Genomic DNA, 72,089 nt, shown 5'->3' on the forward strand with positions numbered 1-72,089 from the left:
GAATCCAGGGAGAACATCAACGCCCCGCTTCTCCTTGAGAAATTTCTTTCTGGCCAAAAAAAGAGGGGGCCTAAAGGGGGGGGTACTGTAGCATCGGCGTCTCTGCCCCGTTCTAGGCAGAGACGCCGTCCCTCTCACCTCCCCGCTCCTGGCGCGGCGTCCTCCAGCGCTTCTCTCCCCGCTGCTTCCGACACGCGCTCCTTCCCCGGCAGTGTGCTTAGGGCGCGCACGCGCTCCCCCTCTCTTAAAGGGACCGCGCGTGCCGTCCTAAGGAGTCCCCGGCCAATTGCCGGAGGACCTCCCATATAAAAGGCACCTCCTCCAAAATGGAGGTGCCCGAGCAATGTTGTAGCACTGTTCACTACTCTGCTTCAGCCCTCAGGTCCCGTTGCCAGTTACCTGCCAGATACCTGCCAGATTCCTGCCAGTCTGCTGTCTAATTCCTGCCTGATATCCTGCTACCTGCCTGCTAGCCTGAGGTCCGACGGTCTGCCCTCCAACTTCTGTCAGTCTGTCTAAGGACCAGCTTGCCCGCTCACCTGGGAGCGCACATCTTCTACCCGCCTGCTTGCCTGAGGTCCGACGGTCTGCCTTCCAACTCCTGTCAGTCTGTCTAAGGACCAGCTTGCCCGCTCACCTGGGAGCGCTCATCTGCTGCCTGTCTGCTAGCCTACCAGGAGGCTCTGCCGTCACGTGCTGTGACCACCCGCCTGTCCAGAGACTCCTGCCCGCTCACCTGGGAGCGCTCATCTGCTACCTGTCTGTTGGTCTTCCTGGAGGCTCCGCCGTCACATGCTGTGACCACCCGTTTATCCAGAGACCCTCGCCTGCTCACCTGGGAGCTCACGTCTATCATCTGCCGCCACAGGTCATACCAATCCTTTACCCAGAGACTGCCCCGGTCACTTGCTGTGACCTCCTGCCCGTTCATCCAGAGACTGCCCCGATCACTTGCCGTGACCTCCTGCCCGTTCATCCAGAGACTGCCCCGGTCACTTGCCGTGACCTCCTGCCCGTTCATCCAGAGACTGCCCCGGTCACTTGCCGTGACCTCCTGTCCGTTCATTCAGAGACTGTCCCAGTCACCTGCTGTGACTGCCTGCCCGTCTACCCTGGTCGCCACCCGCTCCCTTACAAGGACCGCCCCCTTGTATAGTAGCTCAGAGGTTCCGCCTCCCAGACCCGTTACACCCAGGACCCGCAATCCTCTATGTCTGGAGGACGTGTTGCATCCCGGTGTCCAACTGTGTCCCGGCTTCCACAATATTAACCCAGTGTGAAGGCGTCAGTCATATGGACCATCCCTGGCCACATTCACTTGTCCACGTGTTTGTGGTTAGGCTGTCCTTCAAATAGGGGCAGCTGGGGACCGTTTATGGACACCCGGCCACCCCCAGGCGGCTGGGGACCGTGTGTGGGCACCCGGCCGCGGGGCGGCTGGGGACTGAGTATGGACACCAGGCCGCCGACGCAGCCATGACATTGTGGCCGGCGTCTGCCTCCACATGCCTAAAAGGCCCAATTTCAAGTGCAAGCAAGCTAGCAGTATGGTATTGCAGCCTGGGGTTGAGTGCGTGGCAGGTTGCACACTTATGCTTGCATTCCAAGAAAACAAAGCAGATGCTAACTTCTATCATTAGCATGCTCCTCACCTTGGCACTCTCAACTCCCCTGATGGAGAAGCCAGGGCCCACCGGCGGAGTCTAGTTCTCTGGTGGGCTCGTCCAATGCTGTCCTAAAGCAGGCCAGGCTAAGAAAAGTGTGGGGGAAGTTCACAGGAGAAATAGGGGCGGCTGGGGACCGTTTATGGACACCCGGCCGCCACCAGGCTGGGGACCGTGTGTGGGCACCCGGCCGCAGGGTGGCTGGGGACCGAGTATGGACACCCGGCCGCGCCCTGGCAGCTGGGGACCGAGCGTGGACACCCTGTCGCCGGGCGGCTGGGTACTGAGTATGGATACCAGGCCGCCGATGCAGCCATGACATGGTGGCCGGCGTATGGCTCCACATGCCTAAAAGGCCCAATTTCAAGTGCAAGCAAGCTAGCAGTATGGTATTGCAGCCTGGGGATGGGTGGGTGGCAGGCTGCATACTTGTGCTTGCATTGCAAGGAATGGGGGAGGTACGATTGAACACTGCCCTGGGACAAGGACTTGCACGGGGATAGTTGCAAGTCTGCATCTTCTGATGTGGCAAGGATCACTTCTGATGGGCACACTTTTAGGCAGTGACCTGGGTGTCAGAGATGCTTCCAGGGGTCTTCCCCATGCTGTTCCCATGTCTTTTCAGCACTGTATGCATGTGTCACACAGGACATGGCCAGATAAGATTGTAAAATGTTAAAATGACATTTCCCGGTGAATGCATTTGTCACGGTTGAAAGCAATACAAAAGTGCAAAAACACATAAAAAATGCTACTTGTGAACATAGCCCAAGGTATGGAGGAGTATTTTTGTTTTTGGTTATTTATTTTACCTTATACACGAGTCTTTACCCTGGAAAGGAAGTTCCTTAACATATTTCACAGGAAAACCGTTTCAGTTTCGTTTTTGATCGTTTTATTGTGAACTCGTAAAAGTGGTTTAATACCTCTGACCACGTTGTTGACAGCAGTGACCTGGGGGTCAGAAATGCTTCCTGGGGAGATCCCCATGCTGTCCCCATGTCATTTGAACACTGTCACTATCGTTTTGGGCACTTTTTAGGCTTTCTACAGACTGCCAGGGGTGCCGCTGCAAAAATGCTCGGGTCTCCCATTGACTAACATTGGGCTCAACACTAGCTACGGGTCTCGGAAAATGGCGCCATTTTTTTTTTTTTTAGCAAACTTTGTTTTTTTTTTCACCACTTAAATAAAAAAGAACCTATACATGTTTGGTATCTACGAACTCGTAATGACCTGGAGAATAAGAATGGGAGGTCAGTTTTAACATTCAGTGAACGTGGTAAAAAAAAAACAAACATCTGTGGTATTGCATTTTTTTTGCAATTTCACCGCAATTGGAATTTTTTCCCATTTCCAGTACACGATATGGTAAAACTAGTAATGTCGTTTAATAGTACAACTCGTCCCGCAAAAAATAAGCCCTCAAGTGGCCATATTGCCCAAAAAATAAAAACGCTATGGCTCTGGGAACAAAGGGAGCAAAAAACGAAAATTCAAAAACGGAAAATGCTCCGGTCATGAAGGGGTTAAAATTGTGGTTCTCTGTCAGACATAACACCTATAAGAGTGTTCCAAAATCAGCCATTTCTTCCATTTTCATTTCGTTGCAGTGTGTCTGCCAAGCTATTCACAGTAGGTCTCTGTGTAGAATAGTATTAGTAAATTACAGGCCTGCTATTTAAAACCATGGTTCTCTCTCAGACATAACACCTATAAGAGTATTCCAAAATCAGCCATTTCTTCCATTTTCATTTCGTTGCAGTGTGTCGGTCAAGCTATTCACACTAGGTGTCTGTGAAGAATTGTATTAGTAAATTACAGGCCTGCTATTTAAAATCGTGGTTCTCTGTCAGACATATCACCTATAAGACTGTTCCAAAATCAGACATTTCTTCCATTTCCACTCTGGTGCAGTGTGTCGGTCAAGCTATTCACAGAGGACGGCATTTTATGTGCATGGCTCATATAGGTACTATACACATGATCAGTTTTTAAATACATCAGTTAGGGACTGCTCTGATGTGGGTTACCTTGATGTTGGTAAAGCGGCTTAGTATACATTTTTTGCAAGAAATGTGTAAACTAAATACCCTGTTTTTTATCACCTTTTTACTAGCACTTGCTGTTTACTGTTACTTTTTTACAACAGAGCATGTTTATACGTTTGTTTTACTGTGTCCTTGTGTGTTTCTTTTGGTGGTGTGAACACTGTCCTACAGACTTGTTCACCGTGTGCATGGCCCATGTGTTTGTATCCTATAACAGAATAGCAGACCCTCTCCTTTCTAATGGGAACATGTCATTACTGTAGCCCAGCTCTATGCGTCTTTAAATTGTTAGTAGGGTGTTTCCTAAATTTTGACAGCCATTGGACTCATTGCATACCCTGTAACTGAATAGCAGGCCCTTTCCTTTCTAATGGGAACAAGTCATTACTGTGGCCCAGCTCTATATGTCTTTAAATTGTTAGTAGGTTTTTTCCTAAATTTTGGCAGCCGTTGCACTCACTGCATACGCTATAACTGAATAGTAGACCCTCTCCTTTCTATTGGGAACATTTCGTACTCATTACTGTGGCCCAGCTGTATGTGTCTTTAAATTGTTAGTGGGGTTTTTCCCAAATTTTGACAGCCCTTGCAGTCACAGGATGGGCAGAACCACTATAGGAGACCCTCTCCTTTATAATGGGAACATTTTTTTACTGAGACCCTCCTCTATGTCTCTTCAAAGGGGTATTGGGTTGCATCCAAATTTTTGGCAGCCTTTGCCGTCACTGCATACACAACAACAGTATAGGAGACCCACTCGTTAATAATAGGAACAACAAAGCATAGCCGGCTGATGGCTCTCTAACAATAGCGAGGGCCAACTTCTGGCCCTTAAAGAATAGTAAGGGCCGCCTGATGGCCCTATAAAAATAGGCTTTGTGACTTTCAGAGTCGCTCCGCCATAAATGAAACAGGATGTGTCTGATGATGTGTCACACACCACATGGCCAGATAAGGTTGTAAAATGTTAGAATGCCATTTCCTGGTGAAGCCATTTGTCTTGGTTGAAAGCAATGCAAAAGTGCAAAAACGCATCAAAAATGCTACATGTGAGCATAGTCTAAGGTGTGGAGGAGCATTTTTGTTTTTGTATATTTATTTTGCCTTATGTACAAGTCATTACCCTGGAAAGGATGTTCTTTAACATATTTCTCAGGAAAATCCATTTTGGTTTCATTTTTGTATGTTTTATTGTGAGTCCGTAAAAGTGGCGCAATACCTCTGACAACATTGTTGACAGCATTGACCTGGGAGTCATAAATTGTTCCACGGGTCTTCCCCATGCTGTTCCCATGTCATTTGAGCACTGTTCCCTTCGATTTGGGCAATTTTTAGGCCCTCTACAGACCGCCGGGGGGAGCCACCGGAAAAATGCTCGAGTTTCCAATAGACTTACATTGGGCTCGTTATGCGGACTGAGCACTCGAGCATTCCCATTTGCTTGACTCGAACATCGAGTACCCAAACATTTCAGTGCTCGCTCATTACTAATCTTAACTCAATGCAGTAAAAATTAAACTTAGTTAATGCAAGATTTAGGAGCTTTACTCGCCCCTAAAGTATGTTTTAAATGAAGGGGCTCGCTCTGGAGAACTTCCACTCTCATTAGAGCTATTATGAGCTTCATCCAGGAGTCTGCATAGGAATTATTTACATCGACAACTACTGTTGACCACAAATATACATGTACATGTATAGACTGAAGGGTCACCAATACAGTAAGCCAATAATTGAATAGCAATAGAGGGGAAGGAGTGTTAACAGACGCCCGTGGATTTCAGTCCAATCATGAACTGCAGTGCTGAGACTGGCTGCGGGGCTCCCGACCGGAGCGTGTCAGCTTCATGTATTTCTATGAGGCTCTAATGCTTGGGTAGAGAGACATGCGGCCAGTTCGTGATCGGACTGAGATCCATAGACATTTGCTTGAGCCCTAATATTTGATTTGATTTGAGAAAAGCTTTGCAGTTAGGTTAAGCTGGCCTTAGATATATGGAGAAATATATGTATGGGCACATTAAGAATCAGACTATGGTCTCAATTCAATATTGCAGTTATGCCTTTTTTTTCTAGTTTTTAGTGGTTTTTGCCTGCTTTTGCATGCTTTTCATTTGCGTTTTAAGTCTATTACCATGTGTTCACCCGTTTGTTTTTTTTATGTTTTTCATTGAGTTTCGGATTTCCAGATGTTTTCGGATGGAAAATTCCAGTCCCCCTTCTCTCCCACCAGAAGGATTTTACTGTCGTCAACAATTTCTGGGTTTTTTTGCTTCATTTTGTGACATTTTAGCTAAACATGTGTCAAAGAATACTACTAGAAGAAAAAAGAAAAGTAGCTTAAAAAAACAAACAAAATACAAATAAGGATTCGTGTCCTTTATGCACCAAATTGATTAAGGTGGCTCATGCAGGATGATGATCTTAATAGATATTTAGGCACTTTTGTGTTTTTGTCTAAGTTTATACCACATCTTGGCTGTAGCGCTGCCAAGGGGTGCTAGATGTAGGACAGTGATGTTGGGTCAGAATTAGCAAATGATTGCAACACGATTGTAAAAATGGAATATCTGTTTGCTATTATAAAGATGTGGTGAAAATGTTGTGTAAGAGACTAATAAAGGACTGGTGTTGGTTTAAATGGGAAAATCGATGTAACAAGTTCTCTTGAAGTTCACCGTCTTCACCAATATTTTCTTTTTTTCTCCATGTCTATGACATATCACATCTCTACCTGATCTTGTAAGCTGCAGCATAAAATAACACAGCTATGTTCTGACTGACATTGCTACTTGAGCTTCTACTGCCTCAGGCTTCAATTTTACAAAGTGGTTGCACTTGGAAGTGGAAATCCCTGTGGGGATTCAGCTACTGTAACACAGAAGCAATTCATCACCTGCCATCAAAAAGCCATATTGAAATTCACCATAATATTATTTTTGTTGGTTTTAAAGGAGAATAGGTCAAATGGTACTGTAGTAGTGTAGTACTCAGTAGTGTAGTAGTGTAGTATTCAGTAGTGTAGTAATCAGCAGTGTAGTAGTAGCTGTTACAAGTTTCCATATATATCAAGATATGGCCAGTGCATGATGTATTGTATATTATTGCCTAGTTGCTTTGTACTAACACACAATGGACCATCATATTGAAAATCCTTTTCTATTGTAAATATTGCTGCAAAACACTGAAAAAATTGACATGCTGCAGATTTAAAAAAACGCAGCAGTTTTCCAATTTGGTCATGAAAAGAAAAACTAGCGTGAGTATGAGATTTCTGAAATATCATAATTTTTGTTGGTACTATGAAAAACAGCTTAAAAAAATGCATCAAGAAAACGTTGCAAAAACGCAACGTGTGAACATAGCCTCTGGCTTACAAAAAGAAGATTTTGCTGCATTTTTGGGTGCATTTTGGTTTGCTATTGCTGTGCTTTTTGATGCGATTTTTTTTGGTGCAGATTATACGTGTGATTTGTCTACGTATATGCTTAAAAAAGTTAGCTTTATTCACCAAATACGCAGCAAAAATGCTGAAAAAATGCAACAGAATGGTTGCATTTTTTGCAGCATTTTTTGCAGTTTCTCATTATTTTCTGTGGGTAAAAAAATGCTGCAGAAACACTGAACACATTGACATACTGTAGATTTTAAAAACGCTGCAGTTTTCCAATTCAGTCAGAAAAAAAAACAAACGTGTGCATGAGATTTCGGAAATGCCATAGCTTTTACTTTGTTCTGTAAAATGCAGCTTTTAATTTGTATAAAATAAACGCAACGTGTGAACAGAGCCTTAATGGGTTTTATACCACATTCTAGGACATCCACTGATCTTTTGGTTTGAACTTTACCCACTTGGCCATTCTCTTCTGCTTCTGTCTTCTGCGTTGGCCCTAGTGTTTCAAGCCACAGCTCTCCTGTTCTGACTTCACTGTGGCCCAGTCTTGGTATGGCAGCCAGCTCACAAAGATGACATTAGGCCTATGAAGTATGTAAAGGATAGCCATCCTGCAAGGCATAGCCTGCTGATTGGGCCTATGCCCTTTCTGGAATAGACCTTAGTCAACAGGCAATGCCTTGCAGGATCTTAACTTTGGCCTTAATCTTGAGTTTGTCACTAAATTTTGTCTTAACTTTGCTCCTTGCATTGTTCATTTATTACCTGCTATTCCGGCTGTAACTTTTGCTTCTTTTTCTATCTATATCCCCTTCTCATCCTCTAACCTGAGCCTCGCGAACATTTCTCTGGTGTTGACCCTTGTCTGTGTTCTTGACTATACTTCTGTTACTTTAATATCATTGCTATAAATCAGTGACTATTCTTGGGACCATAAACTGGTGGAAAATAATACCTTCTTGGTAGGTTTATGGGTGATGATCATGGGATATTTTAGATTTTGCACCTCAGTGTAGCCAGTATCAAACAAAATAAAGGGGCTATTTACAGTAATTTATTTTTATTTACTATGGGCCTAAGAATTAACAGTTACTAACTACCTACCTATTATACGCAGTTTAAATTATTTTCCCACTCACATATATGTTGTATTAAATCATTTTCTTTAATGAAAAAAAATGACAGTCTAATATTTTACACTCATTTGTTTGATTTGGTTCTCTTCACTTTTAGGACTTGTGTGAAAATCTAATGTAATTATACCTCAAATTTATCCAGAAATATAAAAAATTCGGAAGGGCTCACAAACTTTCAAGCAACTCTGTACTTATATATACATAACTATGCATAAGCATCTCATTCCCCAAGAACAGCTCAGGCACTAGATTGTATCGGACACTATTTTAAAAATTATTAATTTGTCCTGTACATTGTTTTTAACTACATTATATTCATGCACAGAATGCTGGCATATAGAAGTATTACATTGACAAAGAGTGACTATGAATCTATGATACTATTCTTGTATGAAAATCCTACCAATGGGGTGAATAATAATAATAATTATTGATACATAGGAATAAAAACATTTAAAAAATGGAGGAAAAGGGAAGGGGGGCCATTCCATGCACAATGAAAACAATGAAAATTCAAAGAAAAACATATAAAGAATGGGTATAATATAATTATAAATGACAAAATTATTTTCCTGGAGTTACATTTAAGAATCTGTGTATAAATATAGTAACAGGATCATTAGAAAATACAGATACATGGCAAATTGGCAATTTAGTATAAAAGACTCTCAATAGGCATAAAAAAATCAAAAATGGGCAAATATGCTATAGAAATAAAACAGAAAAAGAAAAATCTCAGGACTCCAAAGGTATGAAAGATGGGTATGATATAGATAACAATGTTATGTTTCCTGAATATGATTTATCGGTCTATATATACATATGAACACTGGATCATAAGGAATACAAATGGACAAAATGGTAAGTATAAAAGATCCTCAGTATATATCAAAGCAGACATACCATATAATAGGGGAGAACACAAGAAAAGTGACCCCGGGACTCTTACGTACGTTTCGCCAAGTGGCGTTCTCAAGGTATTTTTATTCCTATGTATCAATAAAGTTATATCCTTTTTAAAAAAACTAAAATTATTTTTTATTTATTTGTGATCATTCACCATATAGGATTTTCAGTGTTCATATAGTGAATATACACATATGTTATGTTGTACTATTTATATTCATAGTGTATTTACTATACTTGCACCATCTATCGGGATAAAATCCAGGTTTTGCATTTCATAGTGTGATCCATATTATCTGCGTGGGTCAGAACACGTCTGTTTGTCAGGCATTTTTCATTTCATGCCTGGAAAAGCACAAGAAATCCAAATCATTATAAAGGGAACGCTGTGGACATTGGGGTTGCTCATCATCCATGTGTGACCAACACATTAACTCTATAATGGCTTCATTAGTTTACCGTCTGTGTTCATCAAATCAAGCAGTCAGCACAGAAAAGGCGGAAGATAAAGGGCTTTATTGTGGATCCTTTTATGGTCTCAACCTGTCCCTATAACCGGGCAGCTTACCACCAACAGACTGAAGACACATGTATCCAAAATAAATGCCCCTACACTACCTCTTCTGTATTAATATTCCTCTCCTTCCAGGCTATTACTGCAGGCATGTGATGCAGGTCCCTCCAGAGATATCGGAGGTTTGATATTTACTATGGGAAGGTCAGCATCTGTATAAATATGTATGTGCGCACTAAGATTCCCTTTCTGTTGCTGAAAGGCATCTACTGTGTGTGCCCAGATAATGTGACCATATGCATACATTACAATTGCGTTATTTTGCGGGTGGTAATGGATTGTCCCTTGGTCAGACTTTAGGAGTTACGTAGATCAAAGCAGAGGATTTTTTTTCGTAATGGAAGATGTAATGTAAATACTTTGAAATATTCACATTGAATATTTATTCTCATTTAGTGACCTTTTTGGTTGTGATGGTTCTTGCAAGACAATTCCCACCTTAGCAACTTAACACATATCACCTATCCACGTATAGGTGATAACATTCAAATCGGCAGGGAAGGATGGGTAATAGCTTGCTAATCACTAGGGGTGCTCACAATCATGAGAATGTAGCCCTATGTGTCATGTATGTAGCGCACTGCCAGAACTGCAAGAGATAGTCAAGAGCTGTACTCACCTCCACCAGATCCATTGACAATGAATAGAGTCAGGAGTGGATACAGACAGAAAAGGGCCCCTGTGCAAGAACAATATATGGGCCCTTTGCAGTCCAATAGCTTATCATAATGCACAAGTTCACCTGCTTTGGAGGTGGAAATGAGCCCCTTTAACTCTTGGTCCCCGGTCGCACAGGGTGCCCAAATGGTGTGTCCACCCCTGAATAGAGTAGTGGATCACCATAGCAGCCATTGATCCATTCAAGGCAGCATTAAGAGCTATGCTCTCAAGATTATGAGGTACAAGAGGTGGGAACCCCAATGATCAACAACTTACCACCCTTCTTGCCCCAGCAATCACCAAGTTGTGCACCAGTCTAGCATCCATAGACAGTTCAAAATTGGCTGCATCCAACATTTTTTGATCTGGCTCTAGGAAAAATTCGGCACCACTAATGCACTGTCTAAGAACGATCCCGTAGAGATCTGTGGGATCAGCTCTGACAGTTTCTCGCCACCATTTCTATGGGGAAAAAGGCATACTCCATGCCCTAATATATAGTGTTGACTATTTCATGTGCTTGGATTGCTGTATACCTTGCACACAATAGTAAATCATCTTCCTGCTTAAATAATTTCCTTAGTGCATCCAGGTGCCCTATCTTCTCCACGTAAGCAATGTACATCCACCTGGCATCATCATAATGTATAAGAAAACAAAGATTGGCATGGACACCATCCCCAGTTTGCAACTATATGGCTACACACAATAAGTAGTGATACACTGTGTGTTCTGACACATTTTTATCATAGCGAGCATTAACTTTTCCCCATTAATAGCAATTCAAACAGGCTAGCCTTTACTCCATATATGCATCAAAGCAAACTAGCCGAGACATTGTGATCCTCTGGGCAATGTTCTACTAGGAAACCTTGGGTCTTGGCATTCATGTGGATGTTTCTTCGACAAGTATGACCTAAAGAATGTTGCAGACCAACTATACAGACCTTGGTGGTCATGGAAGTGCCCAATGGTGGTGATCTGTTTTAGAAGAATAATGTGCCCTGCTGTATATTTCGTAGAGGTAGGGATGGGCAGAATGTAAAAAATTCCTCCAGATGTATCTCACATCTACAGTTGGGAAAATAAGTATTTGATACACTGTCGATTTTGCAAGTTTTCCCACCTACAAAGAATGGAGAGGTCTGTAATTTTTATCGTAGGTACACTTCAACTGTGAGAGACAGAATTTAAAAATAATAACCAGAAAGTCATATTGTATAATTTTTAAATAATTAAATAGCATATTATTGCATGAAATAAGTATTTGATCACCTACCAACCAGCAAGGATTCTGGCTTTCACAGACCTGTTAGCTTTTCTTTAAGAAGCCCTCCTACTCTGCACTCATTGCCTGTGTTAACTGTACCTGTTTGAACTTGTTACCTGTATAAAAGACACCTGTCCACACACTCAATCACACTCCAACCTCTCCACCATGGACAAGACCAAAGAGCCGTCTAAGGACATCAGGGACAAAATTGTAGACATGCACAAGGCTGGGATGGGCTATGGGACAATAGGCATGCAGCTTGGTGAGAAGGCAACAACTGTTGGCACAATTCTTAGGATATATAAGAAACGCAAGATGACCAGTCAATCTTCCTAGGTCTTGGGCTTCATGCCAGATCTTGCCTCATGGTGTGAGGGTGATTCTGAGAAAGGCCAGGAATCAGTCCAGAACTACATGGGAGGATCTGGTCAATGACATGAAGAGAGCTGGGACCACAGTCTCAAACTGTACCGTTAGTAACACAACACGTCATCATGGATTAAAATCCTGCAGGGCATGCAAGGTCATCTTGCTCACTCTAGCACTAGTCCAGGCCCTTTTGAAGTCTGCCAATGACCATCTGGATAATCCAGAGGAGGCATGGGAGAAGGTCATGTGGTCAGATGAGAAAAAAATAGAACTTTTTGGTATCTACTCCCCTTGCCATGTTTTGAGGAAGAAAAAGGATAAGTACAACCCCAAGAACACTGTCCCAACCATGAAGCAGGGTGGGGGAAACCTCATACTTTGGGGGTGCTTTTCTGCAAAGGGGACAGGACAATTGCATCATATTGAAGGGAGGATGGATGGGGTCATGTATCACGAGATTTTGGCCAACAACCTCCTTCCTTCAGTAAGAGCATTGAAGATGGCCAGAAACACACAGCCATGGCAACTAAGGAGTGGCTCCGTAAGAAGCATTTCAAGGCCCTGGAGTGGCCTATTTTCTAGCAGTGGGGAAACATACAAACCCTACCCCAGACTCTAAAGCTCTGGTCACCAATGTGGCAATAAGTGCTTTAAAGGGAATCTGTCACAAGGTTTATGTTTCTTATCCTCAGGACAGCATATTATAGGAGCAGAGACTAATTCTTAATGTAGGAAAAGAAAATAATTTTTAATATAGGAGCATAGAATAATTCATAATATAGGAGCAGGGACTAATTCATAATATAGGGGCAGAGACTGATTCTGGTGGCATGCTACTTACTGGGCTCCTTGCTGTAATTTTAATACTATCACTATTTTAGATGCTGGGCTTTTCAATGATGAGCTTCTTAAAACTGCGCCCAGATCACTGACTGACAGCTTTCTGTGGGCACAATGCATATATAGAAAGTTGTCAATCGAAGGTGTAGGAGTGGAAGATTATATGGGACTGCATAGAAAAAGCTGATCTTTGAGAGGACTAGCAGAGCTGCAGCAGATGAAATTGTGTTTTATCAAAACTACGGCAAGAAGCCCAGTGAGTGTCCCATCATTAGAATCGAGGTTTCTGCCTCTACTTTATGTTACAGTCAGATGGGGCTACATAAACGTGATGACGTATTCTTTTCAATAGCGAACAATTTTTAAGTTAAATATGTGTGAGTGGTAAATATCAGGAAAATGGACAGACCATAGTTGCTTCTATTACATTGCCTGAAGTATGTTCAGATCAGCACCATGGGCAGCGCCTGCTATTTCCTGCGTTCAGGCAACACTCTACTGTGCTCTCGCCAGCCATTAACCCTGTCACTCACAGTCTGGTCTCATTCCAGCAATTCAGCTAATTGCCTTTTAATAGTGTATTGTGCAACTCTTTATTACCCTGTCATATCTCTCCCCTGAGAATGCAGAAAGGAAACGGAGGGTGCATAAAGGACAAGAAGAACAGGGGGAAGGGAATATTTTGCAGAGTATCAGCAATAGTAATGTATGTTCTCCCCGTGTTTGCGTGGGTTTCCTTCCACCATCCAAAGACATACTGATAGGGAATGTAGATTGTGAGCCCCAATAGGGACAGTGATGATAATGTCTGTAAAGTGCTGTGGAATTAATGGTGCTATATAACTGAGTACAATAAATAAATAAGTATATACTCTTATGGAGCAAGAGCTGGATAGGAATTTAAAGAAGCTGTACAGAAGTATAGCAAAAAAGAACAACAAAGAACAATATAAAGACACTTGGCTTCCATATATCTGGACCATCTGTGTCAGTTTTTTGGGGCCTGAACAGTTGGCCACTGATGTAAAAACGACATCAGTTGTCTCCCGGCTTTTCACTAGTTTCTTTTTCTAGATAAAAAAATGCTCTCTTGCTCTTTGAAGGGCATCCCACAACAACTAATGCACTGGATGACTATAAATGAACTCATAGAAAACTATTTGATCCATTCTTCTAGTATATTATTTATTTTACGTATATTATTTCTTTTACTCCCTTATATAGTGCCATTAGGTTCACAGAAATCATCACTGTCCCCATTGGGGATCACAATCTAAATTCCTTATCAGAATGTATTTGGAGTGTGGGAGGGAAAAGGACTACCTGGACGAAACCCACACAAATATGGAGAGAACAGACAAACTCCTTGCATCAGTTTACCTTTTGGCATTTATTTGCCATGTAAAGGGAGAAAAAGCTTAAAGAGAACCTGTCAAATGTAAAATAACACTATTATCCTGCAGATATGGTGTTAATCTGCAGGTTAATAGCGTTCGGACACCGTGCGGCACTGGCACTCAGAGCCCCTCTGCCGGAAAGAAATTAACTTAAATTTCCCCTGCAGTGTTCAGCTTCCAGTCATGAGGGTGGCTCAGGCACAGTTTCAGTCACTGCTCAGTGTACAGAGAGCAGGGCTGAAACCGCGACCCCAGCACTGACTGACAGCTGGCCCTAATGCTGAGCGAGATGTCAGTCAGTGCAGGGGGCACGGCTATAGCCACTGCTCTCCATACACAGAGCGGTGACTGAAGCCATGCCGCCATTACCTCCATGACTGGAAGCCAAGAGCTGCCGGGGGAAACAAAATTAATTTGCTCCCGGCAGTGGGGCTCTCAATGCAAGTATCGCACTGTGTCTGAACATTATTAACCTGCAGATTAACCCCATATCTGCAGGTTAAGAACTTTTTTTACAGGACAGGTTCCCTTTAATAGATTGATAAATGGAAATCCCTGCTGCAGAGAAAAGTTTGCCTCCTTTAAAAATATTGATGTATTGATTATATTGAAAATATAAATAATTAGCCATGTTCCTACTATAAAATTTGAGAACTCACAAACTTTATTTCCAAGGGTGCCCCAATCTCCTAAACATAACCACATCTGGATTGTACTCACCACAGGAGAGCTTTACCTTACTTATGTTGGCACATCATCAGTGATGTATGTCTAGGCATTGCTGTGACATAAAATGGGACATGTTTACCTATTAAAATGAGCTAATTAGCCAAACTCCTTCACACACAGCACTGATTACTTGCCAACATAGGAAACACTGTCCTATGTCATTCACAAGCAGAAAGTAAAGCTGGTGGGCTTGTGGCTCTTACTGGGAGATAGGGGCACTCTTGGGAATAATAGTATAATGTTGTATACATTTATAGTAGGGACACGGATAAACATATACTGTACATACTGTTATTTAAGTGGATAACCACTTTATAAGAACAAACAACCAGTAGGTCCTCACTGAGTTACTATTACAGTCTCAATACTTTTTATTATTATGCTTAGTTATATAGCATTATTAATTCCACAACGCTTTACAGACATCATCATCATCATCTCTGTCCTCATTATGGCTCACAATCTAGATTCCCTATCAGTATGTCTTTGGAGTTTGGAAGGAAACCCAAGTACCCAGGGGAAACCCACGCAAACACAGGGAAACACAGGGAAACACAGGGAAACATAAAAACTCCTTGCAGAGGTTGTCCTTGGTGGGATTTCAACCCAGGATCCCAGCACTGCAAAGCAACAATGCTAACCACTGAGCCACTGTGCTGCCCATGGTTTTCCCTCCACTCCATCTCCATGACTCTTGCTCCTCTACAGCAGCTGCATGGTTTACTTTTGTGGTATGATCCCTTTGTGTCCACAATCATATTGTAAATGATGAATATTCGTCTCTGACTTATACCGGACAATACTTATTATTATAGTTGTCACTAGATGCAAATATGCCTTGAGTCATACAGGCTGGTTCTAGCTGGAAGGACACAAAGCCTAGCTCCTAGCTAGCTATTCATGTACCTTGCAGCTGACTGTGCTCATATTACCAGCTAGACAATTACCTGCCTCATACCACACAGAGGTGCCATATAGAGATCATCTCCACCTTCTGTATAGACACATAAACATACATAACTGTGTGTTCTGCAATATTGTATAGTTATTACTATGGCTATAATATAACAATCCAAGTAAAGATAACAGGACTATTCTTACAGATTATAATCTGCCATATGCTAGTAGAAATGATTTCCAGCCACAATGATAATAGTTATGTCCAGAAGATTAATTGTCATTGATGAGAACAATAAATGATATTGTTCTATAATGCTGAAGAATCCAATATCGTGAGAGACTGGAGATAAGAGTGATTGATCATATTGTTTGGTGATATGAAGTAAGTGCAGTTTAGCAGGGGTGAGGGAGGAGGTGGATGGTAAGAGGCGGTGCTGCTTCTCATCTGGAGCTGCACCTGCCCTGTGTGTGGATGTGGGGGTATATAAGGGGCAGAGAGACACTGGGCTGTGTATGGGGAGATGATGGAGGCTCAGCAGCAGTGCTCCCTGCAGGCTGGAAGTGCTGCTCTGGAGCTTGTTACTGCTGCACAGATGGACATGTCACCAACTAGGTAAAAGAAGTCTACCGATTCTTCACTCTCTCTGATAGGAACTGCAAGGCTTCCAACCACCCAACAACTGCTCCATGGTCTCCTCTTCCCTCTATCGTCTGTTTTCCATCTATATGTGTCTTTTATATTCCTCCTTTCTGACTGTATCCTCGTGATTCCTGTTTTTGTATCGATCTGTATCTGTTGTGTGAGCTGTCTCTTCTCTGCTGCTTCGTTTCTCCAATCACTCTTTTTCCCCTTCTTTCATTACACGCTATCCAGACTATGTTCTAACCAGTCTCTCTTCCCATCCTCCTTGTTCTCTCCTCTGTCTTTATTTTAACATATCTGCCCCTCGTTTCCTTACTTGTTTCTTTCTCTTCACCTCTGTCTCTTGTATTCTTTCTCCCTCTCTACATTTCTTCTCTACTTTTCAGCCTTTCTTCTCCCTTCTTCCTCTTCTCTCCTGCTCCTTTCAGTCGCTTTTGCTAACCTTCATACTGTCATTTCTTTATCTTTTCATTATTATGTGCTATATTTTTTCCTCCTCTTTTCCATTTCTTCCTTCACTCATTCCAATTAGTTTCTTGCTTTGATTTGTCCTTCTCTGTAACTTATTTTTTTTATCTCTATATAATTTTGTCCTTTCCTTTCACCTCTTTTCTTTTTCTTTCTTTCTTTCCTTTTCTTTCATTCCTTCATTCTTTCTTTCCTCTTTACATCCTTTCTCCCTTATCTCTATGTCCTCACTCCTCTGCTACTTTCTACTTCATGGTCTCTTCTCTGCTAATCCTCTTACCTTTTCTATTCTATTTTTCACTCTAGTCATCTTACTTTTTTATTCTTCCATCTTTACTTCTCTCTTATATTTCTCTACTTTCTTCATATTTTATCTGTATCTCTTTGTCATTCTCTCTCTTTTTCTTTCTCTTCTTGTTTCATAATTTAATCTTTTCCCCTCTTTTCTACTTCTTTCCATGGTTTCTCTTATTTCTTCTTTCACACTGCGTCTTTAATTCTCTCTTTCATCTCCCCCACACTCTCTTTCCTTATGTCACTTCTCTCTATTTCTCTCATTATCTCCCTCTTTCCCAGCAATGATATTTCTTCATTTGATGTAAGCTTTAGTCCTCACTTTTTTCAGTAGACATTCGCCATACTTTCTTGGTGCAGCTATGGGCAACGTATCTTACTCAAGCCAACCTGCCCTGTGCGGAGTCACATACCTGCAGTCACCGAGTGCTTGGGGGCGAGGGGTCTGAACACTGCTCCTTACTACCAAAAACCTCATGCATCTCCCTCTCCTGGATGTATTTCTGCAAAACTGAATAAAATCCTTCCTAACATATCCAGAAAAAATTCACTTCATAACAGTTAAAGAATCAGAAACGTACATTCTAACTATACAATAGATAAATATATAGATAGATGCTTCGAAAAATAGATTAATCAGATTAATATTGACTTAGTCTTCTGAGCTTGTATATGTATATATATATATATATATATATATATATATATGCATTTATATATATACACTGTATATCTCATTTACATATTGAAAATCTATGTTGCAACTCTGAGAGAATATATATATACATACATAAATATATATATATACATGTAATATTCATATGGATGTGTAACTGTGTGTGGATGGATATATATATATGTATATATATATACGTATGTATATATATATATATATATATATATATATATATATATATATATATATATATATACACATATATTTCTCATTCTCTTCCTCGTGTTCTAGTGCTATGTACACAGTACTAAAAAGCTCCCCTGGGTGCCATAGACAATAATATTGTTGCCCTCTCAGTTTAGCACTGAGCTCTCCTCTGTGTATTGTCTCTTAAAACAGATTCACAATACAGGGCACATGGAGGAAATGTCACTGCTATTTACACAGAATTCTCTCCTGTGATCTGACTCCACATTACAGTCTCTGTCATTTTCAGGTTTTTACTTAGTATTTTTCTTTTACATGCCTGCTATAATTTATTCATTTTTTTATTTCATTCAAGTTATGTGATTTCGATATTGTGTAATTAGTGTATTTATTTTGTATTTATTTCCTTCTTTTACTTATTATATAAAATGTCTTGAATCGTCAGTTCACCTTGAAATTCAGCAATCATTTACAATACATCCCCTGTAGGATAATCTGGAATTCCCTTTCCAGAGAAAAAAAATAACGTGATATTAGCAGACAAATGTTGACCTATTTGTGCAGTGAGATGTAAGCATTTGATTTCTAAAGGAGGAATCCAGCATGTCATATCCAGTTATACACGCCACAAAATACTGTATATCCCTAAACATTCCTTAGTACTGCTGCCCCCAGATACCCCACGGCCCTTATGTCACCCACATCTTTCATAAAAACGATTACGTGTGCAAATGTGTTATATTCGATGCTCACTCCTCTACAAGCCAAGAAGAGGAAGAAAGGAAGAGCTCTATAACGAATATTTGTTACCATATACAGCCATGTCTTTATCCAAGTCTTCAAGTTTCTATAGAATATTAGGGATATTTTTTAATATATTTAATTATAATAATAATTATGAATGGAGTGGGGAGAATAATAAAAAATAAGATGGCAAGCAATAAAAGCAACGTGTGTGTATGCGTGTATATATTTCTATAAATATATGTATATATATGTACATTGTGTATATATAAAAATTGTGTATATAAATATTTATATATTCACACACACGTATATACATATATGTGTGTGTATAAATACATATGTGTGTATATATACATATAAATATATATATAGAAATTGTGTGTATATATTCACTCACATATATATATATATATCTACACACACATATATATGTATATATATATATATATATATATGTGTGTGTGTGTAGATATATATATTGATGTGTGTATATTTACAAATTGTGTATATATACATATATATTTACACACAAAGACACATACATATATATGCGTGCGTGTATATATAAATATAAATTGTGTGCATATATATTGACACACATACATATGTATATATATATATATATATATATATATATATATCTCTTTATATGCATATATATGTATATTTATATATGTACATAACTGGACCGACAAATGATGGGTGTATACAATATATATATACACACACACTGCACATGTCCATCTTCTCTCATTATATCACCCTGTTTCCAGATTACATATTCTGAGATGCAGGCTCTCCGCATCCCTTAGTAATTAAGCCTTAGAAGACAATTACAAGTGATTTTCCAGTGAATGGAAATAAATTGTTTAGCGTTCTCTGCTCCTTAGATTAGGAAATCAGGTTCCTCAGCACCTCCATTTGGTTGGAGATAAATACGTATTATCATCATTACTTTGGAATGAAACCTTTATATAGTGCAATGCCAAGTCAGCAGAGATACGCAGTGGGTGGTGCAAATCTGGGTGAAGTATGGTCTATAATAACTTGATGCAGGTAGAAGTAGGAGGTCATTGGGGACTTCAGGTGGTAAGGATGAGTTATGGTTTATTTTGGAGAGATGGTTGAGGTCACAGGTCAAGCACGGTGGTAAGATGGTGCATTTTACAGCAATGGAAAATACCACTGGGGTTCATGAACTGATACTTAAGGAAAAAATCTATGATGAGGGTTGGATGACGTGGGTTTAAAAAAAATAAGGGATCAGGGGCAATGCTGGGAGCTATAGTGGAATAATGGCTGAGTTTTGGTGAAAGGTTTAACTACTGCAAGGGGTGACAGAATGGGAGGCTTAAAGTGTTGGAAGGAAGGGATTGTGCAATGCAATTGGTGACAAAAGGGGTGGGGGTGAACATTTAGACCCTCCCCCAGATATGCAGCAGTCATGCAGACACCCTCATTCCCTTAACCCTCCCCCCATCAAAAATTTTCCCAATCTCCACTGGCTAGATGAATGTTCTAGCTGTAGATATTCCTTGACCGTGCTCAGCACAATACTAACATACTGCATTTCCCCCTCCCTATCTAAATCACCCACCCACCACAGGATTTGCATTGGGCTCCTATTCTGCTGAGGGAAGTACACACAGAAGAAGTGTCTACCAAGTTTCTATTATTATCAGCAGCACCCTTTACTTCCAACCCACATAGACAAAGACAAAAGGTAAAGATGCTCATCATGGCGATACCTAGGAGGTTCTAATTACCTTTGCAGAAGGTGTCATGCTGAGGGGGGTTCGGGGGTGGAGAAGAGCCAGTCTGAACAAGTGGAGGTAACAGTCTACATCAAGGCGATACCTGCAGACGAAGAAGGAGGACATTCCTGATTTTATCGGGTTTTGACAAGCCAACATGGCTACCATGATAAGGAACAAACTGTCCAATGTGGCCACCTCGGTGTCCAACAAGTCACAGGCCAAGGTTAGTGGAATGTTTGCCAGGATGGGCTTCCAAGCAGCCACTGATGATGAAGCACTTGGGTTTGCTCATTGCGATGACCTGGACTATGAACATCGACAAGGTCTTCAGATGGACATCCTAAAGACCGAAGTGTCCCCTGGAGATGCCCCTGCAGAAGGAGATATTCATTACCAAAGAGATGGCACAGGTCCTCCTTCTTCTGCATCAAAAGATGAAGGACTATGTTCTGAATTGTCAACGGGTGAAAAACCTAAAATCACAGCATGGGAAGCTGGCTGGAATGTCACCAACGCCATCCAGGTAAGATATGATATGACATTTCATTGACTCTAATTTTTTATGATCATCTCTCACGTCAATTTATATGTTATAAATATGGTATTGGTAGTCTTCATAGAGGGCTTTAAGATACTCCACGATATCACAGCCTGTTGAGGTCATTTTTCCAAGGTCAAAAATTCCTGTCTCCTGTAGGACCAGTCTTTGTGATAGGGCCAAATAGCCCCTCCTTGTAAAATAATGTACTCCATGCACCACCAAAGGTTAAAGCTTACATACAAGGATAGCATTTCCTCAGGAGAGATCATCCCAATTAAATATGGGTCAGACGCTCTCAATAGAGATTCTGTTTGTAAAACATTTCATTTACTTCTCTTACCTGCCATAGTTCCCTGCCAGTAATACAAAGTAACAACGCATAGGGGCAAAGGCCCCCCCCAATCTGAAGACAGTGTACATGGTCTATCTGTCAGATAATAGATAAATAAAAATATAAATAGATAGAGATAAGATATAGATAGACATGTTTTCGTTACCAACTATTTCAGCATAAATGCCAAATATGCAAAAATGATCTGTAGTTATGTAATAAATTCGAAATACCAAATTGAAAGGTAAATATAGTTTTAATACTGACGGCTGGACTCTTGTTCTGGTATCATTATTGTCTGTCTGACACCAGGGATCATATATTTTCGATACAAACCAATTTTTACGCAAGACATAGTAATATCTGCATATATAGAAGACATCATTTTAGTAGCTTTATGTACAAGTGCAGAAGTCGCAGGAAGGAAATGAGAAAATAGAAATTTACAACCAAACAGGTCTGAAGAATTTATATGATCGATATACTGTAGATAGATATTTATTTTGTAAAGCTTAATTCAATTCCATTTTATTTACAGATTTACATATTTTATCTATATCATATCATCTAAATGTATCTGTTTTGTTTTATTTCTATGCTTTTTTATTAGTTATTTCTCATAGATAGATTGGGAAGAGATTGAATTGATGCAAGTTTTATGCAAGATCCCAGTTACATCTAAAACAAAAATGACATCTGATTTCAGTCTGCATATTCATGGCCATGTTGTTTTGCAGACTGGTCTGAATTGCACCTGCCATTACATGTTTAGAGCTACTACCAGAAATAAAGTGTAAGATTCTGGTAAATTATAATCAAATTTGATGTATGGATTGTTCACATAATATCCTCAGCAGAGCCTAAGACAAAAACTGTCAAGATGGCAGCCCAGCTGTGAATACCTTTACACAGTGGAATAGGGTGATCTGGGCTCTTTTTCATGTGGCTATAAACGCCCCCAAGTGGAAAAGAGTAGAATTACAATCTGATGTTTTTTTTATTTTTATTTTTGCTTAGAATAAATCGTCTATAAATGCCTAATGATATGGAAGTAGGGGTTTGGCCTTTTGGTTCTTTGTTTTTTTTTCAGCTGTCTGCTTCCATCTATCTCTGTCTTTCTATCAATATATCCACTGTGTGTCTAATCCACCCAACCATAGTATTTATCTTCATATATACAATATCTATGTATATCTTTTTAATTATTTATATATTGTATTTGTATAAAATAGAATATAGTTGTATATAGATTTAGCAATAGAGGCCTGAAAAGCCAGTGACTCTACCAGTGACTCTACCAGTTCACCATGCTCCTGTGAAGATCTCAGATTGGCATGCCAGGCTTAGTATGTCACTCTCCACAAGGAGCAATGTTACCCCTTGGATCCTGGTCAGACACCACTCACCTAGCCAAACGAGATCTCAAACTTTGCTCTGATGAGGGGCAGCACCACAAAATACTGTGCCTGAAAATTGAGATTGTGGTTTGGCTTTTATCCTAAATCACATGGTAAAGGGTCGATATTGACTTTTACGGTTGCTACTTCCAATAGCTGCCACTAAAGTTCAAGCCCTCTTCATCTCTGAAGAGGCAATTTGCACCTTTGAAGATCTGACATGTGAACAGAAAAGGGTTGCAATTGCTTTATCCCATATGATAAAAACCAATACTATTAAAGACCCATCATAGTTGGGGGCCCTGTTGAAGATTTTGCATTGGTGCCCACTAGTTTCAATCTATTTCACTGCAAAATACTGATAAACTGATTATGCAATGTTATGTATCTAATTATTTATAAAGGATCTTGGAGGGGGCTGGCAGACATAACTCTTTTTTTTCAGTAAGATAGTAGTAGATCAAGACAATTTTCATATTCATTGTCAGTGTCATATTTTCATATTTCTGTCAGTCAAGGGTTTAACGACCAGGGTAGCAGGCATAGAAGCACTTTCATGGAAGGGACAGTAAAGAACTAAAGACCGAACTTTGAGAATGAAAACAAAAAGGAAAATACATAAGCATTTTATGCCCAGAACTCACTGCTGAGGGGGTCATGCTGGAGTGGGGCCATGTTTCAAGGTTGACTGTCAGGCCCAATCAACAGTCAATTACTGCCTCATGGATGACATAGAAGAATAATACTGTCAGTTTTCCCTCGTCTGGATATGGCTACTTACTGGAAACAGTGAATTTTATTCAACTGCACAATAAATACAGTATCATATGAGTGTCCCATTATTATGTCCATTTCCATCCAGAGAGAATAATCAGAGGCCATACAAACTAGTGAAGAGATGAACCATTATAAAAGAATAGTAACACCAAATCGCCCCATCATGGGTCTACTGGGCAATACTAGTTCTTCTCCAATATTATCCTGCCAGGAAGTGACATAAAATGGGTTGTCCCAATTTGACAAGCCCTGCTCATATCCCCTAGTAGGAAATACGCATGTCATGGGGGTGGGGTGTCCTTGCTCTACATATGCAGGCACAACTGAAATGTCCAGGCCATAGTCAGTGTCCTTGAATGCAGAGAATGATGCAATGCTGTAGATACTTGATGTCTATGATTTATAGGGACACAGAGCCTAACCCCATCGTGACTGGGGTTCCTGCTAGCGTAGTGCACCATGTTTCCTGTTATAAAGGATGGTACTGACTGTTCAGAGTGTAAATCTGATCCTGTGTATGATCCCTGCCCCCACATGCATTTACCTTCATGTGATTGATATGACCACATTTTCCAGCTCGTTTAATTAGAATTAATTGTCACAACTAATGCTGGAAAGACAAAATCCTCAAAGAAGAAACAACTTGGCTCAGGTCCTTTAAAAACTATTGACCACATCGGAGGCAATTTTCTTTTCTTTTTAAATACAGTTTCTTTAAAAATTTTGCCTATAATTATACAGTATATATAGCTCCCACAGCCTCTATGGATAACTATACTGTACATAGACTGCAGCATGAGTTAACAATGATCATCAATCAGTGAGCTCACTCTCCTCATAGCTGATTTATGACCAGTTGAAAGTTTAATTTTAATGTCAGAAATCAGTTTAGAAGAAAGTTCAAAGGAAGAAGGATAAGAGTTACAAACCCTGCTGTCAGGCCAAGCATTCACTATTAACTCATCGTGCAGTCTATGTACAATGATACATGGAGGCTATAGAAGCCAAAAGGTTTAACATTTTTAATGAAACCAAAATAAAAAAAATATTTTTAGTCAGAATAAATGTATTTAAGTTAATAAATAAATATCAGTTGATATATTTTAACCATTTGGACAGCAGATTCTATGAGTACATCTAATAATCTAATAAACTAGTGGACTTCCTTCTTCTGTATTATGTGATTTAAATTTAGCTACTTAATTACACATAATTTTCTTCCCCGAATAGTCTCCACATAGCCTTTGGGAAAACGTACAGATGTAGCAGAGCCCAATTTGTAATTTCTTTTAGTAAGGTTGATCTAACCCCTTCCTATTAGATGACCTACTATTACATCATGTAGTGGGTGCAAAGCCACGTGCACATGTTCAGTATTTGGTCAGTTTTTTACCTCAGTATTTGTAAACCGGGAGTGGGTGAAAAATGCAGACGTGGTGACGTGTTTCTATTATACTTTTCCACTCCTGATTTTGGCTTACAAATTCTGAGGTAAAAACCTCACCAAATACTCAGCGTGTGCACGTGCCCTAAATGTATGGACCGGCCTGAGAAGCTGAGACCACATGCACACGTTCAGTATTTGGTCAGTATTTTACCTTAGTATTTGTAAGCCAAAACTGGGAGTGGAACAATCACAGGAAAAGCATAATAGAAACGTCACCACTTCAGTATTATCACCCACTCCTGGTTTTGGCTTACACATACTGAGGTAAAAAACTGACCAAATACTGAATGTGTGCATGTGGTCTCAGCTTCTCAGGCCGGTCCATACATTTAGGCCACGTGCACACGCTGAGTATTTGGTGAGGTTTTTACCTCAGAATTTGTAAGCCAAAATCAGGAGTGGAAAAGTATAACAGAAACACGTCACCACGTCTGCATTTATCACCCACTACTGGTTTACGAATACTGAGGTACAAAACGTACCAAATACTCAACATGTGCACGCGGCCTAAGCCTGCTCCATATTGGAGGTGGCAGCTGTGTTATACTGCAGGAATCTGCCTCAAGCAGAAAGTAGATTTTTCTCCATTTGTTGGACCTGTTAAACCTCTTAATGCTGCCAGCAGCATTTAGGTCACACCATCCCAGTTCAGGCCTTCCACCAAGATATGATTCTGGGTTGCCGATGAGTTGCTATGGTAGCCACAAGCCTCCTGGAGGCCACCATTGACACTATGTTGGTACTCCTGTGAAGCCAAGCCATAGGCAGGGTTTTACTATATACTGCTATACAGAAGTATTGCAGTAAGTAGAAAAAATGATCAATTGATTACAGGTTCAAATCTCCTATAAGGACAGTATAAATGAAAAAAAATGTTTTTAAAACTATCAGAGAATAAAAAAAACATAAAATTTCAATCCATCCCCCCTTTTTTCCCAATCTGAAGAAAAAAAAAATAGCAGCTCACCCTGCAAAAAGACAAGCCCTAAAAACGAATGGGTTTCGGAAAACATTTTTATTTTAAAGTTCAGAATTTTTTTAAGCCACTAAAATAATAATAAAAAAACAATGTAAGTTTGGTATCGCCATGATAATACTGCCCTGGAGAATCATGTTGTCATGTCACTTTTTACTGCACAATCTATGCCATAAAAACAAAGCAAAATAAATAAATAATGGTGTAAGTACATTTATTAAACTTTCATGTCACTTGGAAATGTCTAAGTACTTTATACAATTAAATGAATGGTGTGATTTCAAATTACAACTCTTCCCACGAAAAAAAAAAGTTATGACTCTTAGAAGAAGATGAGGAAAAAAACAATAGGGCAGAAACAAAAAATGGATGCGGTTGGAAGGGGTTAAGGAGGTTTGTCACATTAAAGTAAAATTTGTAAAACGCCATAAGCTGTTGATGTTCTGTCACAGAGACATCCTCTCATTCCTGACCTCAAGGTTTCAGTGCATGGCCCCTGCTGATTATGGATTGGATCAGGGTTGGACTGGCCCATCAGAGAACCGGAGAATCCTCCGGTGGGGCCTGGCTTCTCCTTCAGGGGAATTCATAGTGCAAACCTTGCAGCTGCTATGGGGCTCTTGAGTGGGGGAGAAAGGTGGGCCCTCAGAATCAAATCCTCTGGTGGGCCCAATGTTCTTCAGTCTGACCCTGAATTGGATATCTAAAGTTTAGACTCTAAAAAGTGGAAGGCTGCGCAGGTGTTGAACGGTATCTGCACAGATACAGGAGCTTCGGTGGTGCTATAGGATAAAGATATAGTAGTAGAAAAGAGCAGTTTTCTGATGGAAATTTTGTGATTCTTGCATAATTAGAGAAAGGGAAACACAACCATTTTGCTTTTCATATCTGGGATTTAGAGACATGTTAGAGGTTCAAATTGACATTGATGAGAGTCTGGACGCTAAGACCTTAAAGGAAACCTGTTATGTAAAAAAAATGGTATTATCCTGCAGATATGGGGTTAATCTGCAAGTTAATAGCATTCTGAAGCCGTGTTGCCTCTGCACTGAAAGCCCTGCTACCAGGAGGAAATTAACTTCAGTCACCGCTCAGTACATAGTGAGTGGCGGCTATAATGCACCCCGGCACTGACTGACAGCCGGCTGTGCACTTATTCACTGTAGAGCAGGCACGGAGCATGGTTACAGACACTGCTCACTATATACTGAGCGGTGACTGAAGCCACACCTTTATGACTGAAAGCCCAAGGCTGCCTGGAGAAATAAAGTTAATTTCCTCTGGGCAGAAGGTCACTCCGTGCGGCACCTACACAGCTTCTAAACGTTATTAACCTGCAGATTAACTCCATATCTGCAGGTTAATAGCGTTTTTTCAAATTACATGTTCCCTTAATTAAAGGTAGAATCAATTGGATCTAAATCTCAAAATATTCTTTTTAGTTTTAAATTCTTGTTATTGTTATTTTATACTGAGGTTACGAAACAGTTTTATAGAAGGAGTGGATGAAGAATCATTGAAAAATTAATGATAAGTCAATCAGCAGAAATTAGGATTACAACTATTAAGGATTGGTGAAGATAACCTGTAGAAGGGAGGTTGTAAAAAGCTATATAACATTATTTTAACAAGTGATATTAGCAGGGGGGAGGGAGAAGGGGGATAAAGACAGATAAGGGGAGGCGAAGGATGAGAAGGGAGGGGAGGGTGAAAGACCAGCACCATTTCTTTAAAAGTGTTCAAATTAATTGGTGAAAAATTATGGAGTATCGAAAAAACTAGCGTGTGGTTGGGGAAGATGGAGTATCTTTCAAGACAGGTGATCCATGGGTGGATTTGCTAAAACAATGCCAAGGAGTTCAGATTTCTATAAAGTTTGTGTGCCTTTTGAGTTCCCAACTTGAGAGTTCCTCAAGTCTGAAGATTTGTTCTACTTTGGAGGTCCATTGAGTGACAGAGGGGAAGGAGTTAGATTTCCAGAAAGTAGGAATCAAAGTTCTAGCTGTGACCAGTAGATGTCTGAGTAGACTGAGCATGTTTTTTGGTATTTTGTCTGGGATCTCAGACCAGAAGGTTTTGATTTTTGAGCAGGACCATGACATATGATAAAACGAGCCGACTTCAGAGAGGCATCTCCAGCAAAGTGGGCTATATGTACAAAGATTCTTATCACTTCTTGTGGATCAATCCACCAAATTTTCATCTCAACCAAATAAAACCAAAGGAGATGACAGGGAATGTTTAGTCAGACAATGACCGATTGTTGAAATCATGTTTATGTGTTGCATGTATATTTTATTTTCATATAACAATATTACTTTATCACATATCACTTTACTAAAAACAAAATTAGTAATCATGTAGTTTTCACAGTGGCCACTGGGGCTATTTTAGACTCATACTTCCTGTCCGTTCAGGAACAATATTTTTAAAGCTCATTGTAATCAGCGGAAGTATTACAATGACAGAAAGCAATTCTATACACAGATGATAACACAGGATCCACCAATCACTATAAGCGATGTCACTCCCCCCCTTTCACAATGAACTTTGCACATGATTATTAGATGATTTAATAAAAAAGATAGAGCAAGAATTTTTTTATTGGTATTCTTTCAAGAAATCCACATGTACAGTGTGTGAACACGTTATCAATTTTCTAAGTAAATATATTTTTAAAGATGCTATTGACATGAAATTCTCTCCAGATGTCTGTAACAACTCATCCAATCTACACAGGCAAAAAATCAAACCATAGTTGTCCATAAATTAGGTTATGTGTAAAAATGAGAAATGACACATGAAAAACACATGAAGAAAGAGAGATGCCAAAAGCCATGGGAAGTCATGACATCAGCTGAAATTTATCATTAATTAGAAAGCAATCATGCCACTTAGTGGAAAATATCAGCTAGTTCAACTGATGGCCTATAAAGAGGTGCCTCATTACCAAGGTGCCACATAAGAAACGTCTCATCATGGGAAAAACCAGTGAGCTGTCTCAAGACCTTTGCAACCTTATTGTTACAAAATATCTTGATGGCAAAGGTTACAGAAGAATTTCTAAACTACTGATGGTGCCAGTGAGCACTGTTGTGGCCTTAATCCAGAAGTGGAAAGAACATAATTTCACAGTAAACCAACCACGACCAGGTTCTCCCTGCAAGATTTCAGACAGAGGAGTGAAAAATATTTATTAGAAGGGTTATCCTAGAGCCAAGGGCCACCTGTAAAAAGCTATAAAAAGACCTGGAATCAGCAGGTACAATTGTTTCAAAGAAAACAATAAGTAATGCACTCATCCTCCATGGCCTGTATGCACGCTCACCACACAACACTCCATTGTTGAATAAAAAACATGTTCAGGCACGTTTAAAGTTTGCTCAACAACATTTAGACAAGCCTGTAAATTACTGGTAGAATATAGTCTGGTCAGATTAGACCAAAATTTAACCCTTTGGATGTCATAATGCACACCATGTTTGGAGGCCAAAAGGCACTGCATATCACCCCAAAAACATCATACCAACAGTGAAGTTTGGAGGTGGGAACATCATGGCGTGGGGTTAATTTTCAACATACAGCACTGGCAAACTTCATGTAATTGAAGTAAGGATGCATGGATAAATGTACAGAGATATTCTTGATAAAAATCTGCTGCCATTTACCAGGATGATGAAGGTGAAATGAGGGTGAACATTTCACATAGCCAAGGAAACTCTCAATTGGTTTCAGAGAAAGAAAACAAAGTTGCTAGAATGGCCCAGCCAATCACCTGACCTGAATCCAATAGAAAATTTATGGAAGGAACTAAAAGCTCAGAGTTCATAGAAGGAGCCCAAGGAATATTCAGGATTTGAAGAATGTTTTTTTGAAGAATAGGCCAAAATCCCACCTGATCAATTTTGCGACTAGTTCCTTCATACAGGAGGCGTCTTAAAGCTGTCATCATCAACAATGACTTTTGTACAAAGTATTAAAAACATTTCAGTAAGCGTGTTCAATACTTTTTCCCTGTGTCATTTCTCATTATTATTACACAAACCTTAATTTATGGACATATGTGGTTTGATTTCTTTGCCTGTGTGGATTGGATGGGTTGTTACCAACATCTAGTGAAAATGTCATGTGAATAGCACCTTTAAAAATATATTTACTTAGAAAGTTGGTAATGTGTTCAATACTTATTTAACTCCATATACATGTGGATTTCTTGAAAGAATAGAAAGTTAAAGTCTAAAAGATCCCCAGTGGCTAGTGTGAAAATTGCAAGATTTCTAATTTTAATTTTTAATAAAGATTGTGATATTGAAGAAAAACATTGCCAAAAATAAAGAAATATATTTAACCCCTTACTGACTTATGATGGACTATATCCATCATAAGTCGGCTCCCTGTCTTAGATGTGTGCTTGCACTCCGCATCTTTCCCGGCAGATTATGGCTGTGTTACTCAGCTTTCATCTGCCTCTAACAGCTGTGGGTGGAGCAAAGCTGTTGTTAACTTGTTAAATGCTGCTTTCAATCTGTGACAGTGGCATGTAATGCATGATGGCAGGGGGACATGCCATTCTATTCTCATCGGCGCTCCCACGACGCATTTGTGAAACGGCGATGTGTTTCCATGACAGCCAGGGGTCTGCTAATGACCCCTGTGTCTGTCATCCCTGTATTCCAGTGAAAGCCAGTTTGTGGCTGGCGTTAATAGGAGACCGTGATTTCTACAATATATAGCGGCTGTACATAGCACAAGCGATCAGGTGATCGCAGGTTCAAGTCCACTAATGGGACTTACAAATACAGTGAAAAGTAAAAAAAAGTTTTAAAAAATCTGAAAAAATATATATATATAAAAGTTCAAACCACTCCCCCTTAAAACCTATTAAAAATTAAGAATCAAAAAAATTCAAAAAATACACATATTTGATATCACCGCATTGGTAAAAGTCTGGTCTATCAAAATATAAACTGAATGAATCCAATCAGTAAACAGCATAGCAAGAAAATAAATCAAAAGTTCAGAATTGCAGTTTTTTGGCCACTGCAACAGCATAAAAAATGTCATAAATAGACAATCAAAACATTGTATATACCACCAAATGATATCAATAAAAGCATAGGCTCTGGGCGCTGAAAACAAGCCCTCACACAGCCCCATATCTTGAAAATGGAAAATGTTATGGCTCTTGTAAAATGGCAATACACAAGTAAAAGAATGTTACATCGTTCAAAACGCGTTGTTTTTTTTTATAGAGGGTATTCACTTCAACTTTTTGTTGTATATATATATATATGTTTTCCCTTTTTTAATGGATTAAATAAAATTTGATGTTTTTATATATATACTGGAAGCTGGATCCTTTACCTTTCTTGGACATACAGTGGCATGTAAAAGTTTGGGCACCCTTGGTCAAAATTACTGTTATTGTGAACAGTTAAGCAAGTTGAATATGAAATGATCTATAAAAGACCTACAGTTAAAGATGACACATTTAATTGGAATTTTATGCAAAAAAAATGTAATTTTTTACATTTTAAAAATTACAAAAAGGAAAATGGGCTGATGCAAAAGTTTGGGCACACTTGGAGATTTGTGTGCTCAGATAACTTTGACTAAGATTTCAGACCTTAATTAGCCTGTTAGAGTTATGGCTTCTTCACTATCATCGTTAGGAAAGGCAGGTGATGCAAATTTCCCAGCTTTATAAAAATCCAGCTTCCTCTAACCTTGTGTCAAGAAACAGCAGCCATGGGTTCTTCTAAGCAGCTGTTTAGCACTCTGAAAATTAAAATGATGGAGGCCCACAAAGCAGAACAAGGCTATAAGAGGATAGCAAATAGTTTTAAAGTTGCCCTTTACTCAGTTCGAAATGTAATTAAGAAACGGCAATTAACAGTGGAGGTCAACATAAGGTCTGGAAGACCAAGCAAAAATTCAGTGAGAGCTGCTCGTAGGATTTCTCGAGAGGCAAATCAGAATCCCCCTCCTAACTGCAAAAAACCTTCAGAAAGATTTAGCAGACTCTGGAGTTGTGGTGCATTGTTCTACTGTTCAGAGACACCTGCACAAATATGGCCTTCATGGAAGAGTCATCAGAAGAAAACCTCTACTGTGTCCTCACTATGAAATTCAGATTCAGAAGTATGCAAAACAACATCTAAACAAGCATGATGCATTTTGGAAACAAGTCCTGTGGACCGATGAGGTTAAAATAGAACTCTTTGGCCACAATGATCAAAGGTATGTGTGGAGATAAAAGGGCACAGAATTTCAGGAAAAGAACATCTCGCCAGCCATTAAGCATGGGGGTGGATCAATCATGCTTTGGGGTTGTGCTGCAGCCAATGGCATGGGGAACATTTCACAGGTAGAGGGAAGAATGGACTCAATGAAATTTCAACAAATTCTTGATGCAAACTTAACACCATCTGTAAAAAAGCTGAAGTTGAAAAGATGATGGCTTTTACAAATGGATAATGATTCTATACAAACGTCAAAATCCACAATACATTACCTCAAAAGGCGCAAGCTGAAGGTTTTACAATGGCCCTCACAGTCCCCTGTTCTGAACATCATTGCAAATGCAAGACGACACTGGAATTTTACACAACTGGAAGAATATTCCAAGGAAGAAAGGATGAAAATCCCTCAAACAAGAATTGAAAGACTCTTGTCTGGCTACACAAAGCATTTACAACCTGTGATATTTTCAAAAGGGGGTGCTACTATGTACTAACCATGCAGGGTGCCCAAACTTTTGCATCCACCCATTTTCCGTTTTGTAATTTTTAAAATGTAAAAGATGAAAATATATATATTTTTTGCCTAAAGTACAAAGGAAATGTGTCATCTTTAACTTTATGCCTTTTGGAGTTCATTTCAACTTCAACTTGCTTAACTGTTCACAATAACAGTAATTTTGACCAGGAGTGCACGAACTTTTACATGTCACTGGGCTTCCCCGCTGACTGGATTAATTTTGGAAAGGGAGAACTGGATCATTTTGTTTATTAAAATAAAAACTATGTATGAGTTTCACTTTTTGTATTGAAGAACTGAATAAATTAACTTTTTGACGATATTCTAATTTAGTGAGATGCACCTGTACATGTTTGGTATCTGCATAATCATACTGACCTGGAGAATCACATTGGTCAATTTTACCGTAAAATTAATGCTGTAAATAAAACCCAAAAAAACAATTGCACTTCTTTTGCCATTTTGCCACACTTTGATTTCCTTCCCTCTTTCTAGTACATCATGTGATAAAATAAATGGTGTCATTAAAAAGTACTGCTATATCAACAGAATTATTTTTTATGACTCTTTGAATAAGGGGAGGAAAAAACAAAAGCGCAAAAATGAAAAAAAAAAAAAAAGCCTTGTCCTTAAAGCGTTAAATACAAACACCTGATCTAAACAATAGGTCATTTTCTGATAATACATTCCTTTAAACAGGTGCTAAGGGGCACAGATCTCCAGAGCACCATTTTTATAGTTATTAATTGTCATTCCATCACCTAGTGGTGAGCCATTAGTAAAAATATTTAAAAGTTTTCTATGACTGGGGGGACCGTTTAAAACAAAGCATCACTCTATTGCATTGATTAATGTGAAATTGTTGTCAATTTAAATGCTTTGTTATTGGTAATATATCAAGTGATGGGTTAATTCATACTTCACATGGGGGAAAATAGAATAGAAAAAGAAAGTACTTCATTTAAATTTTGGAATTTTGGCCTTTAACATATCTGAAAACATAGATCCCATTGGAATAAACACAGAAATCTGCTAATGGATATGTCCCTCATTTATCAGAATGAACTATAAACCTTAATTCTTGCATGAACTAGTCGTAAATTTTCAATGAAAGGGAGTTCTACTTGCCCCTAGAGCTTTATTTACATGATGGATTTTTTTTTCTGGTGCACTATAGCATGGGCTGGCCTTCACACTGGAGCAACATTATAATAAGCCATTTGAGTTAGCCAAGGATTTACTACAATGGTTAACTCTACCATACAATAACAATATAATAACTGGGCTAACCTGTCATGAACCACAAAAAGCTTTTATAGTATATCCGTCATACCACTACGGGTGACCATGAATCGTGTGGCCGCTAAGTTCCAGGAGAGTGGTTTAAAGAGTTTATAGGGTATTTGATAAGGAATAAGCAATTTGATGAGGCAGGTCTATATCTGTTTTTGGATATGAATAGACAGAATATGTGAAGAAGGCTGCATATGATGTAAATGTAGGAAACTTTGCAAAAAAGGGAGCCTGTCATGTAAAAAAAACGCTATTGGGTTAATCTGCAGGTAAATTTCATTCTGAAGCTGCCTGGCGCCAGCACTGAGAGCCCCGCTGCCGGGAGAAAATTAACATCATTCCTCCCAGCATCCTCGGGCTTTTAGTCAAGGGAATATGGTCCGCGCGGCTTCACTCACCGTTCAGTCCATAGTGAGCAGCTACTGTAATCACTCCCCCAGCACTGACTGACAGCTTGCTCAGCATTAGAGCCGGCTGTCAGTCAGTGCTGGGGTGTGGTTACTGACGCGCCCAGGGCATGGGGGAAACGACTCGGTGCCCAGGCCTTGTTGTTGCCTGATCTTGGGGGATGTCGTGGTGGCCAGCTCCCAGGCCCGTACCCTGGGGTCACTCTTAAAAGCAAGGGAAGGGGAAAAGGTGTATGGGAAAGGGGAAATGTTCGTGACGCCACCCGTGGTGTCTGGTGAGAGTCACCAGCGCTGCTACAGTCCTCTGGGGCCGGTGTTCAGGCAGCTTAGTTGGTGCGGCTCCCCACAGGTGGAGCGGGGCCTCAGGGCTGCATAGATAGGGTGCAGAATAGAGCGTTGGCGGGAACAGAGCCGCGGAGGAAAGAACAGACAGAGGCAGTAATTGAAGTCATCCAAGTCTTTACTCACGGTGGTGCTTTCTCAGCTCAGAGCTTCTCTCTGCTGTCACACGGCGAGCTGCGGCCGCCAGGGTGGGGTTCAGCACACTCCAGGTAGTTCAGGAGTGCTTGACAGGACCCCCGCTCTAGTGTGTTCCTCTATTCCTCTGTGTTCCATTCTCCCACCTTGTGTCCCCCACTGAGTCCCGTACTGGTACTGCGATGTCCCTTATGGGTAGCGTGTAGCTCCCGGACCGACTGGGTGCCCTTTTTGGTGACTTGTGGTGAGAATGTGGCGTAAGGCCGGGTCCCTCTGGATAAACTCAGATTAGGGCATACAGGTGGCGACTCCGCTCCGTCGGTATCCCCCTGAGATCCACATAAGCCTCCGGACTTTTCCGACAGAGATGTGAAATGCAAAGTCAGATAATCGGGGACCGGTACCCCCTCTTGCGGCAGGGTCTCTCTGGCAGGGCCACAATAAGGCATGCAGGTGGCGACTCCGCTCCTTCCGCACCCCCTGAGATCCTTTCGCCTGTGGAGCCTATCTCCTCTGCTCCCCTCCTGGGCCTTCTTGGTTGGACCCTGACCGGGGACAGAGCCGGTTATAACCCTGCCCCAACTCCCTGTCTCGAGGCCTGAGACCGGGAACCGTGGACCCTTCAGCCGGCAGCAGCTTGGTACTGAATTGCCGTCCCAAAGACCCATGACCAAAGACCTTGTTATAAAGATGGCCTCCAGTTATATACGGTTCTAATTAAGTGCTTAAGTAAAGTGCTTCCTCCACCCTCACTCACTACGTGGTTCCCCCTAACTTTGGTTCCCCCCAACTCCTCCATTCAGGCCCGGGGAAGCACTATGGTGCTTTAGGCCCCCTTCAGAACTGGAGTGATGTAGTGTTGAGTGTGTGGTTGGGGTCCTGTGAGGTACTCCATCCTTACCTGGGAGAGGAGATACCACACCTCATTCTGAGGTGCAGTACCCCTGTGGTGACTGAACCCTCAGGGGCGCCACATTCCCCCCTGGTGAAACACAGCACATCCGCGGGCTGCAATAGAGCAAAGACAGGGTATTTTCACACATTCAAAAATTTTAAACAAAACAATAATAATCTTCCCTTTATGGGAGGCACTTTTCTTTAATGTTACGGGTTATATGTGATAAATATTAAAACATTGTATACTTAGGAAACAGTAGAAAATATTATTTAAGTGCGAGTTCAGCAGCATGAGGGACCTGTCCAAAGCAAACCCTCAATGTAGGCCCTGGGGTGGCTGCAGGGCATGGTGATCCCTAGTTGGACCTCCGCTTGTGCCACACCAGACAGGTTTTTGTTTGAGGTCTGGTGTTGTGCATATAAAACCAATAGGGGGCACCTTAATAGGTGAAAACTATTTACAATCAAGTTTGTTGACTGCTCACTATCCGCAGGCACAATGTCTTATTAAAACATAAACAGTAAACTGGAAAATAAGGAAGTTCAGCCTCCGGGGCCGCACTAATGATGGTATCCTCACCGGGGGTACGGCTCGTGTTTGCCCACAGATCCGGACCGGTCTCCAGTGGCAATGCGCAGGGGGGCATCTTCCTTGAACACCCGGTGCACCTCTAGGGCGTACCATCCACGGACTCCGTGGTGGCGGGTGTACGAGACCAAGTCTCCCGGGTAGAGATTACGGTCGGTGTGTCCTTGCTCCAAGTGGGGCTCAACGTCCCCCCGATTCCCAAAAATGTCATGCTTGAACTGGGGGCTGCGGATGAAGCCCCATCCCGCTTCCTGGTGGAATCGGACGATTAGTCCTTCCTCCCGGGGGCTAGGACAGGAGGCCTCCGCCTGTCTGGCTTGGGCCTTGGCGGCTTTTGACCGCACCTCCAACTGTTCACAGTGGACCCTCCGAGTACATCGTTCCCTCTCTAGCTGGAGGAGCTCGCGTTCACAATGCTCCTCCCACCGTCGAGCCTCAGCTTGGGTCTCCCGGGGAAACCCCATTAGATCCCCCCTGGTTGTCCCATCTAAACTCCTCCCCTCTTGGGCAAGCAACCGGGGGTGCTGGCAATGGCGTTAACGGCGTCCGCTGTTGGTCCTCCACCTTCGCGGACCAGTCCGGGTTCGGGTGCATGTACACCCAGGAGAGGGCAGGTGCTGGCGGTTCCGGGAGCGTGAGGGGTAGCAGGCTTCCGGTAGCTGCGGTGGCTTGGGCCTCAGGTTCCGGGGCTAGTAACTGCTCTCAAACGGTGGCGCCCGGGGATGGAGGTGATGGTAAGAGGTCCAGGAGCATGTCGGCACACTCAGTGCTCGGGGCAGGGGTTTCATTCTCACCCGCTCCTGGGCTGCATGCGGCCTCCTGGTCTTCCTCCTTTTCCACTTGGGCTGGGGCATCACTGGTGGGGTGCGACGTATCTTGGCGTTGGGCCGCAAGCTTCCCCAGCAGGTCCTCTCTCCACTCCGCGACCGCTTTCCGCTGGGCCTCCTCAACTCGATGGGTCAGGTCCTGCATCTCACCGCGAAGGAACTCGGCCTCCTCCGCTGTCAAATGAACGCTGTATCCCTCCAGGGTAAGAGAGGTGGCTGCTGGTGGGCCAACGACAGAGGGTACTTCCTCTTCTCCTTCCATCGCGGCTGCCAGGAGTGGTCTGTCTAGACTTGCCCGGACCACACCTTGTCTCCCTCTCTTTCTCCTCCTCTTTTGGGGGCGGTTCAGTGGCTGCTCGCAGACGGGCTCTCCTTGGGACGTCCCATCCGTCTTGACGGACACAACTGTGCGGCAGGCTCTAATGTAAGGGGCGGTCTGAGCTTTTGGCGCCATTGGGGAACCTGGCTCACGATGGGAGGGCTTAAGTTGTTGTTGTCTTCCCTGCACATAATGGCGCCCGTTCTTCTTGAGCGGGCGCCACATTGAATGTGGAAATACAGTCTTTAGGAAAGGCGCACAGTACCCGATGGCAAAGGGTATAGATTTCTGCCGTTGCCACGGGCACAAAATCTTGTTCGTGATGCCAGGAAGAGATGACGCGCCCAGGGGATGGGGGAAATGACCCGGCGCCCGGGCCTTGCTGTTGCCTGATCTTGGGGGATGTCGCGGTGGCCGGCTCCCGGGCCCGTACCCTGGGGTCACTCTTAAAAGCAAGGGAAGGGGAAAATGTGTATGGGAAAGGGGGAATGTTCGTGACGCCACCCGTGGTGTCTGGTGAGAGTCACCAGCGCTGCTACAGTCCTCTGAGGCCGGTGTTCAGGCAGCTTAGTTGGTGTGGCTCCCCACTGGTGGAGCGGGGCCTCAGGGCAGAGTAGATAGGGTGCAGAATAGAGCATTGGCGAGTGCAGAGCCGCGGAGGAAAGAACATACAGAGGCAGTAATTGAAGTCATCCAAGTCTTTACTCACGGTGGTGCTTTCTCAGCTCAGAGCTTCTCTCTGCTGTCACACGGCGAGCTGCGGCCGCCAGGGTGGGGTTCAGCACACTCTAGGTAGTTCAGGAGCGCTAGACAGGACCCCCACTCTAGTGTGTTCCTCTCTTGTTGAACTTCTCCCGCCTTGTGTCCCCCCACTGAGTCCCGTACGGGTACTGCGATGTCCCTTATGGGTAGCGTGTAGCTCCCGGAGCAACTGGGTGCCCTTTTTGGTGACTTGTGGTGAGAACGTGGCGTAAGGCCAGGTCCCTCTGGATAAACTCAGATTAGGGCATACAGGTGGCGACTCCGCTCCGTCCATATCCCCCTGGGATCCACATAAGCCTCCGGACTTTTCTGACAGAGACGTGAAGTGCAAAGTCAGATAATCGGGGACCGGTACCCCCTCTTGCGGCAGGGTCTCTCTGGCAGGGCCAGAATAAGGTATGCAGGTGGCGACTCCGCTCCGTCCGCACCCCCTGAGATCCTTTCGCCTGTGGAGCCTATCTCCTCTGCTCCCCTCCTGGGCCTTCTTGGTTGGACCCTGACCGGGGACAGAGCCGGTTATAACTCTGCCCCGACTCCCCGTCTCGAGGTCTGAGACCGGGAACCGTGGACCCTTCAGCCGGCAGCAGCTTGGTACTGAATTGCCGTCCCAAAGACCCACGACCAAAGACCTTGATATAAAGATGGCCTCCAGTTATATATGGTTCTAATTAAGTGCTTAAGTAAAGTGCTTCCTCCACCCTAACTCACTACGTGGTTCCCCCTAACTTTGGTTCCCCCCAACTCCTCCATTCAGGCGCGGGGCAGCACTATGGTGCTTTAGGCCCCCTTCAGAACTGGAGTGGTGTAGTGTTGAGTGTGTGGTTGGGGTTTTGTGAGGTACTCCTTCCTTGCCTGGGAGAGGAGATACCACACCTCATTCTGAGGTGCAGTACCCCTGTGGTGACTGAACCCTCAGGGGCGCCACAATACAGCCTACACTCACTATGCACTGAATGATGACTGAAGCCGCACTGGCCGCACCTCTATGACTGAAAGTTCGAGGCTGCTGGGAGGAATAAAGTTAATTTCCTCTTGGCAGCAGGGCTCTCATTGTGGGCGCCGGGCAGCTTCAGAATGCTGTTAACCTACAGATTAACCCCATATCTGAAGGTTAATAGTGTTTTTTTTCATGACAGTTTCCCTTTGATCACTTCTAGAGGCAAATATAAGAATTATAATATATTTATCATAGAAATATGCTTCTTTTGAGGCACATCTTCTATTCCCATTGCCTCCTGAACTCATCATGTACTCTGAGAAATTGCTAAAATTTTTCTTGTTCAAGACCAGATAGATTTCCAGCTCACTGAGGGATTAATTTACAACTGCCAATTGAAGTCTATAAAGATGGGAAGGGAAGTGGAGGAGGAGAGAACTAAGTGAGAGAGAAAATGTCAGATTGTGCTGCTTATTAGTAAGTGTATATCTTATCCTGATCTGGCTTCACAGCTACATTGCTCACTGTTGTATAGTGAATACCCCCCAACTATCTCAGATCCAACAGGAAAGTTCCAAATTTGTCCTGCTGTTCTGGATTGTCAGGAATATCTTGACTTCAACTGTATCTATCTCCTCAGGTATCTGTTGGGGAATGTTCTATGGGGACATCATACTGTGTGTTGGTAATTCTACTGTGGGGGGCATCATACTATGTCAGGAGAGGCTGTGGGGGCAACATACTGTGTGTTTGGAATTGGACTGTGGGGGCTTCATACTATGTGGAGGGCTGTGGGGGCATTATATTGTGTGTAAGGGAATCTACTGTGGGGACATCATACTATGTGCGGAGAAATCTACTATGAGGGCATTATATTATGTGTGGGGGAATGCACTGTGGGAACATGACACTATGTTTGGGGGTTGTGGTAGTTCCATTATACTGTGTGTTGGAGGCACTATGGTGGCCATAAATATTTATTTGTGGTTACATATACAGTAGTGGGTGAGGTTAAAGTACAAATTTAGCGTAAATTAAAAATATGCACACCGCAGTATGTGCCCCTCTTTTTATCTTTCAAAGTTGGAAGGTATGTATCATGTCCTCCATGCTGCTGATGCGTCTAAACACGTGGTACAGAGACAGGAGAGTACGAATCCCTCATGCATGTACTGTGTATGGGAGATATCAGTGCAGCTAGACTTCTGTCACTAGCTCAGAGATAACAGAATATTAGCAACAGAGCATGCAGAGGAGAAAACTAGTGAAAAATGCAGGATGCATGTCCTATAATAGCCATAAATAGTGTTATTCCTCTTGTACACACACATGACAGCTTTTTCTGAGAAGTTATTTGAAACGACACTTCCCCTGCTCCACTTCCCCTGCTCCAGCACAGACTACATCACACACGACCACTGCAGCCAATCACTGAATTAAACAGGGATGACTATGTAGATGTCCTGCTCTGTGTAATGGTGGGATCACGCTACGCATGCCACTATTGCAAAGCTGGGCGTTCCTTGCCCACCTGCCAGCGAAGCCAGCATTGACATGGGTGACAGACAGTGGTTACTTATGTTTTATCCTCTTTCTTACCATACACTTATGACAAGTAAGGCCAAATTGTGATGATCTCATCTCCATTGTGGAAGATGTCTTCATCATCATTTGCAAGGCATAAATAAACGTTTCCTAAAAGCAGAATTTCCAAAATATATTAGGACTTAGCTAATTACCTTCATACATTACAATAAGTTGTGGAATGTTGTCATTGATGAGTTAATGGAGAGCAAGGGCATTCCATGCACTGTTTTTGCATGGAAATCCACTACTGTCTTCATTTGCCCCTATTGCCATCATGCTAAATGTAGAATGTATTATTTTTAGTTCTCCAAAAAAACATGTTAGTACAAGTAGTCTATAAGATGTAAAATATACAAGTGAACTTTGGATAAACCAGCATTTTAGGAAGCATTTAGATAGAAGGATTGACAAATTCATGTCCTCACTTGTGTTGTGCTTGTATTTTGCAGGGGATGTTCGTGCTTGGATTACCCTACGCCATTCTTCATGGTGGATATCTGGGACTGTTTCTCATTATTTTTGCTGCAGTTGTGTGTTGCTACACAGGGAAGATTCTCATTGCTTGCTTGTATGAAGAGAATGAAGATGGGGAGACTGTGAGAGTGAGGGACTCATATGTGGACATTGCCAATGCCTGCTGTGCACCAAGGTTTCCTAAACTTGGGGGAAGGATTGTTAATGTCGCTCAAATTATCGAACTGGTCATGACATGCATCCTTTATGTGGTGGTCAGTGGAAACTTGATGTACAACAGCTTCCCATCCCTACCAATTTCTCAGAAGTCCTGGTCAATCATAGCCACTGCTGTGCTTCTACCATGTGCATTCCTCAAAAACCTTAAGTCTGTATCCAAGTTCAGTTTACTCTGCACCTTAGCTCATTTTGTCATTAACATCCTAGTGATTGCCTATTGTCTGTCTAGAGCCAGAGACTGGGCTTGGGACAAAGTGAAGTTTTACATAGATGTAAAGAAGTTTCCCATCTCCATAGGCATAATTGTCTTCAGCTACACCTCCCAGATCTTCTTGCCCTCATTGGAAGGGAACATGAACAACCCCAAAGAATTCCACTGCATGATGAACTGGACCCACATCGCCGCCTGCATTCTCAAGGGGCTTTTTGCTCTGGTGGCTTATTTAACCTGGGCAGATGAAACCAAGGAAGTCATAACAGACAACCTACCTTCTACTATCAGGGCAGTGGTCAATATCTTCTTGGTGGCCAAAGCCTTGCTGTCTTACCCACTGCCCTTCTTCGCTGCAGTAGAAGTCTTGGAAAGATCTCTTTTCCAGGAAGGAACCAGGTCATTTTTCCCAAACTGCTATGGGGGAGATGGGAGACTGAAGTCGTGGGGCCTCACCCTCAGATGTGCTCTAGTAGTTTTTACCTTGCTTATGGCCATATATGTGCCCCACTTTGCTCTTTTGATGGGTCTCACTGGTAGCCTCACAGGAGCTGGTCTTTGTTTCCTGCTTCCAAGCCTCTTCCATCTTAAGCTGTTGTGGAGGAAGCTTCAGTGGCATCATGTCTTTTTTGACGTTTCCATTTTTGTCATTGGTTCTATCTGTAGCATTTCTGGATTTATACATTCTCTAGAGGGTCTAATAGAAGCTTTTAGGTACAATATAGAAGATTAATGCAAAGACAGTAACGTGTGGCATCAGCATCACTAATAATTATGCATCAGTTTCTACTGACATCCTCATTTTGGCTATACACATTAATGCATTTGCTACCTAAGATGATGCCATCAATACATTGCCTCGTTTTGTGTTGCTGGAACATCTGGTAGCTAAAAAAGCAAGAACATGCTCGTATCATGAGTTATGACTCCATTTTCTATTCCCCCCAAGAAAAGCTTACAAAAAGATATCTGTATATGAATCAAATGGAAATATTTTATTTTTGTTATATTTATTTAGAGGTAATCCAACTGGATAAATTATGGTGGATATAAATATATATAGAAAAATCTTATTGCAAAGGAAGTCTATAGTAGAGTCCCATGTAAGAAAGGCCTGCATGCAGCATTTCATTGCCCATTTGTTCAGTCTGCTAGGTACACCACAATGGCACACTGTACCAGGGCATATTGTCATTCTTCCGAGCTAGTTTTCACATTGGATATCATATTGTGACAGTTACTGTAAGGAGTAGAATTTGACAAAATCTCAGAGTCCACCAAAAGGGATCTGTGAAAATGTCACTCGTTTCCTGGTTTTCCAAGCACAATTCAATCCAAAATGTCACAGTCCACCTATAAGCAGCAGTTGTGAATGCCTATTGAATATTTTCTTCCAATATGGGGTTCACCTAGAAGAGCAAATACACACACAAGGGGTTTGTACAGGGGTGGAAATTCATCATGTGCAGTTTTTTCCAAAGTGCAAGGTTTGTTACCTGTGAGTGTGTGTATGTATGTGTGACGTAACTGTGCTCACAGACAAGTGTACAGTATATCCTAAAGTTCTATTGTGGTACCTTAATATATACAACAATAAAGAGAGATTCTCATGACTGTGTCATGTCTTGTACAGTCACCTTACTGTATTGCTATTCTCCTTGTGACAATTGCTCAATGTTGGGTAGGTAACTAATTGCTTTTCAAAATTTAGGAAACTATGGCCTATTGTTTAATTCAGATTTTTGTGTTACAAATATTTTTAAAAAATTGCCAATTTTTTTTTTTATTATTTATTACGATCCTTATTATATTTATATGTGCTGTCTTTAAAAGAAAGCGTTTTCAGCAAGGTTTCTTATCATCAGGGGCAGAATTACAATGATTCTGCTGCTCCTTTCTTCACAATGACCTTTGCTGCATAGGCTCATTAGATACTTGAATACAATAGGGTCGGACTGAGTTCACTACATGTATTGTTTCCTTAAACAACAGGAAGTGTGAGTCTAAAAAAGCCCAGTGGCTAGTGTTAAAATTGTTTCTATTTTTATTTTATTTATTTATTATGCTTTGCTGATATAACACCATCAGATTCCACAGCACTTTACAGACATTATCATTGCTGTCCCCATTGGGGCTCACAATCTAACTTTCCTATCAATATGTCTTTGGAGTGTGGGAGGAAACCGGAGAACCCAGAGGAAACCGGAGAACCCAGAGGAAACCCATGCAAACACAGGGAGAACATACAAACTCCTTGCAGATGTTGTCCTTGGTGGGATTTCAACACAGGATAGCGCTGCAAAGCAACAGTACTAACCACTGAGCCACCGTGCTGCCCTCATTTTTTTATACAGGTTTTGAAAAATCAAAACATTCCCAATTTTTTTTCTTTAAATACATTTAACACAAAAACAGATTTAAACAATAGGTCATTGTCTAATGATCTCCCTTTAAGTATGTTACTTATGTATGATTCCAAAGCTGCAAGGTCTTTCAAAGAGAAGCAGCACATCAAATTGTTATACTTCAAGTAGCTTCATTCAAAAACACTGGAAAAAAATAGGCTTGGCATTATTAGGGTGAATATCTTATCTTTCTTTAATGTTTTGGACAGTTTTCCAAGACAAAAGCCAGAAGTCTCTAGACAGGGATCAATTAAAGTTGGTGAAGGCCACTGGGCAAAAAAAATGGTGGTGGGTGCTCTTATAAGTAGGAGTGTCACATGATTTGTAGCTAAATAAACCTTACAATCTACTCACCTTACAAATTTCTTTCCATTGACATGACGCTAGTGCAGTCTATCTCCACATCCTCCTACTTTTTTTTCTAGGGTGTGTGGTGACACCTCTTTAATGCAACCTGACTGTAGAAGGCATCTATTACATGGCAATAAATATTCATGCTCAACGTTGGGATTCCTTCTAGTTTGCAGTGTATTGGATCAGAGCTCTGAACAAGAAGAACTGGAATCCAACCGTTAGGTTGTTCTCACATTGTGTTGAAGCCTCTATTGCAAATTCTGTCCAATTTAATAGGAAGAACAACATAGGAGCAAATGCCACCACCTATAGCTATGCTAATAATGTGGCCAATCTTCACATCTAAAATCTGAGGAATCTTTATTGACAAGGCTCTAGAGCAGGGGTCTCAAACTCGGCTGGGTATATGGGCCGCACATGGAAAAAATTTGAATTTGGGGGGCCGCATTCTTTGTTCAATGTGACATTTTTAGTGATACCATTTTTTTTGTATACACCTTTTGAACATTTTTGCCGTGTTTATTTTTTTATGGCTTGGGTCGTTATGGATGTGGCGATAATAAACGTGCACTTTTTTGTGTTTACTTTAGTTTACATATAAAACAGCATTTTTAGTGCCCAATATTTTTTCATGCTTTATTTTATTTTTTATTTTTTTTACAATTTTATTTCCCCCAATTGGCCACATACAGTAATATTGTCTTACAATTAGCATCATATAGTAATAATGGAAAACATCTTGTAGTAATGTTCCCCATCCAAGTCCCCATCTTGTACTAATGTGCCCCATCCAGGTCCCCATCCTGTGGCAACGTTCCCCATCCTGGTGCCCATCTTGTACTAATGTGCCTCATCCAGGTCCCCATCCTGTGGCTATGTGCCCCATCCAGGTCCCCATCCTGTGGCAATGTTCCCCATCCAGGTCCCCATCTTGTGGCTCTGGTCCCCATCTTGTGGCTCTGTGCCCCATCCAGGTCCCCATCTTGTGGCTCTGTGCCCCATCCAGGTCCCCATCCTGTGGCAACGTTCCCCATCCTGGCGCCCATCTTGTACTAATGTGCCTCATCCAGGTCCCCATCCTGTGGCAATGTTCCCCATCCAGGTCCCCATCTTGTGGCTATGTGCCCCATCCAGGTCCCCATCTTGTGGCTATGTGCCCCATCCAGGTCCCCATCTTGTGGCTATGTGCCCCATCCAGGTCCCCATCTTGTGGCTCTGGTCCCCATCTTGTGGCTCTGTGCCCCATCCAGGTCCCCATCTTGAGGCTATGTGCCCCATCCAGGTCCACATCTTGAGGCTCTGTGCCCCATCCAGGTCCCCATCCTGTGGCTATGTGCCCCATCCAGGTCCCCGTCCTGTGGCTATGTGCCCCATCCAGGTCCCCGTCCTGTGGCTATGTGCCCCATCCAGGTCCCCTCTTGTGGCTATGTGCCTCATCCAGGTCCCCATCTTGTGGCTATGTGCCCCATCCAGGTCCCCTCTTGTGGCTATGTGCCCCATCCAGGTCCCCGTCCTGTGGCTATGTGCCCCATCCAGGTCCCCGTCCTGTGGCTATGTGCCTCATCCAGGTCCCCATCTTGTGGCTATGTGCCCCATCCAGGTCCCCTCTTGTGGCTATGTGCCCCATCCAGGTCCCCGTCCTGTGGCTATGTGCCTCATCCAGGTCCCCATCCTGTGGCTATGTGCCCCATCCAGGTCCCCTCTTGTGGCTATGTGCCCCATCCAGGTCCCCGTCCTGTGGCTATGTGCCCCATCCAGGTCCCCATCTTGTGGCTATGTGCCCCATCCAGGTCCCCATCCTGTGGCTATGTGCCCCATCCAGGTCCCCATCCTGTGGCTATGTGCCCCATCCAGGTCCCCGTCCTGTGGCAATGTGCCCCATCCAGGTCCCCATCTTGTGGCTATGTGCCCCATCCAGGTCCCCATCTTGTGGCTATGTGCCCCATCCAGGTCCCCATCCTGTGGCTATGTGCCCCATCCAGGTCCCCATCCTGTGGCTATGTGCCCCATCCAGGTCCCCGTCCTGTGGCTATGTGCCCCATCCAGGTCCCCATCCTGTGGCTATGTGCCCCATCCAGGTCCCCTCTTGTGGCTATGTGCCCCATCCAGGTCTCCGTCCTCTGGCTATGTGCCCCATCCAGGTCCCCATCTTGTGGCTATGTGCCCCATCCAGGTCCCCGTCCTGTGGCTATGTGCCCCATCCAGGTCCCCTCTTGTGGCTATGTGCTACCTGTGCTGTTCTTCACACACATAAAATAGAAAAAAAAAAAGATGATTCTCACCTGTCCTCCGTTCCCTCGGCGTCCTTCCTGCAGATGTGGCCCGCAGGCACCACAGAGTCAGACCCCTTGACGATCCCGACCTGGTCCAGGAGGAGCCGCCGACAGCAGCGCTGCATTGCCGCACAGAGACTGTCTCCCAGCACAGCATTTCCAATGTCAGCCGCCGGCCAATCAGAGGCCAGCAGCTGACATCTGCATATGGCAATGACGTCATACTCGCTGCGCCGACACGCAGATATCAGCTGCTGGCCTCTGATTGGCCGGCGGCTGACATTGGAAATGCAGTGCTGGGAAACAGTCTCTGTGCGGCAATTCAGCGCTGCTGTCGGCGGCTCCTCCTGGACCAGGTCGGGATCGTCAAGGGGTCTGTGCCTGCGGGCCGCATAAAGCAGCCTCAGGGGCCGCATGCGGCCCGCGGGCCGCGTGTTTGAGACCCCTGCTCTAGAGTATAGATGTGTATCACAAGGAAGTACTCAAGTCAGGCTTATAACCACAATGCTTGTAAAACAATCTCTCTCCGCGGAAACACTGCTTTCTATGAAGCCCAATGATGGACAGATTTGCTACTAGGTAAGTGTTAACACGCCAAGTGCACTACAAGGTCAGTCTGGGAAAATGTAAAGGTGCTCTGAACTCAGATTGATTTGAAAGCTATGTTCATTTAGCCAACAAAGATTTTTTATTTCTTAAATATATCAAAAAGATAAGTATACAGTAAAAAAAGGCAACATTACAAAACTTCCTAATGAAAAATTGTGTCTGCTCCTATGCAGATCTATACATCTTTATGGTAACAGACTATCGATGTGAATACTTTTATGCCCAAAAATGACAAAAGTATTCTCGGAGTGATACCTTTATTGGCTAACCAGAAAAAAATATATATATGCAAGCTTTTAGAGCACAGAGACTCCTTCTTCAGGCTATATTACAAATGAATTGATAAGACACAAGGCACAACAAGTAAGAGATGTTACAAGAAGACATTTGTTCATGAGGTATAAGGGGTGATGACTTCTTTGGTAACAGACCATAAACACTTTGTGAATTCTGATCTTACAGAAATTCTAACTTCCATCTGTCCCCTAGTTTTACCTACTGCTAATATATTTAGTGGGAAATCAAGAAAAAGGGAGACTCTATCTTGTAGGTCTGTCTTAGTATCACAATTCTATATGCAAAAATTGGAGCCACTGGTGCTACTATCCAAAACATAACGCATCTGTAGCAGCTGCAGATGAAAAATACCATAAATAATATAAATAAAGACAAAATAATCTGCACTTCCATATAAAAAGTGGGAGTCGAAGAAGGACCCCTTGTTTCAATAAAACAAAAATCAGACTATATGCCCCTAAAGAGACTCATACATAAACTGGACTCAATATTTACCATCGCAATGTTCCCAAATGCACCCACTCTAAAAGCTGGCCTACGTTGGCAGCCGACTCCATGCAGGAATTAGTGTTTGCGGACCCCGACATCCATCTCATGCTCTGGGACCACCTGTCTGTCTATTTTCATTAAAGAAGTCCAGTACATCAGATCTGTAAAATGGGTGAGAAAAACAATACAAAGGTGGACATTGCTGGAAAAACCTGTGTGCTCATCTCAGGACCAGGAGACTTTTATACCATGGAAGTAAACAATAGAGATTTTGAAAACTGTAAGAAATTTATATATAAAAAAGTATATTGGAAAGCTGTAAAACAGTAATACCGACGCTACCACCTTATAATATCCACTACTACTGCAGTTAGCAGCAGGTTATCTGACGAATCTTGCCTGTAGTAGTTTAAAGAGTTAAAATTTGTTAAATTTCAAACTGTACTGTAGTGCAATTGTAGTAGCCTCCACATATAACAATATTCTACTGTACGTGGATAGGCAGCAATCCCTGAGGAAGAAGGACGATTCCTTTGAAATTTGTAGGATTAGCCACTTTCTGTTCCATGGACCTTTCCGTGGTCGGTGATGTCACCCAGTTCTGGGCAAAGTGTATCAGCTAATCACAGCGCTACTGGCTGGAACACTGCTAGGAGACTTGAAACTCTGACTATCCACATTCAGAGACTTCTACAAGTCCATGTGCACTGAGTGACAAGCTTTGCCGGCGGATCATCCAGTTGATACTACTTATAGCTCCCACTGGAACTACTATTTTCTTGTAACATTTTGAACCAGTGTAGATGCTATACTGAGTTCTGGACTTCCATCTATATACATAGGATCCACGTACAGTGGAATATTGTTATGTGTGGAGGCTTCTACAATTGCACTACAGTGCAGTTTGCAATTTCACATGAATATTGGAAAACTGTACACCTTTTCATTATACAGTACAATGAAAAATTATGCAGGAGCAGGTGAGTTGGGGTATTCACATCTTACTTTGTACATGCAGAACAACTGATTCAAACTATATAACAATACTTATGCAAATTGTGAAGATCATTAAATACAATGTATTAGAAATGGGTAGACCCATATCAGTGGTCAGTAAGGTCTGGGTACACACCACAGCTTTATATGGTTTCTCAACCTCATTTTCATTAATTACACACAATTATGTTATTCGGAATCAGCGGAATGTAGCATAATTTATAATAAATAATTGATAACTTACTTAATAACTTTCTGATCTTTTCTGAAGGTTTTTGATACCGGCGGTCTGACCCACAATGATCCTGTGAGCAAGGCTCTAAAACACCAAATTGGCATGAAGCAGAAGTCAGGCATCAGCATTGCCAATTTCATTTTGAAATTATTGGACAACTTATCCAAATATTGCAAATGGCCACTATTTTAGGGACTTATTGGAAAGTCAAAACTAATCATAAGGAGTCATAAGGAAGATTATAAGTGGAAAAAAAATGTCCTATCTTAACTGACTGTTGAGGAATTTCTGGACAGTTGGCAATGTTGCTTAGCATGTGCTCTACCACTTCAATGATTGTCTGTGGGATTGCCAGAGGAAGCTCAGCATTGTACTGTTGGTGATAGACATTCTAGCAGGGCATATTAGTGCGGTCAGACCCCCACAGATCAGAATGTTATCCCCTATGCTTTGGCCAAGTTATAACTTTCAATGTTGGAAATATCCATTTTAACTGCACATAATACCTGTAATAACTAACTAACAATGGGTTTCAATACACGTGGGGCTGCACTTTTTTTGGCTGCATGGCTTGTTAATGTTAATCCCTTTAAAACCTATGACGTCGCCTCCCTCCTTTTGATGCGGGTCAATTTCCGAGGCCCGAAACATAGGCTTGGTGGGTGGAAGTGGGTACCACCTTTGATGATGTTGAGCCCATTCAAACTCAGCCTCCTCTTCCCAGCGGACTGTCTCCTCAGCGGTGGATGGACATGTGACACCCACCGCATACCAGCCTTTGTGACACCATACTTTTCAAAATTTAATCTTCTCCCCCACATAAAGACTGTGCAGGCGATAGAGGAGAGTGTCTCTTTTCACCAACGCACGGTTGACGTGCACTTCATCCCCGGTCCTCTGCTCCTTAATGAAATCATACCCCCGCATGTAATTAAAGTCAACCACGCGGCTGTCCGTGCATTCCTCCTCGAACAGAACATGCTTTGGACCCGCCAGCCACTCCCGAGCGAGCGGATCATCCTTCATTCGCTCTTCTACTAAGTCGGGCAGCTCACGGGGCCCGCTGAAGCCAGTGCAGGCAAAGCTCTTAGGGATCGGGGGGTCCCAGTGACTTTGCTCCCAGTTAAATTCTTCGGGCAGGTTCCGTAGCCGAGGCACGGGAGCAAGATGGGGAGCGGGAGCAGGCCAGATGGCAGGAGCAGGCTGCGGGACAGGAGCAGGCTGAGGGACAGGGGTAAGCCAGGCTACAGGAGCAGGCAGAGGAATTGGAGCAGACTGGGGAACCGGGGCAGGCAGGGGAAGCTCCTCTTCTTCCTCTGCGGCCGATTGAGGGGACATAGAAGGCCCAGAGGGCATGTACCGACTGTCTGAAGACAGATATTCCTGGGCCGGCATCTTCATTTCCCTGTCCATCTGGCTCCAGTAAACCAGGTGCACTTCATGTTCAACAAAGCCCAGCTCTGGGCGTGGCATGGCCTCCCAGTGCGCCGCGGCCACCATGGCAACTTCCTCCAGCTCATGAAGAATTTTTCCTACAGCAGCCCCCAGGGTGGTGATCTGAATCCCTTCCTCATTGGAGGAGCAGCTCATCCTCTTGGCCTCTCAGAAGTACACAATCGTGAGGCTCATTTTCAGCAGGACTCGGCACACCTTTGCTCTGGATAATTGGTGGAAGCAAAATGGCACCGGCGAGTCAATTCCGGTGCCCTTCCCACCCGATAGGCTCCACCTTTCCGGCAGCCGCACCAATGACGCAGACGACATCTCCGCTGTCACTCCTCTCGACTCCACCTCTTTCCGCGCCCTCTGATCTCATCGTCTCTCACCAGGTGAGGCCTCTTTCATCCTGGTACGCGCCTCCTGTGTGGCTCCACCTGTCCTGGGATGGATTCTGGATCTGGAATATCTCTTGGAGGCTGGTCGTCTGATGGGCTGGGCACATAGCTTTCGCGCCATCGGACGCTTACCACTCCCACGATGGGTAGGATCTTCCCTTCTCGGACCTGCGGTAATCGCCATCTTGGGACCCAAGTTGCTATCTGCCATCTTGGGAATCATGCCGCCATCTGCCATTTTGGAGCTCAAGTCGCTGTCCACAATTTTATTCACCTTTAAGTTACTTATTCTTTTTTCTTTGGTTTCCCCACTGTATTTAATTTTGCTTTATTCATACTTTTCATTTTCTTCACTTTCCAGGGCCTAACCCTGCTCGCAGCGCCGCTTGAAGGGGGCTCAGGGCCGGTTTCGACATGCTGCATTTGCTGTGACTGTGAGCCCTTACTGAGTTTTCTTGGCCCTGAAACCCCTCTTCTGAAAAGGAATCAGAGTGGAGTATACTGTTTAGTGGAGCTTGTTCTTTACTCACTGTTGCTTCGGGAGTCTTTGTTACCTCCTCGTCCTTTGGACTGGTACCGGCTGCAAACAAGTCAGGTGACCTGGGGTCCGGGTTATCAGGTTTATATTTACTGTGCAATTCATTAACACATGGCTGCAGCATACAGATAAAGACAGAGTCTTTTTGTGGTGACGGTGTTTCCTTGGATTTGTGTCCTAACAGTCTTTGTCCACATCCTGTCCAGAGATTCACTATCCTTCTCTCCCTCTGCGACCCGGCTGACATCTTCCACTTCAGGGGGACAGAGATCTGCTTCTCAGACTCTTTTCCAGGCTTCAAGCCCAAGACAGTCCCGGCGTCCAGCTGAAGGGTTAAACGTGTCCCCATTCTATTCAGAAAACATAAACTGACAGGACACTTTCTTTCCCTGCTGTATCTGCTCCTAAGAATCTGCTTTCCTGTTTGTTCAGCCTTTCTTCTCCTACTCCACTCTATTTTACAGGACTTGCACTTGCCCTATGCTGTGTGAGCCATGGACTCCACACCCGGACTGACTGCAATCCGGAGAATTATTTTCTATAAACTCCTCTCAACCTCTTCCAAACTGTGGGCTAATCCCTGTTATGCTCATGCCCGGACTGTTTGGCGTGAGTGTGGTTAGTGGTCCCACTGGGCTACGAACCGAGGAGTGCCTGGAGTGACTAGGGGCCTTGCCAGATCTGACCACGGACACATGGCGGCTTAATAAACTCCGTGGTCTGAGGAGGGACGAGGGAGGTGGCCCAGGTGCTACTTCAGGTCAGTCCCTAGTCACACAGCTGTTGACCCACACCGGGGAATGCAGGAACGGGCAGGTTAGGCTGGTATGCAGACTGGCAGGTACAGACAGGCACGGCTGGTATACAGACGGGAGGGTACTGGCAGGCACGACTGGTATATAGACAGGCAGGTACTGACAGGTAGGTAAACAGGCTGGATAGGGACCAGTACAGCCTGGGATACAGGAACAGAGCCGCAGGTATGGAGCGGAAGCGGAGCAGAGCAGAGCCGCAGGTGCGGAGGACAAGCGGAGCAGAGCAGAGCCACAGGTGCAAAGGACAAGCAGAGTAGAGCAGAGCCGCAGGTGCGGAGGACAAGCGGAGCAGAGCAGAGCCGCATGTGTAGAGGACAAGCGGAGCAGGGCAGAAGCAGAGCCGCAGTTGCGAAGGACAAGCGGAGCAGGACAGAGCAGAGCCGCAGGTGCGGAGGACAAGCGGAGCAGGGCAGAGCAGAGCTGCAGGTGCGGAGGACAAGCAGAGCAGGGCAGAGCAGAGCCGCAGGTGCGGAGGACAAGCAGAGCAGGGCAGAGCAGAGCAGAGCCGCAGATGCGGAGGACAAGCAGAGCAGGGCAGAGCAGAGCCGCAGGTGTGGGCAGACCAGACAGGGCTCTGTTCACATGGAACAGACTGGGAAACACAGGAAGATAACTAGAACACAGGAGGTAGATACGGAGGCAGGGAAACGGGACAAGCAGAACCAGATACACATAAGGTACTTGCTATGAAGTAGCGAGTGGACACAAAGCTCACAAACAGAAGTACAGAGACAACGAGTAGGAGTTAGGTACTGGTTCAGACACTGCAGGAAAAGGGAAGGATCGGACATAGAGACAAACAGGTAACGGGCTAGGACACTGTTCAGACAGGAGCTGAAACAGGAACGAGATACAGGAACGAGCCTGGGCATTCAGCCCCCAGTATGGCAGAATAGACTAGAAGTCACAGATACAGGTAACGGGCCTGGGTACTCAGCCCCCTGGGTGTCAGAAACAGACAAGATTCAGGACAGGACCTGGCAACTCACAGTTGCACAGAACACACAGAAAGAAAGTGTTGCTCAGGCACCTCCCACTGGGTGGAGGAGGTTTAAGTATCCAGTGACTCACAGCAATAGGCTGGGGACGCATTAGGACTGCGCACACTGTAACTTTAAGAATCAGGAAGTGCCAGCGCCGCCGCCCTAAGCCAGCAGACAAGAGACATGCACACAGCAGGAAGAGGAGAATAGTGTGCAGCCTGGACTGGTAGGTAAGTTGGCGGTGTTGCATGGTGGGAGATGGTAAGTCATGCCAGCACGCCGCCAGGGATGTTACAATCCCAGTGTTAACTATCTAGTGTCCTATGCAGTGTAATGCAAACCATGTCCCTATCTGCTGCATGGTTCCCCTAGTGGACAGACCTCCCGCATTCTCAGGGATGGCCTTAGGCAAAGTATATAGGTGAACCGGCAGACAACAACGGCCATAGGGATTAAAACATAGCAAACCTTTATCACACAAATCATAACATACACAGCACATAACTTGCAACACATTTAACCACAGCGTCTTCTTCAGCCTGCCACCCTTCTTCTGTTACCTATATCCCTGGTACTAAGAATGTTAAAGCCGATCCTTTAAATGGACCCACAAACTTAGGACCCAGTTTTTTAGAGGGAATCCTCAACAGCAGGTTCTTCGAGGACAACCAAACCATGTCACCCACAGTAAACAAAATCTCCTTACGTTTCCTCTCAAAATACTTCTTGGACTTCTTGTTAGCCTCTTGAAGGTTGCAACGTACATTAGTCCAAACTCTCTCCAAATCACTGGAAAAATTCTCCTCCTCCGGCACCGCCGACCCCAATTTGGAGAACGAACCCAAAGACGGATGTCTCCCAGTGCAACAAAAAAAAAGGAGAGCACCCAGCAGAGGAGGATGTATGATTGTTAAGAGCAAATTCTGCGGGAAGCAGAAACTCAGACCACACTTCTTGATTGTCCGCCACAAAACAACGCAAAAACTGTTCAACATCCTGGTTCTTTCTTTCAGTCTGTCCATTAGACTCAGGATGATAACCAGACGAAAATGACAAATGACTCCAAACCTGTCACAAAAAGCACGCCAAAAGCGAGCCACAAACTGAGGTCCTCTATCAGAAACAATATCCGTGGGAACACCATGGAGCTTGACAATCTCCTTAACAAACGCCTTAGCGAGTGTCTTGGCGCAGGGCAACTTAATGAATGGAACCAAATGACACATCTTACTAAAACAGTCCACGACCACCCAGATGACAGTAAAACCCTCGGACACAGGAATATCAGTAACAAAATTCATTGTGAGATGCATCCAAGGCGCACTAGGAACCTCCAGAGGGCAAAGCAACCCCGCAGCAGGAGTATGTGAAGCCTTTGACCTAGCACACAGTACATTGTCGCACCCACTTGATGACTTCCTTCTGCCATCCAGGCCACCAAAAACTGCGACTGATAAGTCTCTTAGTCTCTGAAATTCCTGGATGACCTGCCAACCGAGACTCATGACACTCCACAAACAAATCTCTCCTAAAGGCTCTAGGCACGAACAACCTCCCATGGGGAGTGTTAGATGGAGCATCATCTTGAGCTTTCAGAATCCCATTCTCCAACACGGAGTCCAATGCCACCACCACAAATCCTTTCTGTAAAATGCTCTCCTCCTCGGCACCGACCATAGGAGAGAAGCTGCGAAATAAAGGATCGGCTTTAACATTCTTAGTACCAGGGATATAGGTAACAGAAAAATGAAACCGAGAAAAAAAGTGCCCACCTAGGTTGACGGGCATTCAAGCGCTTGGCAGCATCCAGATAGATAAAATTCTTATGATCTGTGAAAACCTGAATAGGAAATCTAGCGCCTTCCAAAAAATGACACCAATGTTCAAATGCGAGTTTAATAGCCAGCAACTCACGATTTCCAACAACATAATTCAGTTCGGTTTCCGAAATTTTTTTCGAAAAGAAGGCACAAGGATGTACTCCACCCTTGTTCTCCTGAGACAAAACTGCTCCGACCCCCACCGATGAAGCATCGACCTCGACCAAAAAAGGCTTGGTCTCATCAGGCTGCATAAGGATAGGGGCAGAACTGAATCTCTCTTTGAGATACTCAAACGCTTCAATGGCCTCAGTAGTCCACTGGGCCGTATTCGCACCTTTCCTGGTGAGATCGGTTAGAGGTTTAACAATTACAGAAAAATTCTTAATGAATTTCCTGTAATAATTGGCAAAACCCAAAAATCTCTGTATAGATTTCAAACCAATAAGCCTAGGCCATTCCTGCACAGCCTGAACCTTCACAGGGTCCATCTCAAAGCCCTCGCTGGAGACAATGTAGCCCAAAAAACTAATTTTCTGCACAGCGAACTCACATTTCTCTAGCTTAGCAAAGAGTGAATTATCACTCAATTACTGCAAAACTTCACGTACACTCTGCCAATGGGACTCTAGATCTGGTGAATAAATCAAAATGTCATCCAAATACACAACCACATTCTTACCAATCAAAGGTCTCAGGATGTCATTAATAAGGTTCTGAAAAAATGCAGGTGCATTGGTAAGACCAAAAGGCATCACCAGATTCTCAAAATGAGAATCTGAGTGTTAAAAGCAGTTTTCCATTCATCACCCTCCTTCACTCGTAACAAATTGTATGCCCCCCCGGAGATCAATTTTAGAAAACCACTTGGCCCCCACTAACTGGTTAAACAAGTCAGGAATTAACGGCAATGGGTAGGAATTGCGTACGATAATCTTATTAATTTCACGAAAATCCAGACATGGACGTAAACTCCCGTCCTTTTTTTTAACAAAGAAAAATCCAACTGCCACAGGTGACTTAGAAGGTCTAATGTGACCTGCAGCCACGCTAGTCTGTATGTATTCCTCCAAGGCCTTTCTTTCAGGGATAGTCAGATTAAACAAGCGACTCTTGGGAAGAGTAGCTACCGGAACAAACTCAATGGCGCAATCATAATCCCTATGAGGAGGTAAAACTTGCGACTCCTCCTCCGAAAAAAAACTCCAAAAATCTTGAATAGGTACAGGTAATTACCCTTTTTCCACAGCCGCAATGCGACCATTACAACATTTATCATAGCACTTCGGACTCCAAGACTTAATCACATTAGTAGACCAGTCCAGTAAAGGATTGTGCAGTTTTAACCAAGGCAATCCTAGAACAACCGGAGAGGGTAAATTATCTAAAACAACCAAGTCCAAAATTTCTTGGTGAATTCCATTGATAGTGAGGGGAAATGCAGCAACCTTGTGAGTAATACATTTCAAGGGAGTGTTATCAATTGCAATCACAGAAATAGGTGATGACAAAGGTTTGGATTTCAATTTAAGGTTTTCCAAAAACCCTTAATCAATCACATTAAGTGTTGAACCACAATCCACAAATACCTGAAATTCAATCAAGTCTCCCTGCAAAGTAGTACTCCCAGAAAGAAATACTCCTGCAGAGCATAAGCAAGCTATACGGGCGTAACTGACCACTTTTTTTTCTTTACTTAAACGAAGCTCACAATACTTAATCAAATGGTCAGCTTTACCACAATAAAGACACAATCCCTCGGTGAACCTCCGGTCTCTTTCCTGAGAGCAGAGTGACATCGCCCCAACCTCCATCAGTTCTCCGCCATCTGAGCAGATTTTCTGGGGACTAGGAACTGTCATTACAGGAGTCTTTACCTCATTCAGCCTGAACCTCAGCCTCCTATCCACATGAACAGCTAATTGCATGGCATCCTGCAAAGTCTCAGGTGCAGGGAATGCAATTAGCAGCTCCTTAACCCTTTCACTCAGACCAGCAAGAAATAAACATTTCAGCGCAAGATCGTTCCATTTTACTTCTGAGGCCCATCTCCTGAGGTGTGTACAATAATTTTCAACATCACCTGACCCCTGATTCAAACCCCTGAGTTCTGCCTCAGCAGATGAGATTCGATCAGGATCGTCATATAATAGCCCCATAGCAGAAAAAAATTCTTCAACAGACCTTACACACGGATCGTTAGGTTGGAGAGAAAAGGCCCACCCCTGTGGTTAATTGCGCAAAAGTGACATAATAAAACCAATGCGCTGTGATTCATTCCCAGAGGACCTTGGTCTCAAACGAAAATATAACAAACAAGCATTTTTAAAGGAAAAAAAATGTTGCTGTTTACCATAAAAAACATCAGGCAGTCCTACCTTGGGTTTGACAAAATGCGCTCCAGAACAGCTACTCACGTGTTTCTGAAGCTCGGCCACCTCCAGAGACAATCCCTGCAGGCGTTGAGCCAAATCCTGGACGAAAACCATACTGATCCCCGAATTTCTTTGCTTTTAGTTTTTTGGGCTGGACTTACTGTTATGATCTGCAACATGAACTAAGGAAAGATAGGGGAAAGCAGTCCCTACAGTAAGACTAAGCTGAATCCCTACGATGTAGCGGGCTGCCTGTTCCTAGCGAACAGACCCGCCTTAGTCCTCGGCTAGTCGGAACGAAGACCGATAGCATAAAGGGAGGGGTCCCTAAAAGAACTAAGGACTGGGACAAAAATGGGACACCTCCTAAACAGAGAAGTAGTTGCAGAACACAAAAAGACAAACTGACAAAAAGGTACTAGAGGTCTCAGAAGGACCAAGCGAACTGACAGAGAAAGGAACAGATGCACCTGGCTAGAGAAACAGTCAAACACTGAAGTCCAGCACAGCCAAAAGGGCGGAGCTGGAATATAAAGGCAGATGGTCATGTGACCGCAAAACACAAGATGGAAAAAACAAACAGGAGGGTTCTAACAGTATGAAGTGACTGCAAGGGCTGACAAAAATTTGGACGCAACCCAATATCCATTTGAAGAGACATAGAGGAGGGTCTCAGTAAAAAAAATGTTCCCATTATAAAGGAGCCGGTCTTCTATAGTGGTAATACCCATGCTGTGACTGCAAGAGCTGCCAAAATTTGGGAAAAACCTCACTAACAATTGAAAGACACATAGAGCTGGACCACAGTAACGAGTACGACATGTTCCCATTAGAAAGGAGAGGGTCTGCTATTCAGTTATAGGGTATGCAGTGAGTCCAACGGCTGCCAAAATTTAGGAAAAACCCTACTAACAATTTAAAAACACATAGAGCTGGGCCACAGTAAAGACATCTTCCCATTAGAAAGGAGAGTGTCACGCTGTCTCTGTATACTGGAGGTAGGGGGCCTAAGCTGACCCTAAGCTGGGGCCCTGACTAATCCCTCAACCTGGAGGTACTGTTAAAGGTACAGAGGTCCAGGCCGCCAGCGTAACCCCTACCTCCTGAAGATCCCTGCACCTCAGTAATCTAGTCCTGAGAAGGACCCCGATCACAACCAAAGGGAACAAGAAATAATATGCCCAAACACAGTATTTAGACGAACGAGACAGTACAAGGGAAAAACCAAAACCACCTTGCATACAAACAACTTCTCAACTACAACAGAGGGAACACCAACGGGAAAGGAGATAAATGATAAAGCGAGGAAAGGGAAAAAACACTTCCAAATACACTTATCTCAGCAACTCCAAACACCACGATTCGCTCTGTCAGTCTGAATGAAATGCTTTCACCGACACCTCCCAAACAGACCAGCAGGTATATGAAGGAGTCTCACTACAGAAGTATTGATTGCAGCTGGGCGAGGCTGGACCTCATCTAGCCCAGAGAGAGAGAGAGAATTAACTCCCTCACTGCCGAGAAACACAAAGCACCAACAAGTCAGCTGCGAGAAGTCAGGCTGTGTACTCGTGACGATCTTCGTGGCAACACACCCGTGACAGTACCCCCCCTTCTACGAGGGGCCTCCGGACCCTCAGGGCCAGGTTTATCCGGGTGAGTCGTGTGGAAGGCCCGAACTAATCGGTCTGCGTTAATATCCGACGCAGGAACCCACATCCTCTCCTCAGGACCATACCCCTTCCAATGAACCAGGTACTGAAGGGACCGGCGATTAAAGCGTGAATCAATGACCCTCGATACCTGGAACTCCAAGTTACCATTGACAACCACTGGAGGGGGAGGTAAAAGTGACGGTACCACCGGCGCCACATACCTCTTAAGCAATGATCTGTGAAACACGTTGTGAATTTTAAACGTAGGGGGGAGGTCAAGACGGAATGCCACCGGATTAATAATAGAACTGATTCTGTACGGCCCGATGAACCTGGGACCCAGTTTCCAGGAGGGAACCTTAAGTTTTATATTCCTGGTAGACAACCATACCTGATCGTTCACACTTAGGTCCGGACCAGACACTCTCCTCCTATCAGCCATACGTTTGTATCGGTTCCCCATAGTATTCAGATTCTTCAGCACCCCTCTCCATACTGAAGCGAGTGATGAGGAAAATCGTTCCTCCTCAGGAACCCCCGAAGAGCCCCCCCCACTGAAAGTACAAAACTGGGGGTGAAAACCATATGCCCCAAAAAACGGGGACTTACCAGTGGACTCGCTCCGCCTATTATTAAGAGCAAACTCTGCCAGAGGTAAGAAAAAAGCCCAGTCCTCCTGGTTCTCTGACACAAAACACCGGAGATATGTCTCCAAGCTCTGGTTCATACGTTCCGTCTGACCATTGGTCTGAGGATGAAAAGCCGATGAGAATGACAACTGCATCCCCCGCCGTGCACAAAACGCCTTCCAGAACTTAGACACAAACTGAGACCCCCGATCAGACACCACCTCGGAGGGTACCCCGTGAAGCCTCACAATCTCCCCAATGAACACCTGCGCAAGAGTTTTAGCATTAGGGAGAGCCGGAAGAGCGATAAAATGTGCCATCTTGCTGAACCTGTCCACTACAACGAGTATGACCGTTTTACCCGAAGACGGAGGGAGGTCCGTAATAAAGTCCATAGACAGATGAGTCCAAGGACGCTCCGGGATCTTCAAAGGTAAGAGGGCCCCAGACGGACGGGTATGTGAGGTCTTAGAGCGCGCACAAACCCCACAGGACGCGACAAAAGTTACCACCTCCTTATGTAAATTAGGCCACCAAAACCGACGCGAGAGGAGATCCACAGTAGCTTTACTCCCCGGGTGTCCTGCAAAAACTGAGTTATGGTGTGCCTCGATCACCTTTTGTCGCAACTGATCTGGAACAAACAATCTCCCTGGAGGTCCAACAGGGGCGTCCCCCTGAGCCTCCAATACCTCCTCCTCCAGCTCAGAGCATACTGCCGAAACCACCACCCCCTCCTGAAGGATAGGAATCGGGTCGTCCGTATTCCCGGCCCCCGGGAAACTACGAGATAAGGCATCCGCCTTTACATTTTTTGACCCAGGACGATATGTAACGACAAAATTAAACCTGGTAAAAAACAATGACCACCTAGCTTGTCTGGGATTCAGACGTTTCGCGGACTCCAGATATAGCAGGTTCTTGTGATCGGTGATGACGGTGACCGGATGAACAGCCCCCTCCAGAAAATGGCGCCACTCCTCAAAAGCTAACTTAATGGCCAAGAGTTCCCTATTGCCGACATCGTAATTCCTCTCAGCGGACGACAATTTTTTAGAGAAAAAGGCGCACGGATGCCACTTACCAGGGGACGAACCCTGTGACAATACTGCTCCCACCCCTACCTCGGAAGCGTCTACCTCTACAATGAATGGCTGAGACGCATCAGGTTGAATGAGTATGGGCGCCGAGGCAAAACATTTTTTCAAAGAGGAGAATGCTTGACAAGCCTTGTCAGACCACCTAGAAAAATCCGTCCCCTTTTTTGTCATGTCAGTGAGAGGCTTAACCATGGACGAGAAATTACGAATGAACTTCCGGTAATAATTAGCAAACCCCAGGAAACGTTGTAGTGCCTTAAGATTCTCTGGCCGATCCCACTCAAGAACTGCCCGCACTTTCCCAGGGTCCATACGAAAACCGGACGCTGAAACCAGGAAGCCTAAAAACTGGAGTTCCTGTACGGCGAACACACACTTTTCCCACTTGGCATACAGTTTATTATCCCGCAAGATCTGTAACACCTGCCTAACGTGCTCCTGATGAAACACCAGATCCGGCGAGTAAATTAGGATATCATCCAGATATATGACAACAAACTGTCCCACCAAGCGGCGAAAAATGTCATTAACAAAGTGTTGGAACACCGCCGGGGCATTAGTCAGACCGAATGGCATGACAAGGTTCTCATAATGCCCCTCCGGAGTGTTAAACGCCGTCTTCCACTCATCCCCCTCCTTCATCCTAATCAGATTGTACGCCCCCCTGAGATCCAACTTAGAAAACCATTTGGCGCCCACGATCTGATTAAAGAGATCGGGAATAAGTGGGAGCGGATACGGATCTCGGACCGTAATCCGATTAAGTTCACGGAAATCCAGGCAAGGGCGTAGGCCTCCATCTTTCTTCTTAACAAAGAAGAACCCCGCAGCCACCGGTGAAGATGAAGGTCTAATATGCCCCTTAGCCAGACTTTCTGAGATATAATCCTTCATGGCCTGCCTCTCAGGACCAGAAAGGTTATACAACCTAGCTTTAGGTAACTTGGCCTCAGGGAGCAGTTTTACAGAACAGTCATACACGCGATGAGGAGGTAGTTCCTGACACCCTTTCTCCGAGAATACATCCTCAAAGTCCGCCAGAAATGGAGGTAAGACCCAAGGAGTAACCGCACCAATGACCGTGTTCATGCAGTTTTTATTACAGAATTTACTCCATTGGCTTATCTCCCTGGTTTGCCAATTAATAACCGGGTTATGCTTAGCTAACCAAGGAAGGCCCAACACAATAGGAGTGGGAAGACCCTCCAACACGTAGCAAGACAACAGTTCTTTATGTATTGCCCCCACTTGAAGTTTTACGTCATGCACAACTTGCAAAAAACTTCCCTGCCCGAGAGGCCTGGCATCGATCGAGAATATGGGGATGGGTTTAGCCAACTCACTCAACCGCATACCTTGAACCCGGGCAAACCGAGCATCAACCAGATTAGCCCCGGCCCCACTATCCAGAAGAACAGATATCCTCTCAGTTCTCGTACCCACCACCACCTCCGCCGGTACGAGAAACTGAGACGAACCTAGGGACGAAATACCTACTCCCAGATTGCCGTCCACCACACAACCTGGGATCAACAGTTTTCCGACGACTCTTCACTCTGCAAGGGACGGGATGGACACCCCCCAATAAAATGTCCCTTTCTCCCGCAGAAGAAACACCTTCCTGCCTTATGGCGCACCACCGGTCCCCTCCCCCGAAATGATGTCCCTCCTAATTGCATAGGCTCCTCAGGACTGACCAGGGGAACCACCATATGAGGGGACCTTGTAGGAGGTGGAGTCATCACAGGGGGTAGAGTTATCCCGCACCTCTCCCGAAGCCGTCTGTCCACGCGAATAGCGAGGGCCATAGCGGCTTCCAGAGACACGGGAGAGTCATACTGTGCCAACACATCCTGTAATTTGTCGGATAAACCATGACAAAACTGGCTCCTAAGAGCCGGGTCATTCCACTGGGTGTCCGTGGCCCACCTACGGAACTCCGAACAGAATTCCTCCGCCGGACGATCTCCCTGCTGGATCCTACGTAACTTAGACTCAGCAAGGGAGATCCGATCTGGGTCATCATATACGAGTCCCAGGGCAGCGAAAAACCTATCCACTGACTGGAGAGCCGGGGAACCCGGGGGAAGAGAGAACGCCCAAGATTGTGGGTCCCCTTGTAGGAGCGAGATGACAATTCCCACCCTTTGTTCTTCACTCCCCGATGACCGAGGCCGCAGCCGAAAGTACAATTTACATGCCTCCCGGAAAACAAAAAACTTGTCCCGCCCCCCAGTGAACCTATCAGGGAGAGCTACTTTAGGTTCTGGTCCGGCTTGCTCCTGAGGATGCCAAACCTTGGACCTAACGTCCGCCAGCTCCATGGACAAACTCTGCAATTGCCGAGCTAGACCGGCTACTGGATCCATAGTAGCTGGAGAAAAACTAAGTGGGTCGGTGAAAATGTCACGCTGTCTCTGTATACTGGAGGTAGGGGGCCTAAGCTGACCCTAAGCTGGGGCCCTGACTAATCCCTCAACCTGGAGGTACTGTTAAAGGTACAGAGGTCCAGGCCGCCAGCGTAACCCCTACCTCCTGAAGATCCCTGCACCTCAGTAATCTAGTCCTGAGAAGGACCCCGATCACAACCAAAGGGAACAAGAAATAATATGCCCAAACACAGTATTTAGACGAACGAGACAGTACAAGGGAAAAACCAAAACCACCTTGCATACAAACAACTTCTCAACTACAACAGAGGGAACACCAACGGGAAAGGAGATAAATGATAAAGCGAGGAAAGGGAAAAAACACTTCCAAATACACTTATCTCAGCAACTCCAAACACCACGATTCGCTCTGTCAGTCTGAATGAAATGCTTTCACCGACACCTCCCAAACAGACCAGCAGGTATATGAAGGAGTCTCACTACAGAAGTATTGATTGCAGCTGGGCGAGGCTGGACCTCATCTAGCCCAGAGAGAGAGAGAGAATTAACTCCCTCACTGCCGAGAAACACAAAGCACCAACAAGTCAGCTGCGAGAAGTCAGGCTGTGTACTCGTGACGATCTTCGTGGCAACACACCCGTGACAGAGAGGGTCTGCTATTCAGTTATAGGGTATGCAGTGAGTCCAACGGCTGCCAAAATTTAGGAAAAACCCTACTAACAATTTAATGACAGATAGAGCTGGGCCACAGTAACGACATGCTCCCATTAGAAAGGATAGGGTCTGCTATTCAGTTATAGGGTATGCAGTGAGTCCAACGGCTGCCAAAATTTAGGAAAAACCCTACTAACAATTTAATGACACATAGAGCTGGGCCACAGTAACGACATGTTCCCATTAGAAAGGAGAGGGTCTGCTATTCAGTTATAGGGTATGTGTGGCACCCTGCTGTTCACAGGTACCACAGGACCCAAAAGGGTGCATGTCTGGACTTCTCCACAAGAGGCCCTCGTTACAAACAAACACCTCCCCCCTTCCACCTCATACCACCAGAGGGAGCCAGTTAGGGATATATATATGGAAGGTGGAGCCAGGCAGTTCAGTTTAGTCAGAGAGTGTGCTGCCACTTAGAGCAGTGAAGACATAGCACGTCTGCTGCTATATTGAGGGCCCCAAGTGTGGCCGGAGGCAAAGAGGAGAGGAGAGAGGAGTTGAGGGGGCAGAGGAGCATCATAGGCTCACCCGAAGACACGAACCGGACACCGGGTCCGCGCCTACAGGGTCCTTTATACCCAGTAGGGATCACCGGCATACCAAGAGGACTACAAGTCCCTGGTCGACCTGAAGCTAAACCCTTGACAGGACTAGGAACCACGAAGGCCCCGGCGTCCAGGGATAGTGGTTGTCAGAAAAAGGTCCTACTACCAAGCGACAGGTGAAGGAACAGCACGACACAGAAGCTAGGCCCAGTTGCAGGCTGGCCAGGAGCTTAGAGAGAGGGAGACATGGACCAGGAGGCCTTATACCCGCTCACTGGGGAGAAGTCCTGAAGTGCACCCTTCCTACCGAGTACCCTGGACCGTACCTGACATCCGCACCAGTAAAGGTACTGAAATGAATCCCCTCTCTCTGTCAGTTATTCCTGCTGTGCCATCTCTCCTGCACTACAAGCGCCAGCATCACCACCAGTTGCACCTACACTGCCCCGGGGGCCCGCTCCGCCTGTGGGGAGCAAGAACATCCCAACTGCCATCCCATCACCCCCGGAGGTCTGCAGTAGTGTTGAGCCACCCCCGTAGTGTTCGAGTTCGGTTCGGTTCGTCGAACACCCGTATGTTCGCCGAACTGTTCGTCGAACACCGTCGAACACCGTTAAAACCAATGGCAGGCAAACAAAAACACATAGAAACACATAGAAAACACCTTCAAAGGTGTCCAAAAGCTGACAAACTGCTCAGAAGACACAACTAACGCATGGAAAAGTGACAAGTATATATAGTCATGCGAAAAGAAAAGAGGTGGAGGAGTAAAAGGAGGGGGAGACACAGATATAGGCATGTCATGCCCTTCTAAAACCAAAAAGTGCGAAGCCGACACGGCCAGTCCGTTCCTGCCCGTGCGACCGCCGTGTCGCCGGGTTTGTGCCAGAGCTGCGGTGGACCCTGACGGCCAGCTCCCCTCTCCCAATACTGGTGCCTGTCCGCTGGTGGGTCGAGCGAGCCCCCCTGCGGTGGAGGCAGGTCTAATCTTTTTAATTTAAATTGTCTCTCTAATTTGAATGAGTACACTTTAAATCCTTTTACAAGGATCTATTGGAGGGCAAGTCTCATGCCAGCAGCCGTATAATTCCAGCTCCACTAGCGTCCACTAAAGCTGCTGCAGTTAAAAAGCTTTTATAAGGATCGAGCTTGGCGTCCACCGCAAGGCGTCCTACCGCCAGGCTCAGCCCCTGTGCCTTGGGGTGCCTCCCCAATGCTCTTCACTGAGTGTCCCGGGGGCCCGAACCATTTCCTTTGAAAAAATTAAGTGTCCAAACTACAGGTGGTGTAGCTTGCTTAACAGCTGGGATAATCCGCTGACTAGCAGACACTGCTACTAGGCACAAAGTATTTCCTGGGCTAGATGCAGTTAAAAATTTTGTAATTAGATACTCTCGTTGGATGCTGAGAAAGCATTCCATAGAGTCTCCTGGCATGCCATATATTATTCTCTTAAAAAGCTTGGGGTAGGGGTCTAGGGGACCCTTTTATAGGCAAAATCACGGCCCTGTATCGCAATACGTCACCTAGGCTGAAGATAAATGGAACATTTTCATCACCTTTCATAATCACCAATGGGACAAGGCAGGGATGCCCTCTGCCCCCTCTCTTATACATCCTAGTGATGGAGCACCTGCTCTCATCAATTCGCCATAACCCCAATATTAGGTGGATTGAGGTGGGAGGCACCGAGTACAAGTGCTCTGCATTTGCTGATGATGTCCTAGTATATATCACTCAATCACATATATCCATCCCTGCTGTTATGGCTGAAATAGATCACTTTGTTACGTGGTCAAATTTTAAAATCAAAGCAGCGAAGTCTGAAGCCCTCGATGTCTGCCTCCCCAAATCCATGCAGGATTCCATCCAGTCCAACTTTCCCTTTGCCTGGCCCTCACAGGGTATCAAATACTTAGGAATTCGTATTCATAGAGACCTCTCCCGTCTATGTTATCTTAATTTTGGGCCCTTTATTGAACAACTCCATACAGACCACAGTTGGCAAGTTAGAACAGTAAGATTCACTACGTGAACCACTGGTGTTTTGTGGAAAAGCACATGTACACTGTGTTTCAAATTATTATGCAAAAAGTGTTTAGGAGTGATAAGGTAAGATTTTCTTTGTTTGTCAGTTAAACTCATTGATGGTGATGTGTGTCAGGGCTCTTTATATCACTGTAAGCAATTGCAGACACCTGTGCTAATTAGTTTGGCAGGTGTGTCCAATGAAAGGCAAGACTACTTAAGAAGGCTGTCCCACATTATTATTCAGCCTACATTTTCTGCCAAAATGGGAAAGAAAAAGGATGTGTCGGCTGCTGAGAAGCAACAAATTGTGGAGTGTTTAGGTCAAGGCATGACTACAATCAACATTGCCAAGACACTTCATCCTGATCATCGCACAATCAAGAAGTATGTAGCTGATTCACAGTACACACGTGTGCGCGCTGATAAGGGAAAATTGAGGACTCTTTCCTACAGGCAATTACGTCAGGTTAAAAGAGCAGCGGCAAAAAAGCCTTGTCATAGCAGCAGACAAGTTTTTGAAGCAGCTGGTGCCTCCAATGTCCCCCAAACAACAAGATGCAGGGTCCTTCAGAGGTTTGCAGCTGTGCGTAAGCCATCCTGTCGACCTCCTCTATCCACTGTACACAAGCAGAAACGGCTCCAGTGGGCCAAACAATACATGAAGACTGACTTCAAAACTGTTTTGTTCACCGATGAGTGCCGTGCAAAGCTCGATGGTCCAGATGGATGGAGTGGAGGATGGCTGGTTGATGGACACCCCATGCAAACACGGCTAAGGCGCCAACAAGGAGGAGGTGGAGTAATGTTTTGGGCTGGAATGATGGGGAGAGAGATTGTCGGCCCCTTTAGGATCCCTGAAGGGGTAAAGATGAACTCCATAATGTATGTGGAGTTTCTCAAACAGCACTTCCTGCCATGGTTCAAGAAGAAGAACCGTGTATTCCGTAGCAAGATCATTTTCATGCATGATAATGCACCGTCTCATGCTGCACATAACACATCTGCATCTCTGGCTGATATGGGCATAAAAGGGGACAAACTTATGGTGTGACCCCCATGCTCCCCTGACCTCAACCCCATTGAGAACCTCTGGAGCATCATCAAAAGGAGTGTCTATGATGGCGGGAGGCAGTTCACATCTAAGCAACAGCTCTGGGAGGGTATTCTGTCCTCATGCAAAACAATTGAAGCAGAAACCATCCAAAACCTGACAAATTCAATGGACGAGAGAGTTCAGAAGCTCCTTTCGAACAAGGGGTCCTATGTGAAAATGTAACATCACCTAGAATAAAGTTTTGAGTTGAAAACTGTTTGATTTCAGTTCCTAATAACCTGCTAATGCTTATAATTTAAAAAATGACCATTTTTTTGTTCTTTATTAAAATGAAAAGGTTGATCGAAGAGTATGGGGGATCTAAGAGTGTGGCAACCCAGTAGTCAGGATTATTTCGAATTCTGACAATCTGAGGGTCATGTTGCAGGTAGTGCAGCAAGAAGGCACTCATGTGTCTTGAGCATCTAGGAGCCCCAAAATTATTTTCCGGGCTAGATGCAGCTAAAAATTATTATTAAAATGAAAGCTGGTGGAGCTTAGTATAGATGGCCTAATAGAATCAATACTGCAAACTGCTACAAGGCCCAAATTATTTTCCAGCCAAGATACAAATAAACATGATTAGTAATTTTAAATCTGGTGGAGTTTAGTATAGATGGCCTAATAGAATCAGTACTACACACTACTACAAGGCCCAAATTATTTTTCCAGCCAAGATACAGATAAACATGATTAGTAATTTTAAATCTGGTGGAGTTTAGTATAGATGGCCTAATAGAATCAGTACTGCACACTGCTACAAGGCTCAAATTATTTTCCAGCCAAGATACAGATAAACATGATTAGTAATTTTAAATCTGGTGGAGTTTAGTATAGATGGCCTAATAGAATCAGTACTGCACACTGCTACAAGGCATAAATTATTTTGCAGCCAAGATACAGATAAACATGATTAGTAATTTTAAATCTGGTGGAGTTTAGTATAGATGGCCTAATAGAATCAGTACTGCACACTACTACAAGGCCCAAATTATTTTCCAGCCAAGATACAGATAAAGATGATTAGTAATTTTAAATCTGGTGGAGTTTAGTATAGATGGCCTAATAGAATCAGTACTGCACACTGCTACAAGGCCCAAATTATTTTCCAGCCAAGATACAGATAAACATGATTAGTAATTTTAAATCTGGTGGAGTTTAGTATAGATGGCCTAATAGCATCAGTACTGCACACTGCTACAAGGCCCAAATTATTTTCCAGCCAAGATACAGATAAACATGATTAGTAATTTGAAAGCTTAAAACGGTTAGTGAGGTGATTTTAACAAATCATCAAGCTTTTACTCTCCCCAGGATGACACAGGGGTAGAAAATTCCTTTCGGATCCATGATTTGTTCATCTTTATGAACGTGAGTCTGTCTACATTATCAGTGGAGAGCCGCGTGCGCTTATCTGTCAGCAGACCACCAGCAGCGCTGAACACACGTTGAACGCTGGCTGCGGGGCATGACAAGATCTCCAAGGCGTAAGTGGCGAGCTCCGGCCATTTATCCAGATTGGAAGCCCAAAAAGAGCAAGGGTGCAGTGACACAGTCATGGATTCAATATTTACTTGGAAATACTCCTGTACCATAGTCTGTAGGCGTTGACTATGTGTCAGACTTCTTGTCTCCTGTGGCCTTGCAAAGGATGGGCTAAAAAAGTGGTGAAATGATTCCGCAAAATTGATGTTACCAGCAGATACTGTGTTTCTGTTACGTTTTGAGTGCTGAACACTCGACGGTCCCACGGTTGGCAAGTTGGAACTGTGAGATTCACTACGTGCACCACTAGTGTTTTGTGGAAAAGCACATGTAAGATTCTGCAACAGTCTCTGCTGATACTCCTGCATGCGTGCATTTCTTTCTATGGCAGGAATAATTCCTGTAAATTTACTTTTGTACCGGGGATCTAAGAGTGTGGCAACCCAGTAGTCAGGATTATATCTAATTCTCACAATTCGAGGGTCATGTTGCAGGTAGTGCAGCAAGAAGGCACTCATGTGTCTTGCGCATCCAGGAGCACCAAGTCCCTGTTGTGTTGGTGGCGAGTTAACAATCATGCTTCCTTCCTCTGCCCTCTCCCCACAACAACAGAAATGTGATCAAGGTCTCCCTTATCTGATGAGTCTTCCATCAGTTCGTCCTCCACTGCTTCCTGGGCTCCTGCACCTTCCTCACTAGTTTGGCTGCTACCATGCGCCCTGGTAAAACCATCTCCCCCACCCTCACATGCCTGCCGCCTTGGTGCTGCCGACCGTCTGAACCTTGCAGATGTTAGCCCTTCTGCATACAACTCCTCCTCCTCTACTTCCTCCACCTCCTCTTGTGCCACCACCTGACTCCGAATTCTGTTTAACATGTGCTCCAGCATGTAAATCACCAGAATAGTCATGCTGATAATGGCATTGTCAGCACTAAACATCTTCGTCGCCATTTCAAAACTGTGCAGAAGGGTGCATAGGTCCCTGATCTGAGACCACTCCTCCAGCGTGATTTGTCCCACCTCTGGATCTCGTTGGCCCTGGCTATACGTCAGAACGTATTGCACCAGGGCTTGTCGGTGCTGCCACAGTCGCTGCAACATGTGCAGAGTTGAATTCCACCGTGTAGGCACATCGCATTTTAGCCGGTGAAGTGGCAGGCCCAACGACTTCTGTAGAGATGTAAGTCGCTGAGCTGCGGGATGCGAATGGCGGAAGTGAGCACACAGCGACCATGCCCTCTGCAGAAGGCCATCTAGTCCGGGATAGTGGGCTAAAAATTGCTGGACAACCAGGTTCAACACGTGAGCCATACAAGGCACGTGTGTGACATTGTCCCGGCGAAGGGCCGCACCCAGGTTTGCAGCATTGTCGCACACGGCCTTCCCTGGATTCAGGTCCAGTGGAGACAACCATTCATGAAACTGGTTCTCCAGAGCTGACCACAACTTCTCAGCTGTGTGACTCACATTTCCCAGACATTTCAAAGTAAAAACCGCCTGATGACGTTGAGCCCTGCTGCCAGCATAGTAAGGAGGTGTGCAGGATCCCTTCTGCGCAGTTAGAAAGCTTGTGGCATGACCAGACAGGCTTTGGGTGCAGGTGGAGGACCGAGAGGAGGTTGAGGAGGCAGAAGCAGTGGAGGAATTCGAGATAAAGAGGATTGACGCACAACTCGTGGGGATGGCAAGACTTGGACAGCAGCCCCTTGTCCTGCTGTCACCATAGTTACCCAGTGCCCAGTCAGCGACATGTAACGCCCCTGTCCATGCCTACTCGTCCAAGTGTCTGTAGTGAAATGCACCCTGTCACACACAGAGTTTCTCAAAGAAGCGGTGATGTTGTGTGCGACATGCTGGTGGAGCGCAGGCACACCTTTCTTTGAGAAGTAGTGCCGACTGGGCATCTGGTACTGGGGCACTGCGACGGACATAAGGTCTCGAAAATCGGCGGAAAGGCAGCATTTCTGTAGCCAAGAGCTTGCAGATGGTGAAATTCAACCTCTTAGCTTTCTCATGGCTAGGAGGAAATGGTCTTTTACTTGTCCATATCTGAGGGACCGAGGTCTGGCTGCTGTGCTTAGACGGGGTTGAGAAGGGTGTCCCTGGCAAACTGCCGGTCTGTGAGGAAGATGCAGGCGGACATGTTAGGTTGCCTTGATCCAAAGGTGGTGCTATCGATGTCGGACAGCGCTGAACACCAGCTGGTGTTTCCACCTCCAAAGAAAATGATGACCTGCCAATCACGCTGGCTGTTGCGGGTAAAGAGGTGGCAGGTCTGCGTCCCAAAACAGGTGTGACTGCTGTCCCCTCAGTCACAGAGGATGAAGAGGCTGCGGATGCACAAGATGTGGCAGACGGTGTTTGGCCCGGCCGGCTAGGCCGCATTGCAGCACAGTGAGCTTCCCACTGCAACTTATGCTTCATATCCATGTGCCGGTTCATGCATGAAGTACTCAAACTATGTATTTTTTGGCCTCTACTTAGCTTTTGCTGACAAATGTTACAGATAACAC

At 44.1% G+C, this 72,089-nt stretch overlaps 1 protein-coding gene across 2 annotated transcripts; it reads left to right on the forward strand.

The window, feature by feature from the left end:
* The first annotated feature begins 16,349 nt into the window (after nucleotides 1–16,349).
* SLC32A1 (solute carrier family 32 member 1) lies at nucleotides 16,350–43,527 on the forward strand. 2 transcript variants are annotated; one of them, XM_073683798.1, is made up of 3 exons: nucleotides 16,350–16,503; nucleotides 20,532–21,205; nucleotides 41,455–43,527. In XM_073683798.1, the coding sequence occupies exons 2-3, from the start codon at nucleotides 20,837–20,839 to the stop codon at nucleotides 42,640–42,642; spliced, it is 1,557 nt and encodes a 518-aa protein (XP_073539899.1). In that variant the 5' UTR covers nucleotides 16,350–16,503; nucleotides 20,532–20,836; the 3' UTR covers nucleotides 42,643–43,527. The 2 variants fall into 2 exon arrangements, with proteins under 2 accessions (XP_073539899.1, XP_073539900.1); XM_073683799.1 differs by lacking the exon at nucleotides 16,350–16,503 and having other exon boundaries at nucleotides 20,390–21,205.
* The last annotated feature ends 28,562 nt before the right edge of the window (nucleotides 43,528–72,089 follow it).

Source organism: Phyllobates terribilis, unplaced genomic scaffold (genome assembly GCF_046119375.1).
Source record: "Phyllobates terribilis strain yellow unplaced genomic scaffold, ASM4611937v1 Scaffold_5__5_contigs__length_657084704, whole genome shotgun sequence".
Classification (NCBI taxonomy): Eukaryota; Metazoa; Chordata; class Amphibia; order Anura; family Dendrobatidae; genus Phyllobates; species Phyllobates terribilis.

Bases quoted from the DNA above. Each gene is read 5' to 3' on its own strand.
- SLC32A1 (XM_073683798.1), top strand. From the start codon at position 20,837: ATGGCTACCATGATAAGGAACAAACTGTCCAATGTGGCCACCTCGGTG. The intron at 21,206-41,454 runs GTAAGATATGAT...TGTATTTTGCAG, and splicing joins ATGTCACCAACGCCATCCAG to GGGATGTTCGTGCTTGGATT.